Here is a 72,089-nt window from a genome sequence, read left to right as displayed (position 1 = left end):
GGTGGAGACTTTACCACTGAGCCACCTGGGAAGGCCCAAGATGTTCCCAAGTACTATGATAAACAGTATCTCAATTAATGGCAAGAAACTCTCACAGCTGAGGAAACAGAGTCCCTGACCGGCAGTGACCCTCCAGCCTGGGTCCTGTGCTCGGCCTGCCTCTTTTTGCCACACGTTGGCTGAATAAAGACACTCTGATTTTTTTCTAGGGGGTAGCTTCATGAGATGTGCACTGTCTTTCACAACTGTACGGAAATCAAGAAATGCGTGTCCAGTTTACACCAGGATAAACACCACCATGTCTGTCCAGCTGAGAGTGCACACAGAGCTGCAGGCTTTCCATCTGAGTCTGGCCAGAGAGGATGAAAGGTCACAGGCAGGAAACATGCACTCCTGGGCCCTGTGGCAGCAGGTTCAGCATCTGCTAACAAGAGACCCGCATCACACCATCCCCCGCCCACGTCCCAGACCCCTGACTGGAGCCCAGGGTGCAGCTCACGCCTTCTCCCTGAGGCAGCCCAACCAAGGTCTGTTTCTGAGCTGCAGACACAGCCGCTGCACAACCAGAGGGCTTCCCAGCCCGAGGGGAGCCAGGATGGGAACAGGGAGGTGGGCCAGCCCATGCAGCTTCTCTGTAGGACCATCACCAGCAAGCGCCAGGCCAGTGCAGCTCGCTCTGTGCCTGGTCCACTCCCCTCAGAGGTGGGACTTCACTGTCCCTCTTTTTCTTGAAAAGCTTTCTTTCCATTCTTCTCATTGCTAGCATCTGAAGGGCTGGGAGTTCTGGGCAAGTCCTCAGCATCCTCTGACAAAGACATGTCCATCCTACCTGGGAATTCTTCTGTGTTGCTTCCCCATTTAAATGCTACATGCAACTGTCAACTACAAATTGGCACTTACCAAGAGTATTCCCAATGACTGAACAACAAATGTGTTTGCCATATGCCTCTACAGAGACTGAATCCCATGCTGCCGTAGCTGTTAACCTTCAACACCCCCGGAGGGGGTGAAGTGAAACACTCTGTGCTCCAGGGAATCTGGTGGGACAGGTCTTTAGATAGTTGGATGTTTTCAGGAACAGATTTTATGATCTCAATCCTTGCATCTCCTCATATCTAGAGAAGCATTAAATCCCTTCATGGTGGCATCAGATTCTCATGACTAATAAAAAACCTTTTGTAAATTGAGTGCTTCATGGTATTGAACTCCCCCTTCACCAAAACCTTATACACTGACTTTCCCCCACTGCCGCTTTGGAGCAGTCTCTCAGAGCAGTCTCTCTGAGTTGCAGACTCCCGGGCTGCAGTCCTCATTTTGCCCCAAATAAAACTTAATGCACAATTCTCAAGTTGTACATCTTTTTTTTAGTTGACACAACTATGAGTGTGACACAAGATCTGGGCTTCCTGAAAAGTCAATGAAACTTACCAAAACCACAGGGTTAACAAAGCACCAAGAGAAAGAGCTAGCTAACTGCCTGGGAGGACTTTAGAGGAACTTGGAAATGAAAAAGAGTCTAAGCTGGTCACCAGCACAGTGAAGAGATTGAGGGGCAGCAAAAAGCAAGGAAGGGAACCCTTCCCATGCTGAGGACTTTGACCCTATTTTAAGAGAATTGATGCTTTTGAACTGTGGTGTTGGAGAAGACTCTTGAGAGTCCCTTGGACTGCAAGGAGATCCAACCAGTCCATTCTGAAGGAGATCAGTCCTGAGATTTCTTTGGAAGGAATGATGCTAAAGCTGAAGCTCCAGTACTTTGGCCACCTCATGCGAAGCGTTGACTCATTGGAAAAGACTCTGATGCTGGGAGGGATTGGGGGCAGGAGGAGAAGGGGATGACCGAGGATGAGATGGCTGGATGGCATCACGGACTCAATGGACATGAATCTGAGTGAACTCCGGGAGATGGTGATGGACAGGGAGGCCTGGTGTGCTGCGATTCATGGGGTCGCAAAGAGTCGGACACGACTGAGCGACTGAACTGAACTGAACTGAACTGAACTGATATCTCATGACTAGTGGGTTGTAGAGCTGGCATATCAATGGGATTTTCATTTTTACCTTCCAAACACAAGAAAGAAGAGGTAAAAGGCACAGCTTACTGAAGAAACTTGAGTCAGAGAAAGTCAAAAGAGAGGGAGGGAGACAGGAGACTTTCTTTGAAGAAAACAGTAAATCCTGGGTTTGCTGTCCTGGGAAGCAGAAAAGGGAAAGAGACTCTAATAATATCAATTACTCTCATTACTATTAATATAGTGCTTTAAAAGTTTGCAAAGGATTTTAATTTTGCAAAACAGAAAAACCAGTTTTAATTGAATTTAATATAAATTATATATATATATATATAAACATCAATCACACACACACAGGGTCCAGGTAGGTCATAATACAACCTATTGAAAGGTTGTTGTTGAACCATGAAAGACACCAGGATTCTTGGCCTCTGGAGAAGAAGAATTCAATCCGGGGCCAGAGAGGAGGTGTGATTGCTCAGAGCTTTTGTGTAATAAAGTTTTATTACAGTATAAAAGAGATAGAGAAAGCTTCTGACACAGATATCAGAAGTGGGGCACAAAGAGTACCTCTCACTAGTGTTAGCAAGGGAGTTATATACTTTTAAATTAGTTATTACAATGAATCAAAAGAATGTCTGCAGGTTGAAGAGATCTTGATAGACCCACTCCCATAACTTAAATTTTAAGATAACGGGATTAGCCAGAGGTTTTCAGGAAGGAGAAACTGTTCTCAAGCAGGATACATTGTTGTCATATAATCCTTAGTACAGAGTTTAAACTGAGTTTGTTATGTAATCATCAGTTCAAGGCTTAAAGATAAAAACATTTTATGTGACTAAGACTAAGGAATGTAGAGGGGGAAAAAAGTTTGTCCTTTCCTCCTCCTTGAGAATTCCAGACCCCTCTCTCCTTGGGGACCCCCCGGACTTTTTATCAATCTGCCTAGGAATTGACTCTCTCACTATGAAGCACTGACCAGACTTGAAAGTTCTTGCTATATTTTCAGTTCAGTTCAGTTCAGTTCAGTTGCTCAGTCGTGTCTGACTCTTTGCGACCCCATGAATCGCAGCACACTAGGCCTCCCTGTCCATCACCAACTCCTGGAGTTCACTCAGACTCACGTCCATCGAGTCAGTGATGCCATCCAGCCATCTCATCCTCTGTTGTCCCATTCTTCTCTTTCCTCCAATCCCTCCCAGCATCAGAGCCTTTTCCAATGAATCAACTCTTTGCATGAGATGGCCAAAGTATTGGAGTTTCAGCATCAGTCCTTCCAGTGAACACCCAGGACTGATGTCCTTTAAGATGGACTGGTTGGATCTCCTTGCAGTCCAAGGGACTCTCAAGAGTCTTCTCCAACACCACAGTTCAAAAGCATCAATTCTTCGGTGCTCAGCTTTCTTCACAGTCCAACTCTCAAATCCATACATGACCACAGGAAAAACCATAGCCTTGACTAGATGGACCATTGTTGGCAAAGTAATGTCTCTACTTTTCAATATGCTATCTAGGTAGGTCATAACTTTTCTTTCAAGGAGTAAGCGTCTTTTAATTTCATGGCTGCAATCACCATCTGCAGTGATTTTGGAGCCCCCCAAAATAAAGTCTGACACTGTTTTCACTATTTTCCCATCTATTTCCCATGAAGTGATGGGACCAGATGCCATGATCTTAGTTTTCTGATGTTGAGCTTTAAGCCAACTTTTTCACTCTCCTCTTTTACTTTCATCAAGAGGCTTTTTAGTTCCTCTTCACTTTCTGCCATAAGGGTGGTGTCATCTGCATATCTGAGGATATTGATATTTCTCCCGGGAATCTTGATTCCAGCTTGTGCTTCTTCCAGCCCAGCGTTTCTTGTGATGTACTCTGCATATAAGTTAAATAAGCAGGGGGACAATATACAGTCTTGACGTACTCCTTTTCCTATTTGGAACCAGTCTGTTGTTCCATGTCCAGTTCTAACTGTTGCTTCCTGACCTGCATACAGATTTCTCAAGAGGCAGGTCAGGTGGTCTGGTATTCCCATCTCTTTCAGAATTTTCCACAGTTTATTGTGATCCACACAGTCAAAGGCTTTGGCATAGTCAATAAAGCAGAAATAGATGTTTTTCTGGAACTCTCTTGCTTTTTCCATGATCCAGCTGATGTTGGCAATTTGATCTCTGGTTCCTCTGCCTTTTCTAAAACCAGCTTGAATATCAGGAAGTTCACGGTTCACGTATTGCTGAAGCCTGGCTTGGAGAATTTTGAGCATTACTTTACTAGTGTGTGAGATGAGTGCAATTGTGCAGTAGTCTGAGCATTCTGTGGCATTGTCTTTCTTTGGGATTGGAATGAAAACTGACCTTTTCCAGTCCTGCAGCCACTGCTGAGTTTTCCGAATTTGCTGGCATATAGAGTGCAGCACTTTCACCGCATCATCTTTCAGGATTTGAAACAGCGCAACTGGAATTCCATCACCTCCACTAGCTTTGTTCGTAGTGATGCTTTCTAAGGCCCACTTGACTTCACATTCCAAGATGTCTGGCTCTAGGTAAGTGATCACAATATCATGCTTATCTTGGTCTTGAACATCACTTTTGTACAGTTCTTCTGTGTATTCTTGCCACCTCTTCTTAATATCTTCTGCTTCTGTTAGGTCCAGACCATCTCTGTCCTTTATCGAGCCCATCTTTGCATGAAATGTTCCCTTGATGTCTCTAATTTTCTTGAAGAGATCTCTAGCCTTTCCCATTCTGTTGTTTTCCTCTACGTCTTTGCATTGTTCGCTGAGGAAAGCTTTCTTATCTCTTCTTGCTATTCTTTGGAACTCTGCATTCAGATGCTTATATCTTTCCTTTTCTCCTTTGCTTTTCGCTTCTCTTCTTTTCACAGCTATTTGTAAGGCCTCCCCAGACAGCCATTTTGCTTTTTTGCATTTCTTTTCCATGGGGATGGCCTTGATCCCTATCTCCCGTACAATGTCACAAACCTCATTCCATAGTTCATCAGGCACTCTATCTATCAGATCTAGGCCCTTAAATCTATTTCTCACTTCCACTTTATAATCATAAGGGATTTGATTTAGGTCATACCTGAATGGTCTAGTGGTTTTCCCTACTTTCTTCAATTTAAGTCTGAATTTGGCAATAAGGAGTTCATGATCTGAGCCACAGTCAGCTCCTGGTCTTATTTTTGTTGACTGTATAGAGCTTCTCCATCTTTGGCTGCAAAGAATATAATCATCTGATTTTGGTGTTGACCATCTGGTGATGTCCATGTGTAGAATCTTCTCTTGTGTTGTTGGAAGAGGGTGTTTGCTATGACCAGTGCATTTTCTTGGCAAAACTCTATTAGTCTTTGCCCTGCTTCATTCCATATTCCAAGGCCAAATTTGCCTGTTACTCCAGGTGTTTCTTGATTTCCTATTTTTGCATTCCAGTCCCGTATAATGAAAAGGACATCTTTTGGGGGTGTTAGTACTAAAAGGTCTTATAGGTCTTCATAGAACCATTCAACTTCAGCTTCTTCAGTGTTACTGGTTGGGGCATAGACTTGGATTACTGTGAAATTGAATGGTTTGCCTTGGAAACAAACAGAGATCATTCTGTCTTTTTTGAGATCGCATCCAAGTACTGCATTTCAGACTCTTGTTGACCTTGATGGCTACTCCATTTCTTCTAAGGGATTCCTGCCCGCAGTAGTAGATATAATGTAGTAGATATAAACTCTCAGGTTCAATGAGAATAACCACGTAGAAAGGGACCCTGGTTGTGTGGTAGAGAAAGAGATGGGCAGTGGTCAGCACTGAAAAATAAACACGAAATAATAACAAACACTCTTAAGAATGAAACAGGTCTGAATCTGTCTCAGTACCTTTGACACCAACGTAAGACCAAAGGAAGTCTTCCCCAAAGGATTCTTTCTTGCCAAATACTCAGCGGTCCAACCATGATAAAAGAAAGTAAAATTCCAAGAATCTCAGGATTATTCCTCTCTCTAAAAAAGAACCAAATTCCTCCCCTTTAACCTGTCCAGCCAACTTCACCCCAAACCCACCTCTAGCTTCAAACACAAGCAAAAAGATGAATTCTACAAGTCCCACGTGGTCCATTTCTGCCTTCACTTTGCTTTGCAGAAACTGACGCTACAGCACATGAATTTTAAAATAGTGTGAGAATGTAAGTACTCTTGTAATCCAAACTGGGAGAAAAGAAATACTGAATTGGAATGAGTTTCATTTTCCTTTAAACCAAACTGATTCACCAGTTCTCTTTTCTTTCCACAACTACAAGAAAGCCTGGCTTTTAAAGAGAACCCAACCAGGGCTAACATCTGCTCCTTGATAAGACTGTTGCTGTTATTGTTTATCACTGAGATGTGTCTGACTCTTTCATGACCCCGTGGACTGTAGCCTGCCAGGCTCTTCTGTCCATGGAATTCTCCAGACAAGAATACTGGTGTGGGTAGCCATTCCCTTCTCCAAAGAATCTTCCCAACCCAGGGTTTGAACCTACTTCTCCTGCACTGAAGGTGGATTCTTTACCACTGAGCCACCTGGGAAGCCCCTTAACATAACCAAATGTTATTTTCTAAGTGAGTCTAGATATTTCACTACCCATCCAAGGAATAAACTGCGTGGCATTTCTGCATTGATAGTTTTCTGCTTCTGGGTCTACCAAATTAGACAAAGGCCCATCAGTGTACAATGTGCTCCTAACAGAAGGGAATAACAGCCCGGACCACATGGTCCAGGATTTGTGACTATAGAGTGGACAGCCAAGGAGCCATACAATTAAGTTGGCGAGCCTCCAGTGAAAATGGCAGGGCTCCTTTAACTCAATCAAGAATAATGTTGTGACCAATATAATATTATACAGTCTGCTAAGTGCAGGAGTAGAAGCGAGACCGAAGTCAGACAGAGACTACAACCTGAAGGACCCGTGAGGCCAGCATTATACCCACAACAGACCAGACAAACGAGCAGTGGTTTGAGGGGCTGCTTTCCTGTGGTGCAGAACCAAGTTCCTTAGCACACCCAGAACCTCTAGACCACACAAAAGAAGAACTTGTTTCAATCCAATGTAAAACCTGATGACTGTCCAGTGAATAAAATTTCAATGACATGTGTACCAGTGAAAAAATACAAGAACTAATGTTCTAGTAAAGATGCGAAAAAAAGTACTTAATGTATTATCTATTTTTTAATTTTTATCATCTGAGATTAACTAGCTCAAATATACAGAAAATGACAGAAAATCACATAAGAGAGGTTTAAAGCAATACTGACATTTAGCTTTGTTTACCTCATTTTTTAAGATTCTTTTTGTTGTGGACTCTTTTTAAAGTCTTTATTGAACTTACAATACTGCTTTTGTGTTTTTTGCCCGTGAGGCATGTGAGATTTTGGTTCCCCGACCACAGATCGAACCCTCACCTCCAGCATTGCAAGGGGAAAATTCTTAACTATTGGACCACTCTTATTCCAGATTAAAGCTACATATACCCACTATTTTTTTAAGATTATATTTCCATAGAATATATATGTATATGTATAACTGATTCACTTTGCTGTATAGCAGAAACTAACAGAACATTGTACATGAACTATACCCGAATAAAAATTAACTGAATAAAAAGATAAAATAAAAAGCAATGTAACATTAAAAAAAAAAAAGCTACTGCAAAAGTAGTAGGTATTTAATGTGCATCTGCTGGTGAGCAAGTGATATGTACTCATAGACCTGTTGTGTTTCAGAGAACAGAGAATGTGCCCCCAGTTCTTTCTGATGAAAGGGACAGACAGTATTTCAGAAAAGAGCTGGACTTTAATTCCTGAGGCCAAAAGAGAGACATTGGCAATGACACAAGACATTAAGGTTCGTGTCATCAAGTGGGAGTGGACATGTTAGGGGAAACTGACTGAAGCCACCTCCCCTGGCCAGGCACCATAGTAACCATTTGTGTGAGCTATTTTATGGCAGGAGGTCCTGGTAAAGAATTGGAACTAATAAGCCTCCACTGATCAGAAGAGTTCAGGGAAGGTCAAAAGGAGACGCCCCTTCCTAGTATCCTTCTTGCTGGCATCCATCTTGGCTTAGCAATGCCTGCACCACCAGGATGGACCCTGAATCAGAATGGTTGGCCTAAGACAACCCTGAAACTAATCCCATCACCATAAAACTCGAGACTGTCCTGGTTCCCCAGGTGCCCCTTTCCAAGAAAGTCTCCTGCTTTGTCAGCATGTGTGTCTTCATGGACAATTCATTTCTGAATTTTAGGCAAGAGCACACTCCTCAGGCCCTGCAAATAGCCCCCCTTCCTGCAACAGATATGGGGAGACATGTTGTTTTGACCTGCTCTGACCAATGTTGTAATCACTGATGTGATTTCTGAGTACCTTGAATGATGCCAGTCTGAAATGAAATGGGCTGGATTTCAAAGACTTAGTCAAAAAAATATGCAATATCTCAGAATTTCTCTTATTGATTACATAAATAATGAGAATTTGAATACATTGAGTTAGTTAAAATAATTTTTAACATTGATTTCTCCTGTTTCATTTTACTATTTTTATGCAGCTACTAGAAAGTTGTAAATTTATGTGGCTCTCATCATATTCTGTTGGGCAGCCCTCTAGAACACCCTTGTTCTGTCTAATGCTTACTCTTTTTTCGGTCGCATTTGCAGCAGCCATAGTTTGGGGCAATTTCTTTTCTCTTTCCTTAAAAAAATGTACCCTCCCTTATCGAAAGGGGTGATAATTTATAAAGTACTTTGAAAGACAGGAAAGAGCCTCAAGGGCCTTTGTGCTTAACAATACTTCCTTTGCAACAGTTTTGTTATTCAAAATGAACCAATGCATGAATGTTAAAATCTCTGAGTCTCTTTACCTCTGAAATCACCATCAGAACATTTCCTTTCCTGTCTCTGAATTTTCCATAAAGGCTTAGGCTCTATTCAACTCTTCACTGCCTGAGGTAGTGTGAATTTTATTTCTGGGGGTTTGGCAGTGATTTTTTTTATAGCATTGTGGTTTCTCTGGTTTTTCTTTTCCTCCTGTCTGAGAAAAGACACACTGAAGCATTGAAACAGGCCTCTTGGTAAATGGATCTTAATTTTCCTTCATTTACAGGATTTGACTTGCTTCTGCTTTCCCTGAGGAGTCTACAGTCTCTAAAGAACCACAAAGGAGCACTTATTTGCTCATTTTCTTTTTTCATCTCATTTTAAAAATATACTTGTTTGGCTCCATTGGGTCTTAGTCGCAGCACTCAGGATTTTTTGTTGCAGCACATGGATTCTCCAACTGTGGTTCTGTTGAACTCACGCATTGCAGGAAACACGCTCACTCAGAAGGACAATGCAGGTAGTGGAGGGCAGTTTATTACACCGGCAGACTCAAGGCAGAGTCTCCTCTTAGCCAAGGACCCTGACCAGTGTTCTTGAAAACTTTATATCCCTTAAGTGTATGTGCCCAAACCCACCTCCCCAAATTTCCTGAAACTAGTCTGAACAGAGGAAAAGAAAGACACAATCAAAGTTAACCCATGATTTAGTTGTTGCTGCTGCTGCTAAGTCGCATCAGTCATGTCCGACTCTGTGCGTCCCCAGAGATGGCAGCCCACCAGGCTCCCCCATCCCTGGGATTCTCCTGGCAAGAACACTGGGGTGGGTTGCCATTTCCTTCTCCAATGCATGAAAGTGAAAAGTGAAAGTGAAATCGCTCAGTCGTGTCCAGACTCCTCACGAACCCATGGACTGCAGCCTACCAGGCTCCTCTGCCCATGGGATTTTCCAGGCAAGAGTACTGGAGTGGGGTGCCATTGCCTTCTCCAAGCCTAGGTAGTTAACAGTGCACAATTATCAATAGACCTGTGGTCATACCCCAATGAGCATAATAGAATGTATTATTCTATTCAGTTACACAGATAATTAGGGTATTCTTTTAGGCGAAGGAGAGTCTAGATACAAGCCCTGGGGCTCTTCCATCCAGGAGGTCTGGTTATCCAGTTGGTATGTCGTTTCCATAGATATTAGGCACATAGCTCAAAGTCCACAGTCTGGCCCAAGAAGGAGTCCAGCTTTCAAGATGGAGCCTGTTCTGTTTCCTCCTTCAGTACCACAGGCTCCAGAGCCTGTGGGATTAAGTTGCCCTACTCCAACCAGGGATCAAACCTTAGTCCCCTGCATTGCAAAGTGGATTCTTAACCACTGGATCAACAGGGAAGTCCCTCATCTCACTTTCAAGAAGGGAACCAGAACACTGATGTTATTTGAAAGGGAAAGAGGTAAGATTAATTACTGCAACTTGGTTTTATCAGGTGAAACACAAAACTGTTAGCCCAAGTCAGCTGCATCCGGCTTCTTCCCTCATGCCCTGCTCTCACCTGGGGCAGGAACGGTGGTGGTGGTGTAGGGAAGAAGCATAGACTCAGCCTCTTTCCTGGCTGGAACTACTCATAAGTAGAAGGTGTTACAATCTAACAGCGTCTAATAACATTGTTTAAATGATGTAGGTTAGACCCCTATGTATGGTCAGGCCACTCAAGATGGCTCTTCTCTTGCTGTCTGAATATACCCAACTTGACCAGTCCCTACCTCACCCACAGCCTACTTACCTGACTGACCTTTGCTGTTAATCAGAGAGCTTAACCAGTGCTTGTTCTAATCTTCAGAGCAGGATTATCTCTACTATAAATTGATCAAAGGGGCAGTTAGGAGTGTTTCTCAGGTAACCTGACATCAGATCCCTCTGTAACTGGTAACTTCCCTCTTCCTTCAGTAGCAAAGCCTGCTGCCATGTCCTGCTGGTCACCTGGCGCACAAGATTGGGTGTCATTCCAGGGCCCTGCTTCAGACATGTAAGCTCTCCCTGTTGCAGGAAGGTGGCCCCCTTCCAGGGCCCAAGAGTGGGCTCTTGTCCAACACTCAGAAATGAATTGTCTGAGAGACACACACGCTGACACAGTCAAGAGATTTTACTGGGAAGGGACATGGGGGCGGAGGGCAGCAGGGTGAGGGAGCCCAGGAGGACCACTCTGCCACAGGGCTGGCAGTCTCAGGTTTTATGGTAATGAGACTAGTTTCCGGGTTGTTATGGCAGCCTGGAATATTACATATCCAGAAGTAGAACGGCTGGATCATATGGGAATGATATGCTTTATATATATATATATTTTAGACCTGCCATACTGTTTTCCATAGTGGCTGTACCATTCTGCATTCCCACCAACCTGGAGCTGACTTTGAATAAGCATTAAGAGGGAATGGACAGAGGAGCACCTGACAAAGCAGAGAGGCCTTGAAGGAACGATACATGTGGCCACATCAAAAAGAGGAGGGATGGAGGAATGAGCCTGAGGCAGTGGGCAGGAGGTGGCCCCTAAAGTTTGTTCCTTACACTGAAATCCAAGGAGGGACAGAGGGATTTAAAAGTGGTGATGAGGGTGTGTAGGGAGGGTTGGCATAAGAGGTCTACGTTCCAAGAAATCCACTGACAGGAGTGTGGAAGGCGCGATAGATATAGTAAGTCCATGAGAGCACTTCTCAGAAGCAGACAAGAGCCTGAAGAACAGCGCTGGGGCTGGAGGGGCGACTTGGGTGTGGAGGAAGCAACGCCATGGGGTCCGGAGTCAGAGAGGCTGCGATTCAGGATAACTTCCCCTGGAGGAGGCTACACCACAGGGTCAGAGGCAGAGACTATTTAGGATAACTGCCCGTGGGCAGACCCTAAGGCAGCCCCTGGATGTTCATGCCTGTGTAATCTCCCTGAGTGAGGCAGTACTGTGCCTCACTTCTAGACAAAGCGAAAGCAAGGGGATTTTGCAGATAAAAGCAGTTCATTTTGAGTCCATCAGGAGGGAAAATATCCTGAGTGGCCTGATTTCAAAACCCTTAAAAGAGGAACTGAGCCCTTTCCAATTGAGAGTCCTATTGGTGCAGGGAGAAACTGATTCTGACTCCATATTGAAACTGTTTCTTTGACTTGCTTTCCATTGCTTTTATTATTATCAAACATAATGGCCTGCTTCACAGGACCCTGCCCCTCTGCCTGTTAAAGTGCCTTTGTTCAGAACCCTGCCCACCTGCAGATGACAGGAAGGAAGAAACTAACACATTCCCCTGACTGATACTTGCCATTCTAGGAGATGTTTGCAAGATTAATGGCCTTGTTTCCTCACCTCCCCCTCATCTCTGACCCATAAAAGAAACGCATCCAGACCCCGACTAGATGATTATTTTGAGATGCTAGTCTGCCATCTTCTCGGTCAGCTGGTTTTCCAAATAAAGTCATATTCCTTGCCTCAGCCCCTTGTCTCTCAGATTCACTGAACTATCCTGTGGCGAGCAGAGTGAGCATGGGCTGGTAACACTATGGGCTTGACGATGTAAGCAGTCACGCTAGAGAAACCCACACGCCAGGACCTGTGAGCAGCCTCCAGCCAATGTAAAGGCAGTTGTACAATCCCAAGGAAATGAAATTTGTCAACAACTCGGGGCAGGGGGGCTCGGAAACAGTGCCTTCTGCAGTACAGCCTCAGGATTAGAGCCCAGGTGCAATCCATACCTTGATTGCAGCTTTGTCAGACCCTGGGCAGGGGACTCAGCTCAGCCATGTTCAGACCCCTAGCCCAGAAAACTGGGTATAATCATATAATATGTTATTATTATAATAGCCAGATAATAGTATGTGTTGCTTTAAGCTGCAATGGTTGTAGTAAAATGTTATGGAACAACAGACTAACACAACCTCCAAGCTCCCTGGGGTGCCCCCCTAGGGAACAGTGGGGCTGCGGGAGGAGCTGATGACAGTTACAGCTAGCACTTACAGGCCTCACCATGGGGCAGGCACTGTATTAAGATTTCAGGCAGCTGATTTATTACCCACAACAGTCAACGGTGCTAACTGACCATTGTACAAAAGAGTTCCCTTCTTGGGAGACGGAGGCAGGCAGACCCATGTTTAGCAGCACGAAGCCCCCATCCCTCCTTCTCCACGCCCGGGTGGGCACACAGCTCCCAATCAGAGAGCATGTGATCTCTGCTTCAGAAATTCCAGACTCTGTGGGCCCTTAGTCAAGGACTTTTTTCCTTTAGCTACTGCCAGCTAGCTGGATTTTCATGTGTGCCATGAAGCCTACTGAATCTCAGGTATTCAGCAGAGGAACAGGCCTCAAGACATTTTGGGATTCATCTTCTGCCACATCTTCCCTGAAAAGAAGACAAGAAACATTAAGGCACATTTTTCATTAGAAACAAAGTTTTATTTAAGGTAGACACAACAGTGCAGAACAAAAACACCATTTCACTTTTACCTATAGACATAGCAGCCTTGGTGTTCAGCCTTTCAACTCTCCTTAAATATCAGCATGGTCAGAAGGCAGGCCGTGGACAGGTGACTTATGTAGAAATATGAAACAGAATGGTGATAACCACCCAAATACTGAGTTTTCAAGGCTCTTGGTTTTTAACAGTCATTTTCTAAGACTATAATTTGTTCCCATCCTTCAATCTCTGTGGAATAGAAACCAAATCATTCTTACCAAATGACACGGAAAGGAAAAAAAACCCACATATTTTTCTTTAAAAGGTTTGAAGAAATGTAGTCATTAAAAAGAATGTAAATTATGCCTAGAGCACAACTTTATGGAATATCATTGAATTGTCATTACTGTGCTTTTAAAAAAGCCAACTTGTTAAAGAGGAGCTGATGGCTTCAGTTTTTGTAAAAAACCCTTGGGATATTGCAAAATTCTTTTTTCCTCTTCTGATGAAGCACAGAGAAAGTATTCAAGGCATGAGAAACTTACAACTTTCAGGAACACTGACTGATCAAAACACGTGCTTTAAGAGACAAGTATTCTTACAGCAAATAAGAGAATCCCCTAACACAATACATTTCATCTAAAGCAGGCAGGACAAACTAATCACAGATGAGCATGTATTACATTCCATAAACAACACAATGTCATCTTTGCCAAACTTTTTCAAAGGTTTTACTTTACTTGTGAAAAACAGGACAAAAATGCCAATGACTGCCCAGGAGGAGCCATTTCATCCTAATACCCTCAGATGAAATTACTCAGAATTGCACATTTCAGTCAACATCCCTTTTCAAATTATGCTGGGAAATTACAGAGACCTTTATAACTTCAATTGCCCTAATCATTGGGAGGCAACACTGAAAACTTGTATTGAACATGGAAAGGATCACAATTCACTCCAAAACAAAAAGCTAAGAACTGGCACTACTTACATGCAGAAATCTATCCATTTGCAGAACAGGTCCTTTCTCCAGCAAGAGGCTAAATAAGACTCCCCTCCCCTGACCTGCAGAGGACCATTTACCTTTTAAAATCAAATTACAGTTGTCCACAAACTAGGATTTATTATAACACTGTGTTCTTTTGTTCAAGTATTTACAGAACGCCTAGTCCAAGCCAATCACTGTTCTCCTGGAATTTGTGATATAGCAATGAGTTTAAAACGAAATACGCAAAAGAAACCAACATGCATGCATTTTAAAAGCTGTGCAACAATCCAGCTCTAAGAGTTGAACAGTTCTCACAGGGTCAGTGCCTGCAGTGGCCTGCCGCTGTCCCAGCTTAGCTCATCCCTGCAAAGTAGAGTGCTCAGAACAGGAAGCCTCCACAAAAGAAACACGAACAGGACCTGCCATACAACGTGGCACATTTCTCCATTTCTCCCAGGACGCTTACGAAGTAGGACAAAGCATTGTGCAGGTCAGGGGTGTGCCCACCCTCCCCCGGCACAGCAAGGCTGGCTGCAGGGGATGATGCCAGTCTGGAGGCTGAGAGGACTCAGTCTGCGCAGACCCCTGATCAGGCCAGCCTACTGCCCGCCCCCTGCTCCCTTAATGGACTCTTTCAGTCTGACTTGAGGAAACGATGTCAGTTCCTCAAAGGGAAAGCTCATTCAAAGTGTGCAAACACTAAACGTAAACGAGCAGCTGAGACTTACTGTTGGGAGCGGTGACTTTCCACAAGGGCTATGGGACCCTCCCTGGCACGTGGCTTGGTCCCCAGCCATTAAAGCCCAGCTTCTTAACCTGGGGTGTATGGCCCACGAAGACCCCTGAAGGGTATTTAGTGTTGTGTGTGTGTCTGAGAAGAGGGTCCCTAGCTTTAGAAAATATATTTACAACAGGGTTTGTAACTTCCTAAAAGTTTAAGAGCCTCTGTCTTAAGAGTATGTCTGCCTGTTATTTGGTGAAATTAAAGGAGGAGCCGGCCACTGCTGTGAGAACAGTCGGTCAGACCACAGACACAACACTGGTGCTATAAGCCTGGGTTAGAGGACGTGTAGTGGTTTATTAGGAAGACACTGGCTGGAAACAAAGTTAGCTGCTACTGGCAGTAGTCATTTAGGATCTGTGTGCCCCCTTTTGTAAAGCAATGATCGATTCCTCATCCTTGGGAATCTACTCAAAGGTAGTCCTCACCTAAGCCAGCAGTAGATGGAGAAGTTAACTTTCCTAGTAACACTTTTCCTCAAGTCAAAATGTATGGCCAGATGTCCCCATTAGCCTCTTACCGCCGTGATTGTTCACGGACAGTATCATGTACCTCCAGGCTTGTGTTCCTCATGTCCTGCAAGGTAAGGTACAAAGTGCGATTGGAGCTCTTTCTGTTCAAAATCACTGTCTATGTTACTGTTCTGCTCAAGCTTCAGCTTGGGAGATACATGGCTAAAGAACTTCCGGGACAAGCAATAACTATACTCTCAAAACTATCAGCTAGAAATGATGGGAAAGAGAAAAACAGTATTGTGTTCCCCAAGAACACAGCGTTTGCTAGTTCTCTGGAAGGACCTTCATTGTGGTTATTACTCTTCCTCTTGGTACCTGCCTCTGTCTTCACTGCCTTTTACTAGTCTCTGAATTCCTCGAAGGTGGGCACCAGCCTTATTCACATCCACACAGCCAGTCACTAGCTGACCTCTGGGACATCACAGATGCTACTGGAACTCAGAGAGTAGGGATGGGGGGGGGGGTCCACAGATGTTAAGGGCTCTAATTAAAGAAATACATGTGATAGGGCTGAGAGAGTTCCTGATATCCTAAAATAACATATCCACTTCAAACTATAAATTAGGGGCAGTCTATAGAGAATCTGAGGCTTTGGGGGGGAAAATCAAGTCATAGAAAACTATATTTCAGAAAATTTTCAAATTACACAAAGAAACAGGTGGAGGGCACTACAATGAAACATCTGATACAGTGATATAAAAAGTAGCAAAATAGATGAGTTAGATTACTGACATTTCTAAGTCACACATTCAAGGGTAATAAATATTATACAGTAAGAATAATTTAAAACACTGATTGCATCCTGGATATTTATTATTAGCTTTCCATCTCAGAAACCATCGCAGAGGCACAAATAAAATCCACTTCTGCGAATATTCTGAAAGGCAGGGAGCAGCTTATGTAATTAGATCAGGTAAACAACTGTCCCTAAGAGCCACACATAAACCTTGAGGTTCCTGAGGATTATTCAGTAGCAATGTACTAGGTTTAACTTTCCAAGAATAAAAACAGGAAGGTCCACAGATGTCCTTAAGAATTTTGTATAAAATGTAAACATAGTTGGGATCTATTTACATGACTGGAATTGGGGAAAGGTTTTTGATATTCCCAGTCAGCCTTGAATGTTTACGAAATAACGCTTGGTTGATACACAATATACCTATTTGTAACATTTATTCTATAATTCCGCATTAATGCTAGAATGTTCTTCCCAAATGGCCTCAATTCTGATATCATACAATTCTAAAATTAGATGAATTTTTCAAAGATGTTTTTAAATATAAACTGTGAAATTGTTCTGGCTCTGAGCACATGTCAATGTGCACATGGCAAATGTCATTCATACATTCTGACCCTAATAGGCAAAAAATGTCCCTCACTTTAAGCCTTCTGTGTTCTGTGAATTTGCCTCAGTAACATCCTGTCTCAAATGCTTTTGATAACAGAGGAATGCCCTGAAGACAACCTCTTCTAAAGTAGTCACTTTAACTTGTTCTGTATGTTCATTTTCCCCCACTGGGTTCATTTAGAAGCATTCCTTGCTGCATGGAAGTCAACAATTAAACATCCTTTCAACTCTACCTTATTAACAAAGTTCTCAGCCAGAGCAGCACTTGGGTCCACTGCCCTTTGCAGTGCAGGGCATCACATGGTGGTTAGAGGGTCTCAGTCGGCCAAGGGTGACAGGTGGCAGGGCCCAGAGCCTGGTTATGAGAACGGAAGCACCAGCGATTCTCCCAGCGTAGGGCACCTCCAGGAAGAGGCCCCCATGGGTCCAGAGTCAGTCAGTGAATGTTTTCTCCTCCAACAGTCATTGGGACATAGACAAGATTCCTATTAAATTATACCCTGTTATTATCATCCCATAAAACAAAAAGCTCCCCCAGTCCTTGCTCTCTGTAGTTCGGAGGCTCTTTGCACCATGTGCACAGAAAGGCGTTTTGTTTGTGGCACTAAAGCGCTACTCCTCTTCTTGGGATTAACCTTCCATCTGATGAGGATGCTCGCGTTGACATTTGCCAAGGATTACTTGTTTCCGCATTGTCTCGTAGGAAGTTCATGAACCACCCTCCACAATGTTTGTTGACCATTGTTTCCACCAGGGCCTCAGTAAGACATGCTCAGTACCTCTGCTGAGAACCATTTACTGCCAGAGGTGCTGCAGCCAAAACGAATCCCAGGTCAGAGTCACCGATCTGAAGTTCACAGGACAAAAATCATCAGCAAGAAGTGTCCAGAAGTCTCTGGCGGGCATTCTTCTCTCTATTACTTATTTTTGTTTCACTGTGTACATTCAAATCTGTCAGAACAGAAAACAAGCATTTATAACTGAAATCCCACGGCAGGTTCCATTGGCACTAACTAACTTCTCCTCTGCTGTCACTCTAGCTGTTGTTTCTGCCTTATCCACTTAATCTTAGCTTCACTGCAGAACAGCTGAAGGTGGGTCAGGGCGACAGGTAACTCAATAAATTCCCAGTTCCTTTTGTAAGAGACAGAGAACAACCAACAAGACTATCAGAGGAACAGGGAGACAAGCCAGTAAAACAAAACAAAAATGAGCAAGAGTGACATCAGAGAGGAATGCTCGAGCAAGAAGTGGAGTATGAGACAGAAGAGAACGAGAAGGTAGAGCAACAAGTGTTTCCCCTGGAAACCTGAGGCAGCACCAACGGCCACCTCTCTCCCAGCACTGAGGGGTTTCCGCTAATCACACCGAAGAAACGGGCTAACACCAATGGGCAGGGCAGACACTGTCAGTCAGTCATCGGAGGCGCACAGAGGGCTCCGTGGGCTCCCCAGCTCCCCGAGAGCCAGGCCTACCTTGCAGCTCTGTTGTCTGGTCCCCCAGCTCCTCTGCCATCATCTCCACAGGCTCAGGATTTTTGCCATCAACCATGTCCATCTTGATCATGCCGAGGTTGGTCAGGAGCACCATGGGGTCGACATCCTGACAACTGCTTTTAATATTCTCCAGGACCTTAAGACATTTGTACGACTTGAGTTCACTGATATTCTCCTCCAAGAAAAGAACATAGAGGCTCAAGTCATTGTACCCTTTCAACTTCAAATGCAGAACATCGAACGTGGGCAGGATTTCATACACTTTGAGAACATCCATCTTCTGCTGGAAAGGAACAAACAGGGAGTAGACCACGACCGGAACCAGCATAACATATACTACGAGGTTGATGAAACTGAGCAGCCGGAAGATACCAACAGCAATGAGCTTGCACTGGAACTTATCAGGGACGGTGCTGTCATTTTTCAGGATGCCAGATTTGATGCTGCAGACGAACTCATCCGAGAGGGAGGAGAGGCTCAGGTAATAGCCCAGGTAGATGCTGGCTAACAGTATCGTGCTGAGTGACAACACCCGGCAGCTCATGTACTTGACAATTAAATGTCTGGAGGCTTTCTTTGTCCTTAAGTACCGTTCCACAATTGGGTACCTGAAGTGGCTTTCCTGTGAACTAAAAAGAAACAAATAAAAATAATTTAAACCCTCACCAAGACCATCAAATAGAAACACATTCAATGTTACCACATGGAAAATTTCTATCACCTTCCCCTCCATACTTCTCTACCTATAACTTCACTAGAGTACCCAGGGAATAAAATTAGTTTTTTTTTTTAAATAAGAAAAAAGTAAAAGTAATAAAACGCTTCTCCCCTCACTTGATATTTTAAGGAAGGTCTAATTCGTTAAATGTGCTACTTGTAAATTGTTAGAACAACTCCTGGTTGCTGCTAAATTGCTTCAGTCATCCTAGTGAATGGTAAATGTTTGTTACATGAACTTGATTGTTCATATTCTACTGCTGTTTTTTTAAACTATAATTTTCCATTCAAGTGTGTAGAATAAAGACAATTTTTCCAGCCTAACTAGAACACATCTGCCTCCTATAGGCCAGCAGTGGGAGGCAAACAGCTGAGAGGGTGTGGGTTTAGCCTGTGGGCTAAACCTGGTCCTGGTTCCAGGTCTCCCACTTAAAGCTACAGGACAGAGTTTTCAACTGGGGGGTGGAGGGGTGGGGTGGTGGACAACGGCAGTGAGGGGGATAAATAAATGCAGTTATCTGTAATGATGTTTTGAATATTAAATGAGATAACGCACTTTGGAAAACTCAACAGTGTCTGAGTTATATTAAGAACTTTTAAAACTGAGAGCTGTGTGCTCAGTTGTGTCCAACTCTCTGCGGTCCCATGGACCGTGATCTGCCAGACTCCTCTGCCCATGGAATTCTCCAGGCAAGAATACTGGAGTGGGGTGCCACTTCCTACTCCAGGGGGTCTTTCCAACCCAGGGATTGAACCCACGTCTCTTGGATCTCCTGTATTGACAGGCAGATATTTTACCACTAACTGGCCACCTGGGAAGCCCAAAATGAGACCTACTAATGCTATTATTGCTATTGTCAATAACAAAAACCAAAGGAAGGATGTCCAAAAAGCAAGGTGCTGTCTACTTGTTCCTTAGTTCCCTCACGTCCAATCTCAGTGCTCAGGAGCCTCATAATCCTGTGTTTCTCCATGAAGGGGAAGGTCAAAGCAACTCGCCCTGCAATTGAGAACATGAGCGAGTGACGCTTCACTCCACAAGGGAAGGACTTGAGGTGAGGACCGCGGCTGGGGCAGACAGGCAGGGTAAGATCTGGGGAGGGCGGGCCTTCCTGGCTCCCCCGGGGTGTCACGAGGCAGATGGCAGTCCCCCACGTACTGGTAGTGAGAACCCGAAGCCCAGATGGACAGAAGGGCAGCAAACTCGTACTCCCAAATCCCGATGGGCTGGGGGTTGAGTTACCTTTGCCCCATGTTCTCATTAACTTCTGGTGCTGGGCAGGCACCGTCTCTCAAGTCAAGGTCATGCATGCTCTTTGCAGCTTTAATTGCGCGGTTGTAAACTTTGTCGAGTTCTTCCATGATAAACTTCAAATCTGAGCAAACATGAGGAGCAGCTGCGAAACGCCAGAACAAGGAGGGCAGGTACAGCAGGATGGCCACCAGCAGCAGGATGTAGGGGAAAAACTGAAAAACAGGGGAGCAGATCATGCAATCACCAGATCCCCCAGCCCCCACTGAAGTAACCATGCCAAGCACTGTTAGTGGTTTTCTCATTTTCACACTAAAGGCATCTCCACATCGCTTGTGAAAATCAGGCTCCTTACCCAGTAGCTACATCTTATGGCTAAATTCACCTGTCCAGGTAATACTTGACACTCTCCAACTTTGCTAGACTCAATTTGAAATAATTGGCAAGTACATCATGACACATGATGTCTCCACTCTAATCAAAGAAAGAAACAAAATATAAAATTGTTCCCTGGTCCTTTAAAATAATCCCTCAGCAAATCACAATTAAGGAAGATGTTAATATTACAGTGGCCTCCAGGTTCTTTTTTTCTTTTTTTAATAGCTATGGTTTTAGGAGGTCACTAAGGCTTTTGGAACTCTTTTTCTCCCTCTCTGGAATCTGGGAGAATGACACAGAAATGCACAACTTTGCTCAAAACAAATTAGAAAAATGTTGGTTTCAGTGACCCAGTAAACACCCCATCAAACAGCAGAAATAAGCAGGTAAAATCCACAAAGTGCAGAACGTATCTTCTGTAGAGGAACAGACCGTGAGGACCACACAACATTCTCATTTTACAGCCAGGTAATCTCAAGTCGGGAGAAGCCAACCATAATGAACAACAGTCATGGGGGAGCATCCCAATCTGGATGGTACGCAAAACCAACAAGAGAGGATTCAGAAGTCAGAGACAGCGAAGAGCATCCTGTAACCAAGACCCCTGGGGAAGGGAGGAAAGGCTTAGCCTCAAAGACAGAGGAAGCTGCAGCCAGCATAGATGTGAAGTCAAGCTCAGGTAGTGGCCTTAACAGCAAGGTTGCTGAGCCTCTGACCTCCGTTTCCCTATCTATGAAATGGTCATGCAATACATGTGTTATGAAGATTAAATTAGATACCTTATGAAAAATGCTTTGCATGGTGCCTGGCATGTCACAGACACTAAAACACAGCAACCAGAACCAACGGAAGGGCTACTAAGTGGCCACGTTAATGTCAATCCTCACAATGACCTTGGCAAAGCCATTACTGATGGCCTCATTTTTCAAAGAGGAAGAGGATGTCCAGAGCAATTTCTGGCCATGGAGCACAAAGCTGGTGACAGAGACAGAATACAAAGCTGGACCTTTCTGATCCCAGAACAATGCCTCTTTCACCGTAATACACTGCAAATTATTTTACTTCTTGGAAAACTTCTCCCTCCTTTGGACTGGTCTCTCTACATAACTCCTCAGAGCTGTAACAGAAAGAGGCTATGAAGGCCTTGAGTTGACACAAAAGCCCCACCCCAACATCTCTGGAAGGCGGCAGGAGACCAAGTGAGAGTGTGACTCACTACAGAAGTGTGTGTGTGTGCGTGTGTGTGTGTGCGTGTGTGTGTGCCTGTGTGTGTGTGTGCATGTGTGTGTGCTCAGTCGCATCCAGCTCTTTCTGGTCCTGTGGACTGCAGCCTGCTGGGCACCTCTGTCCATGGAATTTTCTAGACAAGAATACTGGAGTGGGTTGGCATGCCCTCCTCCAGGGGATCTTCCCCACCCAGGGATCGAACATGCATCTCTTACATCTCCTACATCAGCAAGTGGGTTCTTTACCACTAGCACCACTGGGGAAGCCTGGGAAGCCACTATAGGTTATTAATAGATGTACAGAAAAGTTGCAAAGATGGTCCAGAGTGTTCTTGAATGACCTTCATTCAGTATGCCCCACTGCTGACACTGGACATCTCCATGGTACCCTTGTTAAGAGGAAGAAACCGTTGTTGCTATATTACCATTAATTACACTTCAGGCTTTGATTTGGATTTCTCCAGTGTTCCCACTATTGCCTTCTTTTTGTTTCAAGATCTAGGGTATCCATTGCATTTTGCTGTCATGTCTCCCTAGAAACCTTGGTTCTGTGACAGTTGCTTAGTTTGCCTTGTTTTTCATGAAGAATAGCATTTTTAAATGCTTAAAATAACACAAATTCACAAAGGAAATGGATGACACTGATATACAGCTATCACAACATTAAAAGACAGATTTGTATATGGTTCTTATTAGCACATTTGATGGGATCTAACAGATGGCCCAACAACACAGTAACTTGGAAGTGATGAAGAGTAAAAAGTATTCAAGGCAGCTGAGACTTCTATGGGGGTCAGTGACAGGTGGTACCGATACCACTATGGATTCTTGACTACTTACTGACATGGTTTATAAAGTTTTAGTTGGAAGCAGACAGAAAATAAAGCTGCCCTATGTTTTCTTATCCCAGTTCATAATCTTCCTGACGCTATCATGGAGCCCACATTAGGAAGCCCTGCCCCAGGGGCAAGACAAATAGCAGAAATGGCTCAGAAACGCCACAAAGTCCCACCAAAGCAGCTGCTTTCCTCGGGGGTTCTGGCATGGGATGGCATCCTCAAAATTACTAACCCAATTTACAAAGAGCTGCTACACAATGATACACACAAGAGGCTGTGAGAAGCTGCATTTTGGCCACATGATTTATTGTTGGCTACAGTGAGATGCAGTGTTCCTTTAATCCTAGTCGCCCTGAAGGGTGCCCATTAGTGTACAAATGAGTTTGTGTTCCTTCCATAACCAGAAGAAACAGGGATTTCCTTTGAGAACCGCAGAGGGAACACTGTTTCTAACTTGGGGCTATGGAATATGCATTTAAGTCACTTTTGTTTCAAAGCTATTTGAATAATAGCATTTTACCTCCAAGCATTCTTTTGAATTGAAAAGTAACTATTTACAGCCTGTGACAATTTTTCTAACATGCCAAAACCGTGCAATAACTAGCACCGATGAATAGTTCAACACCACTCACTGCAATTACAAAAATGAATGTTTAAAGGTATTACATATCAAATGTTTTCTTCTAAATATCCTTGTACTTTGATCACCTGTAGTAGAATGTAGAGGAATGTCCCATTTCTTAGTTTTTCTTCATAGATAAACCTTTCTTTTTCTTTTCCATCAGAAAGAAAAAAGTGATTTTCAATGAAACTGCAGCAAGATGGTTTTAAAATTAATTCCACTGAAATAGGATTTTTTTTTAAAAAGGCCATAAAATTATATTCTTTAAAATCCTTTTGTCCAAATACGGAGAATGGAAAAACTACCAGGCTTTCAAGTGCATCTGCTGGAGAGGAACGGCTTTGTTCCCAAGTTCTATCTACTCCCAGTTAGTTCTGAGGTCTCAGCATTTTTCAAAGTCGTGATTGCATGATTCAGAGTTTTTGCAGATGTAACTAGTGAAGATAAGGTCATACTAACTTAGCACAGCGTTCTCAGTTGTGTCTGACTCTTTGTGACCAAATGGACTGCAGCCCACCAGGCTCCTCTGTCCATGGAATTTACCAGGCAAGAATACTGGAGTGGGTTGCCATTTCCTCCTTCATGAGATCTTTCCATCCCAGGAATCAAACCCACATCCCCTGCATTTCTCCCACTGACAAGTGGATTCTTTACCACTGAGCCACTTGGGAAGCCTGTCATATTAACTTAAGTTGTTATTGCTGTTGTTCTGTTGCTCAGTCATGCCTGACTCTTTGTGACCCCATGGGCTGCATTATGCCAGGCTTTCCTGTCCTTCACCATCTCCCAGAGCTTGCTCAAACTCATGTCCATTGAGTCTGCGATGCCATCCAACCATCTCATTCTCTTGTCCCCTTTTCCTCCTGCCTTCAATCTTTCCCAGCATCAGGGTCTTTTCCAATGAGTTGACTCTTCAGATCAGGTAGCCAGAGTACTGGAGCTTCAGCTTCAGCGTCAGTCCTTCCAATGAATATTCAGGACTGATTTCCTTTAGGATTGACTGGTTTGATTTTACAGTCCAAAGGACTCTCAAGAGTCTTCTCTAATGCCACTGTTCTAAAGTATCAATTTTTTGGCACCCAGCCTTTTTCATGGTCCAACTCTCAAATCCACACACGACTACTGGAAAAACCATGGCTTTAAGTAGACGGACCTTTGTAAGCAAAGTAATGTTTCTGCTTTTTAATATGTTCTCTAGGTTTGTCATAGCTTTTCTTCCAAGGAGCAAGCTAACTAACTTAAGGTGGGCTCTAATCCAGTGACTGGTATTCCTCTAAGCAGGCCATAAGAAGACACAGAGACACACAGAGGAGAAGCTATGTGAGGACGGAGGCAGAAACCAGAGTGATGCACCTACAAGGCAAGGACCAGCAAGACCGCCGGCCGTGACCGGAAACCAGCAGCCAGACACCAACAGACCCTCGCTCTGAGCCCCAGAGTAGGCATCAGCTCTGCAGACACCCCGATTTCCAAATCTAGGAGAGAGGAAATCTCAGTTGTTTCAAATTACTGTGTGTGTGGTCGCTTGTCAGAGCAGTCCCAGGAAATCCACACAAAGGGAAAGCATGGACTGAATTATGAAATTCCTACAGTATGGGGAAGCCACTGGTGGAGGGCATGTTGGAAATTTACTTTAGAAAGATTATTACAGCTGTGAAGAAAAGACGACACTGGAGGCAGGCAGTTACTGCAGCAGGCAGGAGGTTACTGCAGCAGAGAGGGGCAGTGATAAGCACTAACAAGCCAGCAGCAGCAGAGAAGACAGATCTGAGAGCTACTGGGTCGGCCAGAGAGTTAGTTCAGGTTTTTCAGTAACATCTTATGGCAAAATCTGAATGAACTTTTTGGCCAACTCAATACACAGAGGGGAAAACATATCTTCCGGTGCCCAACTGTAAGCGATGGATGGAAAAGGAGAAGAACTAGGGTTAATAATCCCGGGTTTCCAGCTTAGGTGAGGGCATGAGTGGTAGCGCCATTGGTTGAAATAAAGAAACAAGGAGGAACAGACTCAGAGCAGAGAGGAGTGACGTGGGAGACAGAGCTGAGATGAGAAAGTCTGAACACGAGACACCACAGTCAAGAGTAGCCGGGAGGAGACGTGTAGCAGATAACTAAAAATAAAAGAAAATCTGACCATTTCTTTCCAATTTCAGATTCTGCAGCATAGAGATGGTCAAAGAAGGCAACAGCATGGTTAGGATCCAAGCAGAACGTGCAGGAAAGAAAAGCGAAGCATGGAGGATGTGACACCCTAACACTTCAGGATCAGTCAGTAGGGGTCACGTTAATCAAGAACAAATTCCATAGGGGAGGAGACACATAAGATTCACAAATTATGTCTGTTCCTGGATGCCTGATGCTTGGACAGTAATGTACTTAAAGATAACTTCAATTACACGAAGCCCAATGAGTGAAGGGCTCCCCAGAAGACTAATGCATCAGCGGTTTACAGAGGAGAGAGGAGAAAGGTGGTATGTCATTCCAGTCTGCACTCAAAGGAAGACACCCAAGGCAGCAGGCTTTGTGCTGAGTGACATTCTGGGAGGGACCTAACAGGAAGAGAGACTTGGAAAAGAGAAGATGGCAAACAGAGCATTTGTGTGTGAAAGAAGAAAAGACTCCTGTTAATAGAATTAGAACCGAGTCACAAGGAAGCAAGGAAAAACTTTCCCAAAGATCAGCACAAACACAGCACGGAGTGTTCTGTGAGGTGGTGAGTTCTGTTTCACTGGATCATCCAGGAGGGCTTAGGAGCTCTGGATCTAGGGTGGGAAACTTTTTCCTGCAAAGGGCCATACAGGAAATGTTTGTGAGCCATATGGCCTCTGTCACAACTAGGCATAAAAGCAGACACAGGTAAAGTATACAGGAAAGGGGATGGCTGTGTTCCAATGAAACTATCTGCAGAAATGGGTGATGGGCTGGATCTGGCTGGGGCACATATGTCAGTCTGCCAGCCCCTGCCCGGGATCTTTGCTTTGCAACAAGTGATCCACAGACAAGCACGCTCAGAATCACCTGGGAGCTTGTTAGAAATGCAGAATGCAGGCCCCCATCAGGACTACTGAATCTGAGTCTATATTGTAGCAACTCTGGATTACAGATTCTGATCCCTCCCTCATCCAAAATTGCTTTGCTATTTGCCTTTTTGTTTAGTAACCTATCTGGCTGGGCTACAAGATATTCTCAACAATGTCCAGTTTTCAACAAGAAAAACCACCACCACTACAAAATGAGACGTCCAAAGAAATACAAAAGTCTGAATCTAAATTTCAACAAGATCTCCAGGTAATCTGCGTGCACACAGTTTGGGAAACACTGGTTTAGATGACCGGTGTCTACAATGGAACCTAATCTGGCCTAGCAAAAGCAGGCTCTCCTGAAAAGTGGATAAAAATCACATTCTGGGCCTTAATCCTACAGGTTTCAAACCCACAGGTGTCAACTCAATAGTCTGGCTGGGGCCCTGGGTCCTGTATTTTCACATGGAAAATGCTAAGGTTTGAAAACCTCTGGTCTGGTAGCCTCAGAGAATCCCTCCAACTAAGCTTCTTTGAATCCACTTAAAGGAAACATAGCAAGATCTGACAACTCTGTTAACTTTAGGTTTCTTCTGGTTTTTGTCTGTTTGTTTTTCAGTCAAAAACTGGCTTTTCTGTTTCAGAAAGAAATCATGCCTAACAGTTGCCTACTTAATGAACCTGAACAAAGAGAACAGAACACTCAAAAAACGACCAGTTATCAAACAGTCCTGGGATGCCAGCTGCTGGTCCTTTGAGTGCACCCACATTTCCACCAGAGACAACTCAGGTACTAGAGTCACCAGAAGTAAGGGGTGGGAGAGAAAGGGAGGAGGAAAAGGGCTGGAGACATGAAAAAAGCAGGTGCGGAGGAGTGCCAGTATGAATCACAGCCCTGCCAAATCATGCCCACACACACATCAGTGCTCCACTTCTTCAGGGGGTTCTGGGTCCTTTTTTTTTTGGCTGCGGCAGGTCTTAGTTGCATCATGTGGGATCTTTTACGGTGGTGCATGGGCTTAGTTGCCCCATGACATGTGGAATTTTAATTCCCCAGCCAGGGATTAAACCTCTGTCCTCTGCACTGCAAGGCATTCTCAAACACTGGACCACCAGGGAAGTCCCTGGGTCTTCTCGTTTTAGCTCTGACATCACAATTGAGTTGAGAAGTGTTCACATAAACCCTGTCTGTGCTTCTAACCCTCTCATCATGAGCACAAGTCAGAAGGCTCCTGGAGAACCAAGTCTGGCTCTGATCAGGACTTGCAGCCACCTCATTCCTCACCTCCCATCTACATGTGTGTTCCAAGCACCCACTATGAACGGTGCAGAGTCCTCGGGCACAGTGATGAACAAGACATGTCATGCTCTCTGCCTTCATGGAACTTAAGAGTCTTGGAAATAAAGAATTAATTGAGAAGAATTAAGGCAAGCGCCAGGTGGCGCTAGTGGTAAAGAACCCACCTGCCCATGCAGGAGACATTAGGGTTCAATCCCTGGGTGGGTATGACAACTCACTCCAATATTCTTGCCTGGAGAATCCCATGGACAGAGGAGCCTGGTGGGATACAGTCCATGGGGTCACAAAGAGTTGGACATGACTAGGCTTTCCTGGTAGTTCAGACGGTAAAGGGTCTGCCTACAATGCGTGAGACCTAGGTTTGATCCCTGGGTCGGGAAGATCCCCTAGAGAAGGAAATGGCAACCCACTCCAGTATTCATGCCTGGAAAATCCTATGGACCAAGGAGCTTAGTGGGCTACAGTCCATGGGGTTGCAAAGAGTCGGACATGACTAAGCGACTTCACTTCACTTCAAAGCAACTTCGCAAACAAGGCCAAGTAATGACCGTATGCAAAGGGCAGGCTGCTTTGGGAATACACAACCAAGCAATGCAGACCAGGGTCGGGTACAGATAGTCTGCTCGGCTGCTGCCCCATTTCTAGGATCTGAATGTCTGAGGCAGGGCATGTGGTCTACTGTCTACTCAGCCAGCCCACAGTCCTATTCCTGGAAGCTTCACATGCATGTACCTGGCCGTGGAAGCAGTTTGAACTGGCAACAACCCTCAGTCTAGGGTTCAGGGGAAGCTTCTAGGTGGAAATGACATTTAAGCTGAGACTAGAAAACAAAATTAGGAGTTCCCCGGATTCGGGGCTAGGAAGGCTCTTCAAAGTAGAATGTGAGTGAAACAATCAGGAACAGGAGACCTTTAGAAAGTCAGGGCCCTGGGTGCCGGGGGGTGAGGCTGCATGCGGAGGCAAGGTTGGGACGATGGTTCACAGGGCTGGAAAGGAGTGAACTTGGTAGCCAAAATAGTTTTGTGTTGTTTTTTTTTTTTGTTTGTTTTTTTTAAGAAATAGAGACATTTCATAAGGACACTGGAGGTGTTTGTTTAGGGAAATGAGTGGGTAGCCTTTCCCTTCTCCAGGGCATCTTCCCAACCCAGGGATCAAACCCAGGTCTCCCATGTTGCAGGCAGATTCTTCACCAGCTAAGCCACAAGGGAAGCCCAAGAATACTGGAGTGGGTAGCCTATCCCTTCTCCAGCGGATCTTCCCGACCTACAAATTGAACTGGGGTCTCCTGCATCGGATTCTTTACCAACTGAGCTATCAGGGAAGCCAGGAAAATGACAGTCAGGCTGAAAAGAGCCCCTGTGATCGTGTGGAACGCGACCAAGATGACAGGCAGTCCCAGGGGCCAGACGGAGGGGCAAAGGGCTCAGAGCTGCTTAAGGAAACAGACCTGATAGGGCTCAATGACGGACAGGATGCAGGGAGGGAGACAGAGTCGCAGTGGCCCTCAGATCTGTGGCTGATCTAACAGGGTGGCTGGTGTCATGAACCGAGCTAGGTCACAGTGCGGACAGGCAGGGGATGGAAGGTCAGCTCTGAAGATGTGCTGGAGGCGTGAGCCAGACCTCCAAGGGTCCAAGCTTGGGGTTCAGCGGGTCATGCAGATCTGGAGCTCAGGAGAGAAGGCCAGGCTGGGGGTGAAGACATGGGAGTCAACAGCCCAGGGGAAGTAAGAGGAACCAGGGCCTGGGATGGTTCCAGGAGGGGTGCCGAGGAGGTGCCCTGGGAGAGAAACCCAGCTTCCCAAGGACAGGTGAAGGGCAACGCTGCCCCAAGAGACAAGACAGCACCCGCAGGAGGGCGCAGCCCGCAGGGCTGGACACCAGAGAAGCCAAGCAGCACGTGCCCCCGAGAGAAGTAAATCAGCAACAAGGAGGGCGGAGGGGACCTCAACAAGAGCACGCATTGCAGAGGTGGACTTGCAGGAACGTCACTGGGAAGAGAGCCCTTGGGAAGGGAAGGGCTGAGGATGCAGACGAGAAACATGGGGAGAGGTGTCCGTATAACCTGGGAGGGGGATCCAGAACACAGGTGGGGCACAAGGGGGTCTGGCTTCATTCAGGAGAAGGGGCTCCTCCATTCATCAAAAAGAGGGGGTTGGTGCTGCAGGGGGACACTGGGCAGGCACAATGGCAAGGGGCTGAGGGCGCTCTCATGGTCCGAGGGTCTCTCTCCAGTTCTGGGATTTCTCCTGTACTCCAGTTATTTCTGATTGAGTGCTGAACACCACATGCGAAAAACCGGAGCAAGGGTCTGAGGCTCTGGATGAAGTGACTTCCTTCAGTGAGGACTGCCTTAATTTTGCTTCTGGCTGGCAGTAGACTAGAGACACTGACAATCCCAAATTCCTTTCATTTAATTGGTGCTAAAATGCTTTGAACCAAGGTTCTAGACCCTATGAGGGCTAGGTGAACTCTGCATTACCCCTCACTCCTCACCAATGGCCTTTCAAGCCTAGGGCATTGACCAAGGTCCTTCCAACTTGGCCTGTTCAATTTTTTGTCTCCAGTCCTATGAATATGGAAAGACCTCTGCTCAGAGTTTCAGCCAAACTTCTACCAAAACAAGCCAGACTACCATCACCAGAAAAAGAGCTCCATCTTTCACTAACATCAAAAACTTACGGCTTAGCTACCTACACCATTCTACAAGACTTCCCCAACCCTGCAGAGGCAAAAGGAGCCTCAGTTCAGTTCAGTTAAGTCACTCAGTCGTGTCTGACTCTTTGCGACCCCATGAATTGCAGCACGCCAGGCCTACAGACAGGCCTCCCTGTCCATCACAAACTCCCGGAGTTCACTTAGACTCACGTTCATCGAGTCAGTGATGCCATCTAGCCATCTCATCCTCTGTCCTCCCCTTCTCCTCCTGCCCCCAATCCCTCCCAGCTTCATAGTCTTTTCCAATGAGTCAACTCTTCGCATGAGGTGGCCAAAGTACTGGAGTTTCAGCTTCAGCATCATTCCTTCCAAAGAAATACCAGGGCTGATCCCCTTCAGAATGGACTGGTTGGATCTCCTTGCAGTCCAAGGGACTCTCAAGAGTCTTCTCCAACACCACAGTTCAAAAGCATCAATTCTTCAGCGCTCAGCCTTCTTCACAGTCCAACTCTCACATCCATACATGACCACAGGAAAAACCATAGCTTTGACTAGACAGACCTTAGTTGGCAAAGTAATGTCTCTGCTTTTGTTTTTCTTTTTGTTTTTTTTTTTCATTTTAAACAATAAGTTTATTTAAACAACAAGACGCTTGACTTGAAGGGAAAACTATCTAGGATTCATTTCTTTTAGGGTGATTTATCCCTACTTAAAGACAGATTGCCCTACATGTAACAGCTACGTACAAAAAAGTTATAAAATTGTCCTTGGTTTTCCAATGATAAATGAAAAACATTAAAATTCTCCAATCGAACAAGGTACGCAAGAATTTTTATGTTGTTCTTTTTTTGTTAAACAGTGAGAGCAAAATAACTTACTGGAATATAAAGATAAGAGCTGATGAGCATGCCACTAATGGAGAAAAGGGGGTATTTTCACAGAATCAGTATTTTTCCCCATCCCATCTCCATTTGATGTCAATCAAAACATACCATTGGCCATTTAGTTAAAAAAAAACGCAATATGCTTGTGCACATACACCAGTTACTTTATGTACAATAAAGGAATGGGGAAGGGGAAAATGAAAGAGAAACTATACTGTAGTAGTCAGGATGTGGTGGAACCAAATTGCGGTTTTCTAATCGAGAATGTCTTCTTGGTCTGGAGGAACAGAATTCTGGAGTAAAGTAGCAGGTTCCCTTTTTAGTAGACACCTCCTGTCTGCTGCTGGAATACATCAATTGTATCTTCATCTTCCATCTCCAACTGTGCAGGTGTGTCTGTTTCATTGATTGGCTGCCCATCAAATCGGAATCTGATCCGCCTCATTGACAAACCCTGTCGTTCACAATAGGCTTTCATTAGTTTACTAAGTGGTGCATGCCTCTTAATCTTAAACTGCACCACAGAACCATCCTGCCCCGCCACCTTCAAATTAATATGATCGTTGTTCTCAGTCTTGACTCCTTCCTTGGGCTTTTCGTCCGCCATGGCGAGCGCCGGAGTCTCCTCAGCTGCCGCTTCACAAAAGAGGTACCAGGTCCGCACGGAACGAGCACACAAGCAGCACCAGAAGCGGCAGAAGAAGTTCTCTGCTTTTGAATATGCTATCTAGGTTGGTCATAATTTTTCTTCCAAGGGGTAAGCATCTTTTAATTTCATGGCTGCAGTCACCATCTCCAGTGATTTTGGAGCCCCCAAAAATAAAGTCTGACACTGTTTCCACTGTTTCCCCATCTATTTCCCATGAGATGATAGGACTGGATGCCATGATCTTCGTTTTCTGAATGTTGAGCTTTAAGCCAACTTTTTCACTCTCCTCTTTCACTTTCATCAAGAGTCTTGACCTGATTTTCACCTTACAGCCAGCAACTAGTTCTGTCAACTCCTAGGCGTGACCTCCCAAGATGCCCTTATCCTCACATGTAAAATGCATCTGGATCAGAGTCTTTGAATGTCTTCCTGCTCTAGAAGTTTCACAGTCTCTAACATCCCTGCCACCTCCTACACTGGACAATCCCAGAGTATACATTCTTCTTCTGTGGATCCATCAGCGCCCAGCCCAGCCACTAATCACAACTTTCCATTCTCAGAAGACCATTAAAACAAATGGACTTAAACTACCACAAGAAAGCTTCCCTGATGGCTCAGTGGTAAAGAATCTATCTGCCAATGCAGGAGATGTGGGTTCGATCCCTGGGTCAGGAAGATAATCCTGGAGAAAGAAATGGCAACCACTCCAGTATTCTTGCCTGGGAAATCCCATGGACAAAAGAGGCTGGTGGGCTACAGTTCATGGGGTCATGAGAGTCAGACACAACATGACAACTAAACCACCACCAAACTGCAAGAGCATGCATTTAGATGTGCAAACAAAGACATTCAGTTTCTATAACTGTGCCCATCCACACAGAAGATCCTTATTATCTGCTGCTCTGGCTACTAAGGCATGCAAAGTTGATGAGGACCCAATCAACGCCAAGGCAGAAAGTCAGAGAGAAAAGCCCAACCCCAAAGAAGAAGGGAGTCAGTGGAGAGCATCATTGTGCCAAATGGCATGTGATACACAGACATAAGGGGACAAGTCTGAGTCACAGCAAATGATTTACACTGTTCTTTTTTAAAAAAGAAGGATCCTATGTGCTCAAGGCAGGAGAGCCTCAAATATTGGCCTCTGGCTTTTTAGCAGCTAACATACCATGATTTCTTTGGTGGATGAGAAGTCCCAAGATACACATTCTACTTGTTTTCATGATGGACAAAAAGACGAGTGGTTGAAAATAATGACAAGTTGAAACAAAGTCCCACTTTCACAAGCACAGAGAAGACCCAGTGGAGCCGTTTCATTATGCAGAGAACATTCTCCTGTACAAACCTGGGGGCTCTGGCCCAAGCCCCACACTGCGAAGCCTGTGTGCCCTGCCCCTGCGCTCCCCCGGCAGGCTCCTGGCCTGCTCTTCTTCTCCGCAGGCTCCTGGCCTGCTCCTCTTCTCTGCAGGACACTGCGAACTCCTGGGCAGCAATCTCCCTTTCCTGCAGCATATGGACCCATCGGAAAGCAAAGGCGTGTATGCCCAAAGCTGTGCTGCAACCAACAGCCCCAAATGAATTCATTCCTGGTCTTCTTGATGGTGGAGTAACACACAGGCTGGAGGCTACTGACCTCTAGGTTGGTCCTTACTTTTTCCAAGAGGTCCTGCGTGTGGTGGGATAGGAGCTGGTGGAAGCTCTGAGTCCCAGGTCTGCTGTTCTCTAACAAAGCTCCTTGAGGCATTAAAAAATGGCCTGAGAGCCTCCTATGGTTCAGACATCCCTGGGCATCAAGGGTAGAAAGGTGACTGAGACACATGAGGTGCCAATCACTACAGAGCTAAAATCAGAGGGCCTCAGTTTCCCATCTGCTAAAGGAAGGCGTTGGATCTAGTCATCTTAGAGGTTCCTTCCGATTTTAACATGCTATGGCTTTATGATCTGAGTTACAGCCCTGGTTGGCCACAGGCGGCTGTGGACTGGTGCAGCTGCTCTGGACCTCAGTTCCTATGCAAGCAAAGAAAAGAGGTGAGATCTGAAATATCCCCCGTTACCTTATGCAGACACAATGGAAGATTTCCGGAATCTCCCTGCAAGGAGTCCTTCTGCTGGACAGCTGCCCAGCAATAAGAGTCCACAAAGGAAGCTTGACGCCATGAGAAAGAACTGGGGGAGAAGCAGCTTATCTGGGTACCTAAGAAGCAAGAACAGAGTGTTTCAAGTCAGTGTGAGTGCAAGCGTGTGGACCCTTGCCACCGCACCACCCCCTCCCCGCCGGCCTCAGGCTTGCAAGTGTTTGCTAAGTCATCAAGCACCATGACAGGAGCGAGGCCAGCACCAAAACCAAACATCTGAGTCTGCGGTAAAGCTGACTATTGTGAGCTTTCTGGCCAGCACTGGACACGACAGCAGCTTGGGCTCAGTTGGGGAAGAACTCTTGAAAGAAGAGATACCATCATAAAAAGGAAAAGTGAAGACTTCCCCGGTGGTCCAGTGGATGAGAACCCTCCTGCCAAGGAAGGAGACACAGGTTCGATCCCTGCTCCACGAGCCGTGGAGCAGCTAAGCCCAGGCGCTGCCACGACTGAAGCGCACGGAGCCTAGAGCCTGTGCTCTGCAGAAGAGGAGCCACTGCAGCGCGAGGCCCACACAATGCGACTAGAGAGAGCGCACCCGGCCACCATGAGAAAATTTTTTAAGAAGGAAAAGTGAGCAGGAGAGGAACCAGAGCCAAACATGCATTAAGGAAACAGGCAGAGCTGGTTTAGTTTAGGGTAAGGTTTGGGGGGTGGGGGGCGGGGACGGTCCCAGGTGGTATTAGTGGTGAAGAACCCGCCTGCCAAATGCAGGAGATGTAAGAGATGTGGGTTCAATCCCTGGGGTGGAAAGATCCCCTAGAGAAGGGCACGAAACCCACTCCAGTATTCCTGCCTGGAGCATCCCATGGACAGAGGAGCCTGGCGGGCTACAGTCCATGGGGCTGCACAGAGTCGGACACAACTGAAGCAACTTAGTCCGTGGAGGGTGTGGAGTGGGGAAGGAGGACTCAGTACAGAAAATTGAACAGGAAAAGGAGTCCTTTTTACAACAAAGAAACAGTGAATGTTCAGCCTTAGGAAGAGAAAGTTGCTGCAACATTTGGTAATACATCCCTGGACGGAAAATCGAGTTTTTCATCTCCTCCAAGCAAAAAGAAGGCTGAGTCCAGAACTACAGTCCAAGTGGTGTATGGTCAGAAGGCAGATGCTCCCAAGTGCCAACCTGCAGGCAGGGAGTGGGGCACAGGGTGCGGACCCTCATAACTTGCTGTTCTTCTGTGAAGGGCTCCAGACCTCATTCTCTCTTCCATAAGCAGAGGCCCGCGTCTCCCCACAAATGCTGCCGTCACTTACTGCCTGGTAGACTCCTCCTCGGAGAAGGCAATGGCACCCCACTCCAGTACTCTTGCCTGGAAAATCCCTTGGATGGAGGAGCCTGGTGGGCTGTAGTTCATGGGGTCCCTAAGAGTCAACACCACTGGGCAACTTCACTTTCACTTTTATGCATTGGAGAAGGAAATGGCAACCCACTCCAGTGTTCTTGCCTGGAGAATCCCAGAGACAGGGGAGCCTAGTGGGCTGCCGTCTATGGGGTCGCACAGAGTTGAACATGACTGAAGCAACTTAGCAGCAGCAGCAGACTCCTCCTGACTCACAGGGGCCACCGTGGAAAACAGGCCAATGAAACTTTGGGTGCAGGGCTGACGCCGCATCTCCCCTCCTCGCCAGCAGGCAGAGGGCTGGTGCTGAGGCTCCGCAGGCCCAGCAGCACCATGGGCACCAGCTCTGGGGGCAGAGGCTCCCCCTCCCCGCCACACGGCTCTGACGACGCTGCACCTAAACTTGCTGCCACCCACAGTCGGGGACCTCGCCACTGATTACAACTCCTGGGATGTCCGAATGGGACCGACATTAAAGTCTGCGTTCTGAGAAGAGGACCTGGTCCCCGATAGTTGCGCACTGAGCACTACCTCTTCCCGTACCAAGTGGCCAGCAGGTTGCGTTACAGCTTTAAAGACGGGAAAGGGGTGCCCACCTTCTCCCTCCCCACCGTGCAGAGAGCATAGGACCGCAGGAAGACACTGGCTGGACATCCCTGGTCCCTTTATGATGGACACAAACACCCGCAAATGGTCGCCATCCTCTGGGGAGTGAAGAGTTACTTGCTGTCGTGTCTGACTCTGTGACCCCACGGACTGCAGCCCGCAAGGCTCCTCTGTCCAGGGGATGTCCCAGGATACTGGGAGTGGGCTGCATGCCCGACCCATGGGGAGGCCCTCATCCAGGGGATCTTGCCGACGCAGGGACTGAACTTGGGTCTCTTGCATTGCAGGAGCCAGCAGGGAAGCCTTTGAGGGGCTGGCCTTCACACTTGTGGCAGGAGAAGGCAGTGAGGGTGGCCATGCTGGCTGCAGAGCAGAGTCCTGGGGCAAAGGGGCTGCAACCCCCTTCTTCATTTGCTCAAAGACGTCAAAGAAGGACTTCTCAGCAAGAGCCCTTGGAGATCACTGTGAAAAGTCACATACCATCTGAAAATGTCCTCTAATAAGATAAGTTCTTGCCAACCAGGAATGGCTTACGCATAAACTGGGGGTGGGAAAGACATGCCAACGTCCCTTCCAACTGTGACCCTGTTAAACCTGAGTTCTTACATTCTATCAACAAGAGAGTAGTCAAAAGAGCAGAGGCCCCCAGGCTAACCTCGCTTTGCTCCAGCATCAGTATTCCTTTGTCAAATGCTTCCAATGAGGTCCCAGACACCAAGGCTTACAGAAATCTGCAGATACAATGAGACAGACACGCCCTGGGTTATAAATGGTTTCGGGCACTTTGCTTGCTAGGCAGCATCTGTTCAAACACATTCTTGTGAAAATGGACCATGCTGCTAGGATTTCATGGAAATCTGTCTGGCCCAGAAGTTCCTGTAGGTACAGTTCTCATGGTGCGTGAAGCCAACATGTAGTAATCTTCTTTCCAAAGGAAAATGCTGCGGGTTGTCCTGGGACCTCAGGGGCCTCCCCCAGGGCAGTGGTGGAAAGCGCTGGAGCATAAATAACAAAACTTTTCACATCAAACCTTTTGCAAGCTTTGGCAGAAAAGAGGAAGAAAGGAAACCGAGTCTACAGATGGAGCTGGGGACGTGCTGAGCTCACAGCTATGTTCTTTCAGTCGTAGGCATGTTGCTGCTGCTATTTAGTTGCTTAGTCCCGTCTGCCTCTTCTGCAACCCCAAGGACTGTAGCCCACCGGGCTCCCCCCTCCACGGTGGGAAATGGAGTGCCTCCAACCAAACAAGGATGTGACAGCCATCTGTGATTTCAAGCCTCCAAACGTGAACCAGGGCTCCCGAAAGGGAACACAACGCCTGCGCTCCAGCAGACGCCGCTACCCACTAGTGCTGGGGTGGAGGAGCGCAAGGGGAGAGGGATGAGAAATTAAAAAAAGAGAATAGGATTGGTCCCAGACAGCTAAGGGACATATGAAAGGAATGAATTCAGTGAGCCCAGAAGCTTGCGTCTTCTCAGACATAGAAGAACGCTAAATCCTTAATATCTGGTTTTCCTCTCTACTTGACAATAATCTCTGATGTACAGATTGCCTGCTCCCCTAGTTGCAAACCTGTATATAGCCTGACCTCCTCTCCTGCCTCCTCAGAGCAATTTTCTCAGAGCTACTGGGATGCTGCCTTCTGGAATAAAATAACTATTTACAGACTATGACTAATATTTTTCAGTCGACAATGGTATTTACAAGGCAAGAATACTAGAGTGGGTTGCCATTTCCTTCTCTAGCAGATCTTCCCAACCCAAGGATTAAACCCGTGTCTCCTGCATTGACAGGTGGATTCTTTACCACTGAGCCACCAGGGAAGCCTCGTAAGTATTGTTGTTCAGTCTCTAACTCCTGTCCAGCTCTTTGTGGCCCCATGGACTATAGCACGCCAGGATCCTCCATCCTCCACTATCTCCCAGAGTTTGCTCAAATTCATGTCCATTGAGTCAGTGATGCCATCTAACCATCTCATCCTCTGCTGCCCCTTTCTCTTTTTGCCTTCAATCCTTCCTGCTCCTAAGTACAAGTATGTTCAAATGTTCTTCCCCTGGAATGGAAGATCAGAAGAAAAAGACTACTGATACTCACAGGACACCATGCCATCCTTAAATCCTCACCTCATTTAAACCTCACAACCAAATGGGGAAAGGGGATAGAGAGATCTTATCTTCATTTTATCCTGGAGGAAACTGAAGCTCAAAGTAGTTCAGCAATCCCCCATCCAATGAAATCTGTGAAGTCAATGGGGGTGCCAGAACTTGAATCTGTACTCAACTCTCAGGCTCTTAAAATGCTCCTATCTAGACCATTCTCGGGACTTCCCTGGTAGCTCAGCTGGTAAAGAATCCACCCGCAATGCAGGAGACCCTGGTTCAATCCCTGGGTTGGGAAGATTCCCTGGAAGAGGGCATAGCAACCCACTCCAGTATTCTTGTCTGGAGACTCCCCATGGACAGAGGAGCCTGGCGGGCTACGGTCCATGGAGTCACAAAGAGTCAGACATGACTGAGTGATGGGGCAGGGCGGAGACCAGCTCCTCCAAGGAGGCCAAGCTAGAGGCAGTCCTGGGACCCAGGCCCCCGGCAGAGTGGGGGAGACGGTGCGGGGGCAGGTTTGAACATGTGGACACTCCAACTGACCAGAGAGGGCAGAGCTTCTTCCTAGGAACGGTCAGGGTCAAATCCAGGGAAAGGAGCAAATCCAAACCCAGGTACTGGATATTCCCAGGTCAGAAACAGGAAACAAAGGAAATCAAGAGCCAGACAAGGAAAAGAGACAAACTGGGGATGAAAGCCAGGAGAAAGAGAGGGGCAAAGCCAGAGGGCGTGGGAACCTGTCTGAACAGAGATGTGCAGCCCTGCTCCTTCACCCAGGGCCGTCCGCCTGGCCTAAAGTCACCGTGTCGGGGTGCTCAACTGTTGCCATGGGGCTAGGATGCTCGGACCTGGCCCATCCTGATTCATCTTCAAATGGAACTCCATGTCTTCTGTCTTATTTACTCTTCAAACTAACATTGGGAGATGATCATTTTGTAAGGGAAGAAATATCAAATCACTAGGTTGTGCACCAGGAACTAACAGTGTTGCAGATCAATCACACTTCAAAAACAAACACACAAAGAAACAAACTCATAGAAAAAGGGGTCAGATCTGCAGTTCCAGGAGTCAGGTTTTGGGGACAGGGAACTGGATGGAGGCAGTCAAATGTACAAACTTCGAAATATGAGGGTCGGGGCCATAACCAGCAACCCACACACACACTTAACACTGCTGCATGTCATACACGAAAGCGGTGGAGAGAGCAAATCCCGAGAGTTCTTATCACTAGCAAAAATTTATTTTATTTTGCATCTTTATGAGACCATAGATGTTCATTAAACTTACTGTGATCATCATTTCATGATGTATGTAAGTCAAATCACTACACCGGACACCTTTAACTTATACAGTACTATCCATCAATTATAACTCAAAAAAACTGGAAAAGATAATACTCTTGGGAGGTGAACAAGTCTTTTATGTACTTTCCTAGCACTATTCCAGTTAAGACAGCTTCTGGTCTCGCTCTACTCCACCTTTTCAAACTGCTGCCAGATCATTTGCCCTCAAGCTCAGTTGTCATCCTGACACTCCTTCAGCTCAGTGTTTTTCACTGGTTCCCAACCACTCAGAGGACAAATCCAAACTGATGCTTCAACCCAACCCATTAATGCCATGGCATGTACAGGCCCCATTTGCTCCTAAATCTTTGCCTTTCATCAGACCATTCCCTCCGCCCAGGGGCCCTCTCTCTAGTTCTTGTTAAAGTCAGTGCCCCTCCACGTCCATCTTTTAAAGACCAGCTCACCCTCTCCAAAAGCTTTGTCCCCACTGAGCTCCTGGAGCTCTTTAAAGCCATCAGAAATACGCAGATAATCACCTTCAACCAGGCTGTATAAACACTCATGCATTATCCCCTCTAGTAATATCTCAGCTCTTGGCTGGCAGGGTGAACACAGTCACACACACAGAACACCCACACAGACACACGCTCTCTCTTTCCTCTCTCCCTCTCTCTCAGCTTCATACAGCTCCTCATATGAATAAACACCACCTATTTGGGTGCTTCTGTCGTTGTTGTTTAGTTGCTAAATCATGTCTGACTCTTTTGCTACCCCATGAACTTGCAGCATGCCAGGCTCCTCTGTCCATGGATTTCCCAGGCAAGAATACTGGAGTGGGTTGCCGTTTCCCTATCCAGGGGATCTCCCTGGCCTAGGGATTGAACCCACATCTCCTGCACTGGCAGGTGGAGACTTTACCACTGAGCCACCTGGGAAGGCCCAAGATGTTCCCAAGTACTATGATAAATAGTATCTCAATTAATGGCAAGAAACTCTCACAGCTGAGGAAACAGAGTCCCTGACCGGCAGTGACCCTCCAGCCTGGGTCCTGTGCTCGGCCTGCCTCTCTGCCACACATTGGCTGAATAAAGACACTCTGATTTCTAGGGGGTAGCTTCGTGAGATGTGCACTGTCTTTCACAACTGTACACAAATCAAGAAATGCGTGTCCAGTTTACACCAGGCAACACCACCATGTCTGTCCGGTTGAGAGTGCACAGAGCTGTGGGCTTTCCATCTGAGTCTGGCCAGAGAGGATGAAAGGCCACAGGCAGGAAACATGCACTCCTGGGCCCTGTGGCAGCAGGTTTAGCATCTATCCCACGCCATCCCCCGCCAATGTCCCAGACCCGACTGGAGCCCAGGGTGCAGCTCACGCCTTCTCCCTGAGGCAGCCCAGCCAAGGTCTGTTTCTGAGCTGCAGACACAGCCGCTGCACAACCAGAGGGCTTCCCAGCCCAAGGGGAGCCAGCATGGGAGCAAGGAGGTGGGCCAGCCCACACAGCCTCTCTGTAGGACCATCACCGGCAAGCGCCAGGCCAGTGCAGCTCGCTCTGTGCCTGGTCCACCCCCCTCAGAGGTGGGACTTCACTGTCCCTCTTTCTCTTGAGCTTTCTTTCCATTCTTCTCATTGCTAGCATCTGAAGGGCTGAAGTCCTGGGAAAGCCTACAGCATCTTCTGACAAAGACACGTCCACCCTCCCTCCCCAGGTGCTGTGTGGGAATTCTTCTGCGCTGCTTCCCCATTTAAAGGCTACATGCAACTGAGGGTGACACAAGAACTGGGCTTCCTGAAAAGTCGATGAAACTTACCAAAACCACAGGGCTAACAAAGCACCAAGGGAAAGAGCCAGCTAACTGCCTGGGAGGACTTTAGAGGAACTTGCCAACAGAAGAGACTCTAAGAGGGAGCACAGTGAGGAGACTGAGGGGCAGCAAAAAGCAAGGAAGGGAATGCTTCCCGTGCCGAGGACTGTGACCCTATTTTAAGGATCAGGAAAGTTGAGCCCTGAGGTCTCACAACTAGTGGGCTGTAGAGCTGGCATATCAACGGGGTTTCCATCTTTATCTTCCAAACATGAGAAAGAAAAGGCAAAAAGCATGGGTTATTGAAGAAACTTGAGTTAGAGAAGGTCAAAACAGAGGCAGGGAGACAGGAGACTTTCTTTGAAGAAAACAGTAAGTCCTGGGTTTGCTGTCCTAGGAAGCAGAAAAGGAAAACAGATTTTAATGATATCAACTACACTCATTACTATTGATAAAGTGCTTTAAAAGTTTGCAAAGTGTTTTTATTTTGCAAAACAAAAAAAACGGTTCTAACTGACTTTAACGTAAATTATATACATACCTACATCAATCTCTCTCTCTCACACATACACACACACACGGACACGGAGTCCAGGTACATCATAATACAACCTGTGAGGCACTGACTGGACTTGAAAGTTCTTGCTATATTTTAAGGTTGCCCAAAAAAGGAAACAATTCTATTATAAACTCTCAGGTTCAAGGAGAATAACCATGTAGAAACCGACCCTGGTTGTGTGGTAGAGAAAGAGATGGGCAGTGGTCAGCACTGAAAAATAAACACGAAATAGTAACAAGCACTCTTAAGAATGAAACAGGTCTCAATTGGTTTCAGTACCCTTGACACCAACATAAGACCAAAGGAAGTCTGCCCCAAAGGATTCTTTCTTGCCAAATACTCAGCGGTCCAACCATGATAAAAGAAAGTAAAATTCCAAGAATCTCAGGATTATTCCTCTCTCTAAAAAAAGAACCAAATTTCTCCCCTTTAACCTCTCCACCCAACTTCACCCCAAACCCACCTCTAGCTTCAAACACAAGCAAATAAATGAATTCTTCAAGTCCCACATGGTCCATTTCTGCCTTTTGCTTTCCAGGAACTGACGCTACAGCACATGAATTTTAAAATAGTGTGAAAATGTAAGTACTCTTGTAATCCAAACTGGGAGAAAAGAAATACTGAATTGGAATGAGTTTCATTTTCCTTTAAACCAAACTGATTCACCAGTTCTCTTTTCTTTCCACAACTACAAGAAAGCCTGGCTTTTAAAGAGAACCCAACCAGGGCTAACATCTGCTCCTTGATAAGACTGTTGCTGTTATTGTCTATCACTGAGATGTGTCTGACTCTTTCATGACCCCGTGGACTGTAGCCTGCCAGGCTCTTCTGTCCATGGAATTCTCCAGATAAGAATACTGGTGTGGGTAGCCATTCCCTTCTCCAAAGAATCTTCTCAACCCAGGGTTTGAACCTACTTCTCCTGCACTGAAGGTGGATTCTTTACCACTGAGCCACCTGGGAAGCCCCTTAACATAACCAAATGTTATTTTCTAAGTGAGTCTAGATATTTCACTACCCATCCAAGGAATAAACTGCATGGCATTTCTGCATTGATAGTTTTCTGCTTCTGGGTCTACCAAATTAGACAAAGGCCCATCAGGGTACAATGCACTCCTAACAGAAGGGAATAACAGCCCGGACCACATGGTCCAGGATTTGTGACTATAGAGTGGACAGCCAAGGAGCCATACAATTAAGTTGGCGAGCCTCCAGTGAAAATGGCAGGGCTCCTTTAACTCAATCAAGAATAATGTTGTGACCAATATAATATTATACAGTCTGCTAAGTGCAGGAGTAGAAGCAAGACCGAAGTCAGACAGAGACTACAACCTGAAGGACCCGTGAGGCCAGCATTATACCCACAACAGACCAGACAAACGAGCAGTGGTTTGAGGGGCTGCTTTCCTGTGGTGCAGAACCAAGTTCCTTAGCACACCCAGAACCTCTAGACCACACAAAAGAAGAACTTGTTTCAATCCAATGTAAAACCTGACGACTGTCCAGTGAATAAAATTTCAATGACATGTGTACCAGTGAAAAAATACAAGAACTAATGTTCTCGTTCAGTTCAGTCACTCAGTCATGTCCGACTCTTTGCGACCCCTTGAACGGCAGCACGCCAGGCCCCCGTGTCCATCACCAACCCTCAGAGTTTACCCAAACCCATGTCCATTGAGTCGGTGATGCCATCCAACCATCTCATCCTCTGTCATCCCCTTCTCCTCCTGCCCTCAGTCTTTCCCAACATCAGGGTCTTTTCTGTTGAGTCAGCTCTTCACATCAGGTGGCCAAAGTATTGGAGTTTCAGCTTCAACATCAGTCCTTCCAATGAACACCCAAGATTGATCTTCTTTAGGATGGACTGGTTGGATCTCCTTGCAGTCCAAGGGACTCTCAAGAGTCTTCTCAACACCACAGTTCAAAAGCATCAATACTCTGGCACTCAGCTTTTTTTTATAGCCCAACTCTAACATCCATCCATGACTACTGGAAAAACCATAGCCTGAGTAGACGAGTAAAATATTCTAGTAAAGATGCAAAAAAAAGTACTTAATGTATTTAAATATTATTTTTTAATTTTTACCATCTGAGATTAACTAGCTCAAATATACAGAAAATAATATAAGAGATACCTAGAGGTTTAAAGCAATACTAATATTTTGCTTTGTTTACTTCATTTCTTTTTTTTTTTTTTTTTAAAGCTTCTTTGTGTTGTGGACCATTTTTAAAGTCTATATTGAACTCACGATGCTGCTTTTTGTTTTTTGCCTGTGAGGCATGTGGGATTTTGGTTCCCCGACCAGAAATCAAACCCTCCCCTCCTGCACTGTAAGGGGGAAAGTCTTAACTAGTAGACCACCAGGGAAGTACCTACTTCATATCTTTTTTAGAAATTAAACATTTTATTTTGAATTATTTCAGATATACAGAAGTAACACAAATATTACAATGACATTCAGCTATAAAAAAAACAAGGAGATCCTGCTTTTCGGTTCATCACGGAGGAGCCCTGAGGGTATTATGTTAAGTGAAATAAATTAGAGAAAGACAAACATGTCTGATCTAATAAAACAAAACTCACCTGAGACAGAAAACAGATTAGCAGTTGACGGAGGCCAGGCAAGGGGAATGAGGAAAATGGGCCAAGATGGTCAAAAGGCAAAAACATCCAGATATACGTTCTGGGAAGTAATGTACAATACAGTGACTATAGGTAACCACACCATATTGTATATCTGAAAACTAAGTAAGTCGATGTTTAAAATTCTTATCATGAGAAATAAATAACTATGTAAGATGATATTAACAAAATTTACTGTCGTGATCATTTTGCAAAACATACATATATCAATTCATTATGCTGCATACCTAAAACCTATACGATGTTATATGTCAAATACAGCTCAATAAAACTGGGGGAAAAAAAGTAAAATCTGCACATATATACAACCTAGGGATCGAACCCAGGTCTCTCACATTGTAGACAGACGCTCTACCATCTGAACCACCAGGGAAGTCTTATAAAATACAGCATCACCATAAAAAATATTACTGAAATATCACATTGTCAAGATTCTGCTACACACCCTCCCTTTATATATATGTATAATACGTACACTTTTTCCCTGAACCTCTTGAGAGTAAGTTGCTGAGATTAGGACCCTTTCCTCTGAAGAGTACATATCTTCAAAGACAAGGTATTCTCTTACATTGTGTGCATCTGTGTGTGCTCAGGTGCTTCAGTCAGGTTGGACTCTTTACATCCCTATTGCCCGCCAGGCTCCTCTGTCCATGAGCTTCTCTAGGAAAAGAATACTGGAGTGGGTTGCCATGCCCTTTTCCACGGGATCTTCCCCACCCAGGGATGGAACCAGCATCTCTTACATCTCCTGCACTCGCAAGCAGGTTCTTTACCACTAGTGCCACCTGGAACATTACCCAGTGCAATTACCAAATGGAAACACAACAGCAGAAAAGCTGAATACAACTCTCCTTTATGGCAATTTTCCCTCCACCCAGGATCCAACCCTGCACTATACACTGTGCATTTAGATGTCACATCTCCCTGGTCACTTTATCCTGGTTCCATAGCCCTCCTCTGTTGATGAAGACCATAACATGTGTGAAGAGCTCAGGCCCCTGGTTCTGTGCGACACACCTTCATCTGTTTGTTGGCAGGGATCCCATGAAAGGGTTGTGGGCCCTCCACAGGACACTCCTGGAGATACCTGTGAAAGCTTCCCCATGACAGGTGATATCACCTATGACAGTCACTTGGTCAAGGTGCCATCCCCCAGGGCTCTGCTGTAAAAGTGCCTTTTTCCCTGAGAAATAAGTGATCTATGGGGGACGCTCCTAGACTGTGTAAGTATTCTGTTCCCCAACTAACTTCTATTCAGTGGTTAATCAAATACTTCCACTGTGGCTGCAACATGAAGGTTTTCCAACTTGATCCTTCCCTCTAATTTATTAGTGGCATTTTACTATAAAAAGGAGCTTCCCCTTTCCCCCTCCCTCATTTTTTAAGCACCAACATAATCAACATAGACTCATATAGCCTTTTCAATATTTTATAATCCATTACTTTTATTTCTTTTTTTAAATATAAATTTATTTATTTTAATTGAAGGCTAATTATTTTACAATATTTTATTGGTTTTGCCATACATCAACATGAATCCACCTTGGGTGTACACGTGTTCCCCATCCTGAACCCCCCTTCCACCTCCCTCCCCATACCATCCCTCTGGGTCATTCCAGTGCACCAGCCCCGAGCATCCTGTATCATGCATCGAACCTGGACTGGCGATTCATTTCACATATGATATTATACATGTTTCAGTGCCATTCTCCCAAATCATCCCACCCTCGCCTTCTCCCACAGAGTCCAAAAGACCCTTTAATTTCTTTTGAGGCTTAAACTGTTCCAAACTAGATCCTGTACCTAACATGCTCCCTGGGGTTTTGAGCACTTCTGTACTCCATGGCACAAGCCGTTCTGGGCTTACCTTGTGCTTTGCCTGCCCTAGCCCTGCAATTGGCCATTTCTCCAAGGAGCCCTCCATTCCTTTCAGTAGATTTTAAAATTTTAAACCAAGATTTGGATGCTTGGTGTGCTCATTGCTTCTGGGATATCATAGCCCCAAGCCCTTACAACAGATCTAGCTAAGAATCTGACTTGTGAGTATATGTGTAAGAGAAAGAAAGAGTTTATGCTGAGATTTTTAATTCTGATCCAACATCACTAGGCCCTTCCTTGCTTTCCTCTATTCCATGTTTGTATCTGCTTTCTTTCATTTAGACCCTTAGCCCCCAATACATCAACATAGTTACTCATTTGCTCAGTCCTGATAATTCACAGAAAATAACTTAAGAATTTTTAAAGCAACAACATCTGATTTTCACTTTGGATTATATGTCAAAATTGGCCGTTCAGGGTCAAGAACTTAAGTAGAAACCAGACAGGGATCTAATGCAATAGTTCAGGTGAGAGAGTGTGAACAGACATCTGCCTCAAGTCCCTCCCATCACCTCTAGGTCCTAGCTTGGTCCAGGCCAAAGGTTTTGCTTCCATGAAATGATCAATACAAAATGTAGATGAAGGTAAAAAGGGAAATCAATGCAAACATCTCTGCTATAAAACAACTTGTATATAAAAAAAAAAATGTGTTCTGCAAAATCACTGAAATAACAGAGCTTATAAAACATACAGGATTGAGGCACGTCACTCAAATTCTTTGCAGATTTTGTACCTAGAACAGTAACCAAACAGCAACAATCCTGATAAAAACACATTTACTAGTGTGATAAAGGGGTGTGTAAGGAAGGCTGCTGAGTTATGCACCCAAGTACAAAATCAAAAGACCAGAGAGTACCACCAGAGAACAATTCTAAAACAGGACACGTGACCAAATGGAGCCAAGGGGAGCTAGGGGTGAACAGGCATCGTGTGTGCCACACTCCTCTGAAGCTTCCTGCATCCTCGTCTTCTTCCTTGGTGGCACAAATCATTCACGTGCTGAAGAAATGGCATATGAACCAATGCGACTCACATACTTTGATGGTATTCCCTATGTCTGATCCCATATAAGCTACTTCCCATCACAAAATCACTGAGAGGAACAAATGTCATTTACTACATAGGATGATTAGATAGGAATTAGATACTCTCACTCAATTGAAAAAAAGAATCTGGTTATCATTTAGTTTCATTTGTCAGATGAGGAAAAAGTTCAGAGAGGTAAGACAACTTCCAGAGGTAGAGAGCGAACACTTGTGTCAGTTCCAGGGAACGGCCCTCCTCTTTCCCCAAAGAGATGACACCTGAGAAGCAGGGATCACGGAAGAGACGGCAGACGCGGGTGGAGTGAAGAAGGAGCAGAGCTGCGGGACGCAAGGCCAGCCAGTAACACAGGAAGAGCAGGAAAAGCGCCCACCTCAGTCTCCCCAGCAGCCTGGTCCTGAGCTCTAGGCCCACGTTCACAAGGGAAGTGTCACTAAAAAGCTCAGCACCGGACTTCCTGGTGGCACAGTAGACAGGAATCTGCCTGCAATGCAGGGGACACGGGTTTGATCCAAGGTCTGGGAAGACTCCACAAGCTGCGGAGCAACTAAGGCTGTGTGCCACAACTACTGAGCCCATGTTTTGCAACAAGAGGAGACACCACAACGAGAAGCCCACACTGCAGCGAAGAGTGGCCCCCGCTTGCTGCACCTAGAAAGCCCACAGGCAGCAACAAAGACCCAGTCAGTGCCACCGAAAATAAGTATCTTTTTAAAAAGCCACAGGGCCAAGAAGAGCAATGGCTGGTGTGTGAAAACCTAACACAAAGTACCTGATGCTGCTTCATGCGGAGTCCAATTTGTGGCAGAAAGATTGTTGGCAGGGTGAAGGGGGCCAACCGAGAGGGATGTTCCCTACTAGTGATGGAGGCTGGGTCCAGGGAGGGAGGAAAGGGCCGGATCAGAGAAACTGCATCACCAGGTACATCACAGCAGGAAGGACGTGTGAGAGCCAGGCATGGATCCCTGCATCAGCCCCAGCTGGGTCCCACCTCCTCCACAGGAAACATGGGCTCGGTTTTTGCCTTGTAAGAGGGCAGTGGGGATACCAGACATCGTGCCAAAATGAACCAGATAAATGGATACTGCCCCCAAAGCAAGGGAAGGGGCCTTAAGAAAACACATTTAAGGAACAGCTCATTTAAGGCCAAGGGGCAAGTTAATAGATCCTTTTAAGTATAAAAAGGGTTAGAAGAAAATTACTGTACAACTGGTCCTCACTGACACAGATGCCAAAACTGTGTGAACACGGAAGTCCACTTAGGTGTGGAGAAGGGATTTTAGTCTAAAGGGAAAAACTTAGGTTCTAAAGTATTTCCTGAATATGGCTTTAAGGTCCCATTATAGCCAACAGTCATTAGGTTTTCTCCTTTACTTGCTAGCAAATTACTTAACCTCTCTGAACCTAATTTTTCTCATCTGCAAAACCTCATAGAATTCCTATAAGGATTAAATGAAAGGTATGCCACAGTGCAAGCAGACAGTAAGAACTCAATAAATGGTAGCTGTTTTTATTTCTATGTACTAGGCACCAAGGTAAGCACTGGAAATACAAAGATGTATGAGTCATCGATATGTCATATCCTTTATTCTTTTCTTCAGCACCTTTATAATTATTTGAATTTCACGGCCCTTACTGGTATACTTGGTTGTCTTATCTTCTATAAATCTTAGGGCACATGTATTGCGAAAGCATGCCTTGGACAGCTGGGATCTGAGATTTAATGGGGTCATGGCTTGAAACTAGACTCAACTTTGTTAAGTCCTTTTGTATCACCCCTCCCTCAAAGACACCTTTTAAAAGCGAGATTTTATAGTTTCTGCAACAAAGCAAGCCTACTGTGTCAAAGAAGGCCTTGAGTGTCTAAATTTGGTACAAATCAACAATTAGCGACTCCAGGAAAATGAGAAGAACAGAGACTGCTACCATTATTTAGACAATGGGTCAAGCGGTGGCCAATTCTTTGCAGACACAACGATGTTCTGAACAGACCACGGAGGATTTCATGGACAGATGCAGATGCTGAAGCAGCAAATGTTCTTCTCAAGGAACCTCAGAAAAGACAGGGGCTTCCCTGGCAGTCCCATAGTTAAGAAACCATGCTGCCAATCAGGGGCACAGACTCCGTCCCTAGTCGGGGAACTGAGATCCCACATGCCGCACGGTGCAGCCAAAAAATGAAAAGAAGAGAGACATCTTAGTTTCTCTGAGCTGGGTATTTAATGCCAGAGTCTTCGTGCCAGCAGCCTTGTGCCAAGGACCTTGTTCTCCCCAAGGGCAGTTCTTTCTGTTTCTCTCTGGCACAACAGAGCACAGCTGCGCTCCGTAAGGTACTCAGACCTCGATGGTATTGAGCTCAACCCCAAAAGCATTTATCAGACATGGGACCACAGAGGGGTCAGAGACAAAGAAAGCATGGACCCTGTCCTTGAACAGACTACAGTCCAGCGGAGGAGGCCAAGAATATGAACCACTAATGATTAACAACAGACAAAAAGACTGCATGAAGGCTGAGCCATGGCAGATAATCATACTCGAAGGGAGGAAAGGAGAAAACCCAGACTGAGAAAAAGCATAAGAAAGGCTCAGAGTCTTTGATTATTTATTTTAAAGTATCTATTTATCTATCTACTTGGCAGCACGGGGTCTTAGCTGCGTCACACGGGATCTTTAGTTGTGGCATGCAAACTCAGGCGAAACATGTGGGATCTAGCTCCCCGACCAGGGATCAAACCCGGGCTGCCCACGCTGGGAGCAAAGTCTTAGCTACCAGACCACCAGGGAAGTCCCAGGCTTGGTCTCTGAAGTTCACCACATGTTACAAAGGGGAGCAGTCCACTGTGCCTGGAACAGAGTTCAGCTGGGGGTCAGATAAAGGACACCATGGGGTGACATGCTGGGAAGTCTAGACTTGATGCTATGATAATAACCAAGAGGTCTGGGAGGATGGGTGGTGGGAGGTGTGCTGTGTTTTATTAATAAGATCCTTGGGGCTGTAATTCACACACCCATGGTCTTGATGCCCTGCTGAAGCTGCAGAGCTAAATTGAGGATGGAGCTGGCTGTGACTCAACAGAACAGGCACCCTCCCCAGCAAGAGGTGAGGAACATGGTCTCAGGAGTGGGAAGATGGTCCCAAGAGTGGGGAACAGGGTCGAGATCCAGAACAAACTAGCAGCTTCTATGCTGGGTACAAGCTCGCTCTGCTTTCAGTGTGCTGCTCCAGCAGAGTACACAGCAATGTCCGAAAACTCAGGCTGCAGAATCAAAGCTGTGCTACAGCCCTGCCCCGTGCGCCCCTGAGCGTGTTAATCTGGCCCCGACTGATGGTAGGCCCTCATCTGTCAGAGTCATACAGTGCTGGAGGGCGCTGGGCAGCTCACCGCGACTGAATGGTTACTATGTCCCAGACATGGTTCTAGGGCCCATGGTGTGAATGCATTTAATTCTCACCACCCTGTGATACAGGTTCACTAGTATTACCCCATTTATTGAGGAGGAAACCAGGACACAGAGAAATCACATAACTTGCCCAACATCTCACAGTGTCTCTGTGATGTTCCAGGACTGGAACCCACAAAGTCTGTCTTCAAACTCATATCTTAACCAATATTCCAAAGTCTCCCCAAAGTGAAAATACAGAACTTTTTTGAAGAATTTCTGCTGAGAAAAACATCACGCTTTAAGGACCTAGCACACAGGTGGTGTCAATACACAGTGGCTTTATGTAATAAAGGACTGTTATTAAAAATATGTAAAGAATTCCTTAGATATAAAAGATGTGGTATATATATACATGCAGTGAACTATTGCTCAGCCATGTAAAAAGAATGAAACAGTGTCATTTGCAGCAACATGGATGGACCTAGAGATTATCATACAAAATGAAGTAAGTCAGACAAAGACAAATACCATATGATAACACTTACATGTGAAATATAAAAAGGTGACACAAGTGACTTAATTACAAAACAGAAACAGACTCACAGACATAGAAAACAAATTAATGGTTACCAAAGAAAAAGTCAAGATGGGGTGAGGAGGATAAATTTAGGAGTTTGGGATGAGCAGATTAGGATTGGGAAGATCCCCTGGAGAGAGAGTGAAAGTGAAAGTCGCTCAGTCACGTCTGACTCTTTGCAATCCTATGCTCTATACAGTCCATGGAATTCTCCAGGCCAGAATACTGTAATGGGTAGCCATTCCCTTCTCCAGGGCATCTTCCCAACCCAGGGATCGAACCCAGGTCTCCTACACTGCAGGCGGATTCTTTACCAGCTGAGCCACAAGGGAAGCCCAAGAATACTGGAGTGGGTAGCCTATCCCTTCTCCAGCGGATCTTCCCAACCCAGAATCAAACCGGGGTCTCCTCCATTGCAGGTGGAGTCTTTACCAACTGAGCTATGAGAGAAGAAGGGAATGGCTACCCACTCCAGTATTCTGGCCTGGAGAATTCCAGGGACTATATAGCCCATGGGGTTACAAAGAGTCAGACATGACTGAGCAACTTTCACTTTTACATATAAACTACTATAGATAAAATAGGTAAACAACAAGGTCCTCCTGTATATTCAATATCTTATAATAACCTATAATGGAAAAGAATTTGAAAAATGTATATACATATGGCTGAATCACTTTATTGTACCCCAGAAACACCACACTGCAAATCAAATAGTACTTCAGTTAAAATATTTATATATACACAAAGAATTCTTAAAACTCAACAATAAGAAACAACTCAAAAAATAGGCTAAAGACCTTAACAGACACCTCCCCCAAGAAGATATGCAGATAGAAAATAAGCATATGATACAATGTTCCATATCATATGTCATCAGAGAAATAAACACTAAAACAACAAGATGCCAGTGCACACCATTAGAATGGCCACAGTCTGGAGTACAGACAACACCGAACGCTGGTGAGGGTTGGCACCACAGGGACTCTCGTTAGGTGCTGGTGAGAACGCAGAAGAGTACAATCACTTTGAAAACCAGTTTGGCCACTTTGCACAAAGCTGAACATACTGTATAGCAATCATGCTCCTTGGTATTTACCCAAAAGACCTGAAAACTCATGTCCACGCAAAAACTCACATGTGGATGTTCATTATAGCTTTGTTCGTAACTGCCAAGACTCAGAATCAACTAAGATGTCCTTCAGCAGGTGACGGCATAAATAAACAGTGCTATGTCCAAACGATGGAATATTATTCAGTGTTAAAAAGAAATGGTTATCAAGCCATGAGAAGACATGGAGAAACCCTGGCTGCGTTTTACTGAGTGAGAGAAGCCAGTCTGAACATGCTACATAGACTGTGTGATTCCAAGTCTATGACACTGAGGAAAAGACCAGACTATGGACTGTAAAAAAAAAAAAAGTCCATAGTTGCCAAGGGTTATACAGTAGAGGCTGAATAGGCAGAGTACAGAGGAATGTGAGGGCGGTGAAAATACTTCATGTAATACCATAATGATGGATATACAATATTATACATTTTTCCAAACCCACAGAATGTGTTATGAGGGAAATGTTGGTAGCAGAGAAGGTTGTGCAGGGGCAGGGAGTATATGGCAAATCTTTGTACATTCCCCTCAGTTTCGCTGCAAAACTAACACTGTTCTGAAAAAGTAAAAGTCTTAAGGCTTCCCTGGTGGTTCAGATGGTGGTACGGAATCTGCCAGCAATACAGGAAACCAGGGTTCAATCCCTGGGTTGGAAAGATCCCCTGGAGAAGGAAATGGCAACCCACTCCAGCACTCTTGCCTGGAAAATTTCCCAGAGGAGCCTGGTGGGCTACAGTCCAAGGGGTTACAAAGAGTCGGAGACGACTGAGCGACTTCACTTTCACTTAAGACTTCCCCGTGGTCCAGCAAAGACTCCACGCTTTCAATGCAGGAGCCACAAGTTCAATCCTGGGTTGGGGAAGTAAGAGCTCACATGCCGGGTGGCGCAGCCAAATTTAAAAACTAAATTAAACATAAAAATACTAATACGTGTGCATGAGTGTATAGGCACAGCAGCTATTAATACCAGTCCTCAGGACAGCAGGGGAGGGAAGAGATTGGGAGCAGCTGCCTTGGTGCAGAGGCGAGAAGCAGCATTTCCCTCCGGACACCAGCCCTGCTGGCTGTTAACCTGCAGGGCCTAGGCCAGAGCCTCCCGGAGCTTCAGCGTCTCCCAGGCCCCGGCAGACAGAGCGTTCTGTCTGAGAGGCTCCTGGGGCCCACTCGGGGCCAGGCTTCAAAGACACCACGGAGTCCAGAGCACAGCCTCTGAACGTGGCCAACTCGGGGCCCTCCCCAACTAGCTCCAGCATCCCAGCACAACCAGAGGCATCCGGCGTGCCCGCAGAGTTCCCAGTGACAGCTCCTGAGAAACGTTGGTGACCCATGTGCTCCTACATGAACCCCACATTGAGTCCAAGACACATGCGACAATCCCCATCCTCCAAGGGCACAGTCGGTGATCCTGAACTTAACCGTGACAGCCCCTGATTAGTCTCTCCACATCTCCATTCCAGTCTCCGCAAAGTATCTGAGGTGAGATTTTCAAACGCATATCTGACTATGTCACTCATAACAAAAAGCCCTCCAATCACTCTGGATAAACTCCAAAATCCAAATCCCAAGAGGCCCTCCTCGAGAGGAGCCCTGCTCACCTCTCTAACCTACCACTCGCCCTTTCCTCCCGCTCAGCAGGCCCCAGGAACACTGGGCCTCTCCATTCTCCAAGAATCCATGTCCTTTCCCCCCTCAAAGCTTCACACGCGCTCACCAACAACTTGGCCACATGTCTCTTCCTTAGAAGGCACTCTCCAATGTCCCTGGCTGGGCAACGCTTCTCCAACAGCACTTGTTCCAAAGCACATATCACAGCCAGAAGCCTGCAATTATTAGGAAAGCATCTTTTCTGCCAGGCTGCAAGCGCTAGGACACATCTGCCTCCTTCACTGACAGGTCCTGAATGCAAAGCAGCGCTCAGCGAGTAAGTGAGGCATGTGAAGGAGGATGTGAGTGAACGGACACCAAGATGAGAAAGTGAGAAAGAGTAAGATGGTAAGACAAGGCGTGAACTCTAGTGCCGGAACCAGAAGGAAACCGGAGGGCGTGTAACAGCTAATTTTAGTCCAGCGTCTTCACATCATAAGGGCTGAAACTGAGTCAGAGCGGCAGGCCTTCTGGTCACTTATGCACTCACAGCTGCTCCTTTCTGGTAAGCAAGAAGGGCTGGAAAGGGGTTCCATCAGTTCTTCTGTGCTCAGTCGTGCTCGACTCTTTGCAGCCCCCTGGACTGTAGCCCATGCTCCTCTGTCCATGGAATTTTCCGGGCAAGAATCCTGGAGTGAGATGCCACTTCCTACTCCAGGAGATCTTCCCAACCTAGGATCGAACCCATGTCTCTTGTGTCTCCTGCACCAGCAGAATTCTTTACCACTAGTGCCAACTGGGAAGCCCCTCAACTGTTCAAAATGTATCATTTTTCTATTCTGGAATTCACTTCAGTTCAGTTGAGTTGGTCAGTCGTGTCTGACTCTTCGTGACCCCATGAACTGCAGCACGCCAGGCCTCCTTGTCCATCACCAACTCCTGGAGTTTACCCAAACCCATGTCCACTGAGACGGTGATGCCATCCAACCATCTCATCCTGTCATCCCCTTCTCCTCCTGCCCTCAATCTTTCCCAGCATCAGGGTCTTTTCAAATGAGTCAGCTCTTTGCATCAGGTGACCAAAGTATTGGAGTTTCAGCTTCAGCATCAGTCCTTCCAATGAACACCTAGGATTGATCTCCTTTAGGATGGACTGGTTGGATCTCCTTGCAGTCCAAGGGACTCTCAAGAGTCTTCTCCAACACCACAGTTCAAAAGCATCAATTCTTCGGCACTCAGCTTTCTTTATAGTCCAACTCTCACATCCATACATGACTACAGGAAAAACCATAGCCTTGACTAGATGGACCTTGGTTGACAAAGTAATGTCTCTGCTATTGAATATGTTATCTAGGTTGGTCATAACTTTCCTTCCAAGGAGTAAGTGTCTTTTAACTTCATGGCTGCAGTCACCATCTGCAGCGAATTCACTTCAATATGTGCAAAAAAAGAAAAAAGGAGAACATAAAGGCTTAGAGTGTTTACAGACACTCAAAAGAACAAAGCCTTATTAAGAAGAATATCAAGACCATCAGCTCCTGGATTCTCTTCTCACCAAGGAACTTGGGAATGGAAGGCAGGAAAGTCACAGGTACCATCACCCAGACTCATGTAAGCTGAGCCTCCAGCACCTGTCTGAATAGCACCCAAATCTGTGTGATTGCTGGAGAGAAGCGTGAGGCCTGTCTCTGCTTTGCTGGCTGTTCACAGCACTAGAAAGTACCTTCAGATTGTAGAAGCTTATGTCACTGGTTTTAGAGTCAACCAACATGTACTGAATACAAACCAATACAGGTATATGTGCCAGGCTCTTTCCATAAATTACCTCATTTGATAGCCTGGCTATCTGTTTTGCAAAATAAACCTGGTCAGAGAGGAGAGGTGAAACCTGCCAAGAAAGGGTACAGCAAATAAGCATAACTCCCTCTGAAAAGTTACCCTTCCATACTGCAGTTATAAAAACTTTGAGAATCCATATTTGATCATCAATGATAGAGTAGATGTTAAAAATAGAAAAAGATTTTTGTATGTAGACAAAAAAAAGACCCTGAATAGCCAAAGCAGTCTTGAGAAAGAAGAATGGAGCTGGAGGAAGCAACCTTCCTAACTTCAGACTATACTACAAAGCTACAGTCATCAGAACAGTATGGTACTAGTGTGAAAACAGAAATACAGACCAATGGAGGAAGACAGAAAGCCTAGAGATAAATCCATGCACCTATGGGCACTTTATTTTTGACAAAGGAGGCAAAAATATACAATAGAGAAAAGACAGTCTCTTCAGTAAGTAATGCTAGGAAAACTGGTCAGCGACACGTAAAAGAATGAAATTAGGACACTTCCTAATACCATACACAAAAAATAAACTCAAAATGTATTACAGACCTAAATGTAAGACCAGAAACTGTAAAACTCTTAGAGGAGAATATAGGCAGAACACTCTTTGACATAAATCACAGCAAGATCCTCTATGACCCACCTCCCAGAGTAACGGAAATAAAAACAAAAATAAACAAATGGGACCTAATTAAACTTAAAAATCTTTACACAATGAAGGAAACTATGTTGTTGTTCAGCTGCTAAGTCGTGTCCAACTCTTTGTGACTTAGTGGACTGCAGCATGCCAGGCTTCCCTGTCCTTCACTATCACCCTGAGTTTGCTCAAGTTCATGTCCACTGAGTCAGTGATGCTATCTCACCATCTCATCCTCTGCCACCCTCTTCTCCTTTTGCCTTCAGTCTTTTCCAGCACCAGGATCTTTTCCAATGAGTCAGCTCTTCACATCAGGTGGCCAAAGTACTGGAATTTCAGCTTTAGCATCAGTCCTTTCAATGAATATTCAGGGTTGATTTCCTTTAGAATTGACTGGTTTGATCTCCTTGCAGTCAAAGGGACTCTCAAGAATGTTCTAAAGCACCACAATTCAAAAGCATCAATTCTTAGGTGCTCAGCCTTTTTTTATGGTCCAACCCTCACATGTGTATATGACAACAAGAAAAACCATAGCTTTGACTATATGGACCTTTGTTGACAAAGTGATGTCTTTGCTTTTTAATACACTGTTTAGGTTTGTCATAGCTTTCCTTCCAAGAAGCAAGTATCTTCTAATTTCACAGCTGCAGTCACCATCTACTTACAGGGAACTGTAAGCAAGGTGCAAAGACAACCCTCAGAATGGGATAAAACAGCAAATGAAACAACTGACAAAGGATTAATTTTCAAAATATACGAGCAGCTCATGCAACTCAATACCAAAAAACAAACATCCCAATCAAAAAGTGGGCAGAAGACCTAATCAGACATTTCTCCAAAGAAGACATACAGATAGTTAATAAACACATGAGAAGATTCTCAACTCTGCTCATTAATAGAGAAATGAAAATCAAAACTACGATGAGGTAACATCTCACACCCGTCAGAATGGCCATCATCAAAAAGTCTACAAACAATAAATGCTGGAGCGGATGTGAAGAAAAGGAAACACTCTTACATTGCTAGTGGGAATCCAAACTGAAACAGCCACTATGGAGAACAGTGTGGAGATTCTTTTAAATAAACTAGGAATAAAACTACCATGCTGCTGCTGCTGCTGCCACTCAGTTGCTTGAGTCGTGTCTGACTCTTTGAGACCCTATGGACTCCAGCCCATCAGGCTCTTCTGTCCATGGAATTCTGCAGGCAAGAATACTGGAGTGGGTTGCCATGACCTCCTCCAGGGGATCTTCCCAGCCTAGGGATCAAATCTAGGTCTCCTGTATTGCAGACTGATTTACAATGAGCCACCTGGGAAGCCCATTAAAACTACCATATAACCCAGCAATCCCACTACTGGGTAACAGCCTGGGGAAACCATATACATGTACCCCAATGTTCATTGCAGCACTATGTACAATAGCTAGGAAATGGAAGCAACCTAGATGCCCACTGATAGATGAAAGGACAAAGAAGTTATGGAATGTATGCATAATGGAATATTACTCAGCTATAAAAAGGAACGCATTTGAGTCAGTTCTAACGGACAGGGAGGGCCGGTGTGCTACAGTCCATGGGGTCACAAAGAGTCAAACATGACTGAGCGACTGAATTGAACTGAACTGATTGGGGGTGGATGAACCTAGAGCCTATTATACACAGTGAAGTAAGTCAGAAAGAGAAAGACAAATATCATGTATTAACGTATATGTAAGTACTGATGATCCCACTTGCAGGGCAGTAGGCATAACAGACTTTTGGACACAAAGGAGGGGGTGGGATGATTTGAGAGAGCAGCACTGAAACAAATAATTACCATACATAAAAGAGATAGCCAGTGGGAATTTGCTGTATGATGCAGGGAACCCAAAGCTCCTACTTTGTGACAACCAAGAGAGGTGGGATGGGGAGGGAAGAGGAGAGAGGGCATCTATATATGCCTATGGCTGATTCATGCTGATGTACGGCAGAAACCACCAGAATATTGTAAAGTAATTATCCCCTAATTCAAAATTAAAAGAAGATTTCTTAAAGACATCTTTATATTTCCTAAAAAATTATACTTGCTCATTTTGCTACTTAGTTAAGCAGGAAACAGTGGAAACAGTGTCAGACTTTATTTTTGGGGGGCTCCAGAAATCACCGGAGATGGTGACTGCAGTCATGAAATTAAAAGACGCTTACTCCTTGGAAGAAAAGTTATGACCAACCTAGATAGCATATTCAAAAGCAGAGACATTACTTTGCCAACAAAGGTCCGTCTAGTCAAGGCTATGGTTTTTCCAGTGGTCATGTATGGATGTGAGAGTTGGACTGTGAAGAAGGCTGAGCGCCAAAGAACTGATGCTTTTGAACTGTGGTGTTGGAGAAGACTCTTGAGAGTCCCTTGGACAGCAAGGAGATCCAACCAGTCCATTCTGCCCTGGGATTTCTTTGGAGGGAATGATGCTGAAGCTGAAACTCCAGTACTTTGGACATCTCCTGTGAAGAGTTGACTCACTGGAAAAGACTCTGATGCTGGGAGGGATTGGGGGCAGGAGGAGAAGGGGAGGACACAGGATGAGATGGCTGGATGGCATCACTGACTCGATGGACGTGAGTCTGAGTGAACTCTGGGAGTTGGTGATGGACAAGGAGGCCTGGCATGCTGCGATTCATGGGGTCGCAAAGAGTCAGACACGACTGAGTGACTGAACTGAGCTGAACTAAGTGGGGAACAGGGCTCAGAAGGGAAACAGCTTATTTTTAACTTTTTAGCTTTGAAAAAAAAAAAGATAAAGCGAGACTGTGGAAGGAAATATTTCATAAGCTAATAATAACAAACTGAGACCTGATACTCTCTAGGACCAAGCACTCCAGACCAGAAGGCAATGGAGAATCGCCTGGAGACAGAGCAGCCTCTGGACACTGCTAATAGAGGACAGACCCGAGCTGCGAGTTATGAAATCCCAGGACACGCTGGGAACCAGAGACTGGAACAGTGAGGTGCCGTTTTGTCTGTTTTTGTTTGTTTTTATTTTTAACTCTAACAAAGCAGACTTTGTGTGTACTTTTTTAAGATTTTTTTTTTTTTAAATTTTAAAAAACGTATTTATTCTTGGCTGTGCTGGGTCTTGCTTTGCACGGGCTTTCTCTACATCAGCAGCTAGGCTTCTTCTTCCACGGTCGTGGTGGCCCCTCCTGCTGCAGCACCCAGGCTCTCAGTGCTCTCAGCCCCAGACCCTCAGTACCCAGACCCTCAGCACCCGGACCCTCTGCACCCAGACTCTCAGCTGAAATGCTTGGGCTGCCCCGCAGGGTGTGAGCTCTGACCGAACCAGGAATTGAGCTAGCATCCCCCTGCACTGGCAGGAGGATTCCCAACCACTGGATCACCAGGAAAATCCCCAGTGTTTTTTTTTTTTAATTGAAGTACAGTTGATGTGTCAGAGAAGGCAATGGCATCCCACTCCGGTACTCTTGCCTGGAAAATCCCTTGGACGGAGGAGCCTGGTGGGCTGCAGTCCATGGGGTTGCTAAGAGTCGGACACGACTGAGCAACTTCACTTTCACTTTTCACTTTCATGCATTGGAGAAGGAAATGGCAAGCCACTCCAGTGTTTTTGCATGGAGAATCCCAGGGATGGCGGAGCCTGGTGGGCTGCCATCTATGGGGTTGCACAGAGTCGGACAAAACTGAAGCGACTTAGCAGCAGAGTTGATGTGTGAGATGCGATTTCCATCAACAGAATGAGAAACTGAAAGCTTACTCGGTAGCAGGAAGGAAGTGGGGAAGGGACTGTTCCCTACATCCTGACGGGTGTAGACAGAGCTCTGAAGGGCAACTGGAAGGGTCTTGTGAACATGTAACGTGCACATCTCATGTGGTGCTAGCCGCAAACACAACTCTTTGTCCCCAGAGAATGTTTCTCAAAGTGGGGTCCAGAACCTCAGACTCTTGAAGCAAGTTCGTGATGTGAACCTGCTTCTCATAATATTACTAAATTGTTACCTACCTTCTTAATCTCATTCTCTCATATGTTCGATAGCACTTCCAGAAGCTACTGACTTGGCATATCACTGTGCAATGAATGAGGTGCAGGCAGTGGTCTGTGGTCTTCAAATGAGCCAGACATTAAGGAGACTTGCAAAACTGGGAACCAATGCCACTCTTCTTGCTAAGCTTTTGTTTTTAAACTTATTTTTTTCATAAAATATATGTTAACATGTAATGGGCTTGTATTTTAAATTAATAAATATTTTAAAAATCTCTCAGTTTTAATTGCTAATGTGATACTGATGGATATAACCTACAAAGAAAAGGTCTTTGGAAATCCTCAATAAAATTTAGTAAGAGTATAAAATATAAAAGTGTCCTGAGACCAAAAAGTTTGAGAACCACTGCCCTAGAGAAACACGTTTTGCATGAGGAAGCACATCCAAGGATGCTCACTGAACCACTATTTGCAGTAGAAAAAAGTGGAATGAACCTACATGTCCCTTAACAGAAAGGTTAAGTGAACTAAGGTATAGTCATACAATGGAAAATTACAGGCAACTAAAAAGAATGAGGCAGACCTACACATAGACACCAAAATATCTCTGGGACACATAATAGACAAACGAGCAAATGACATAATATTTTGTTACAAATTTAACTCTGATAAAATGCTAAATAATATCAGATTTTTCCATAGGAACATTGAGCAGTGTAAAAGGATACACAGTAAACAGTAATAGTAGTTACCTCTAGGAAAGAGACCAAGATTGGGGTATGCTTTTTTTTTAAAAAAAAAGGGCAGAGTATTAATTTCCTCTTGCTCTGAACTTTAACACAAACATACAGACACATGGCAAATTAAAACTATCTGGATAGTCCCCTCCACTGGCACAGCAGCAGAATGGTGGGTTATCTACTTGAGAGCATTTCAGGGCAGACGCACTGCTCCCAGTCTATCTCATCAGCTTGAATCCATGGAGAACCTCTTCATCCTTTATACTGACTATTCACCACGTTCTGAGCCTATTTGGAAGCTGTAATTTTCTCAAAGCATTTCCACTTTGTTTATCCCAACCTTAACCACCCCCAGCTTCTCTCAATCACAAAGACAGTAGTAATAGCAATAATCAAAATATGAAATGAGGGACTTCCCTGGTGGTCCAGAGGTTAAGAATCTGCCTTGCAATGCAAGGGACCCAGGTTCAATCCCTCGTTGGGAAACTAAGATCCCGCATGCCGCGGGGCAACTAAGTCCCCCACTGCAAGATATGCCGCAACTAAGATTTGATGCAGCCAAATAAATAATTAATCAAAAGGCAAAAACAAAGAAGTGAAAGTAAATTTAATGAGCCCCCAAATGTAGAAGTTTGTCAGGTAACTTAACAAATTCCCAGTAATGATCTCCTTCCTATAATTCTGTAGCAGTATATTTTGAGGAATTTATCTACTAAAGATGTAACAAGCTGTACAGGCAAGTCAGTCACTTTGTCTGTTGCTTGTCAATTTCCCGGTTTATTTCTAGATGTAAGGAGATACCTGGGTAAATGAGATACATAAAATCATACACTCTGGAAACCAGGAGCAAGGGGACCCTCCTAACTGCTGGAAGATTCAACAACAAATGATCTTTACAGAGAGCAACCAGCCATTTAAGTCTAGAATCCTGAAAATGTTCCCGTACTTTGCAATTAGATTTATACACAATTTGTTGAAATACTGAGACCTTTAGTTTAGAGGTTTATGTTCAGGAGTGTTCCTCACATTGCTATTTGTATTAGCAAAAAATTGCAAGAGGGTTCAATTTCCATACACCTTTTCAATGTTTACTTTGGTAGCCAACAGAAGGCAAGTTTGTCAGATTTAAGAATGAGGTAAAATCACCAGAAATGAAGTTTGGTTTTTCAAAAGCAGAATACAAGTTGTCAGCTATGTATATACAATAAAGAGTTCGGGGAAACACACAAAGATTTGACAGGGGTTACCTCAGTGTTGTAACAGTGCTGGAATTACTGCTCTGTTCTACATTGCCCATGTTTTCTACAGGAAGTCATATCTTTATAATCAGATAAATATACACATATGTAAATGGCCTTTGAGAAAAAGGAGTGCAAGCTGTAGAGAGGATGAATAAGTGGGAAGAATCCCCCCTGTGCTAACACATACCCTGTGCCCCACACTTTCTCTCCCGGAAACCAACGTCCCAGCTGTCCCCAGGCAGCCCCAAGGGACATAGCTGAGCCCAGCTCACTCAGCTGGGGCACGGTGCTCCCAAACTGCACCCCTGCCCTGGACCAAACTCACTGCCCCAGGTAGGGGTTTGAGAAGAAAGCACTCCAAGGAAGCAACATGCAGAGGAAGGGTGGGTGTTCGAATGGTTTCTAAAAGGATGTTGCCAATCTAAATCTAGACTCTGCAAAGATTTCAAGACATATGCTCAGCTTTTGCTAAGGACAGGAGTTTCATCTGTTTCAAAATAATAGAGTTTCCCCCCCCCACAACTTCATCTTCTTTTCGCATTTTCATTTCTCTTTGGAAAAGAGAAAGGGATTTGAAAATAATTAAATATAGATCTAAGTCACTGAGTTCTTTAAAGTCAGGGAACAATGGGCATTGAAACAGAACAAATGCTACTGGGGTAAATTCTGTTAATTTTTAAAATCGATCCCATCATGACTAAATGTTTGCTTATAATCCATCAGTTCACATCCTTTGGTCTACTACTGTTACTCCAGTTCTCTCCAATGACATTATACAGAGTTTTCAAATATTTTTGATGGTGATTTTTTTTTTTAAGACAAACTCTCTCAAGATACATAAAATCCTGTCTTACAGACAACAGAATAACACTCAGGATCCCAAAATGCTAGAATCCTACTGGCATTCTTAATGATTCCATTCCTTTACAAACTCCACTGAATGCCTACTATGTATCAAGTTTTGTGCTGGACACTAGGGATAGTGCAGTCAACCCCACAGAGGATAAATGGTCCTGGACCCCAGTGAACTTACAGTCTGGTAGGGAGACAGCATTAAACAAACAATTATGAAAATAATTAACAAACTGGAACTTGGGGTAAGTGCTTAGACAGAAACACTGTGCTTTGAGAACACATCAGAAAAGTCCATGGAAACTTGCAACCTTACTCCGGAAAGAGGTGATTTCTTTCTTAAAACGGGGAACACATCAAAATTCCTCTTCCCCTCTTCTGAGTCGTATTTAGAGGGAGCTGGAGCTGGAGGGTACACAGGCGCATTGACTTTTACTTGAAATAGTAACTCAGGAATGCAGAACTATCCTGGAGAATGGCTCCATCTTTCTGGGAACTTTTCTTTTTTCCTTTCAATGATGGGCGGGGGGCAGCTGTTACAGAGATTTATGTACCAACAAGCCTGATGTGTAATCATGGAAAATTAGGAAGAACCTACACACACATCCCTAGGAAAATGAGTGGGTGAACTATGGCAAGAACATTTCACCCTATGGGGTATCTCTGCTAAGTCGCTTCAGTCATGTCCGACTCTGTGCAACCCCATAGACAGCAGCCTGCCAGGCTCCGCCATCCCTGGGATTCTCCAGGCAAGAACACTGGAGTGGGTTGCCATTTCCTTCTCCAATGCATGAAAGTGAAAAGTGAAAGTGAAGTCGTTCAGTCGTGTCTGACTCTTCAAGACCCCATGGACTGCAGCCCACCAGGCTCCCCTGTCCATGGGATTTTCCAGGCAAGAGTACTGGAATGGGGTGCCATTGCCTTCTCTGATCTCTGTCTGCCTGTCTATTAAAAAACAGTGAGATGACATTTCAGTACTGACACAGAAGGCTTTCCATATCATACTGAGTTGGAAAGTGCAAACCACCATGACGTGACTCAGTCTGGTTTAAAAAATGTCTAAACTTTGTATTAATGCAAAGAAAGGGGACTTTTCAGCTGTACACAGTGTCCATGGTGGTCACCTGTAACACACGAGGAAGGCTTATAAATCCTTTAGCCTGAGAAGGTATGTAGGTACTATCTGAACAATAAAAATACCAAAAAGAAAAAAATAATTAACACAGAAAAACATGTATGTATCAGTAGCCTCTCTGGACAGCAGGCATCCTCCTCGAAGGGGACCAGGATGCACCCTTGGTGTTTTGGCTTAAACTGTGAGTTGAGGATGTGCTGTTTTGGGACCTTTGCCCTGAGACCCTATATTAGCCCATTCTTAGAGACACACCGGAAAAGAATAATCAGCTGTGCCACCCGCTGCACGCTGAAGGCAGCCTGAACACATTCCCAAAGGTGTGCCTACACACGGCCACAGAAGAGCGGACGACAGAGCTGCCGACTCAGCTGGAGGAAACACGAGGGGAGCTGGGCACTAACAGCTCTGCAAGAGGCTGCAGCTCCCTGTCCCCTGGCCACCCTGGGGCTGGCCCAGCAGCAGAGAAGGCTAACCCCGAGAGACCGCGTCCCTACATCCAGAACCACAGCAGCCCACCAGGAGGGCAGCGGGGGAGCAGGCTCCCTGGGCAGACCAGACGCCTTCCCCAGGGTCTAGCAGTTGCCCCTGCTGCTCATCTGGTCCGGCCAGACCGGAACCAGGCAGCCAGCATCCTGGAAGGACACAGGGACTCCACCCTCCCAGCGTCTCCCAAGGCACCAGGCTGGGGCTCCAGAGTCAAAGCAGACCCCAAGGGAGGACACCTCGGCCTCAGGTCACGTACAGCCCTAGGCCAAGGGCACTGCAGACCCAGCAAAAGACCCCAAGAGCACAAATCCCATTTAGGGTCCGGTCTGTTGAAAAGTAGCATGCTTAGGGAATCAGTTTCTTCAATGCTTGAGATAAATACTCCTAGAATTCACGCTTCACTTCAGAGCGTGAAGGCCATGTAGCCCAATTATGCTTGTATTCTACACAGAGCTGTCACTCTGCTATTTCCTAAACTCTTTCTAGATACAGAAATATATAGAGATAGGGAGATAGTCAGGGTGACAGATGCTGTATCTCTAGAGGCATCTGCAAAGATGTGTTAGAAATGAGGGTCCTTTCGTGGCACAGAACTCTGACCCCCTGCACCTGCCATATGGCGATAGTCGTGTGTTCTCCAAGCCACACAGAATGATACTCAACTGCCTGAGCCATACAGATCAACACTCAACTGCCTTCCACAGAGTCTTCGACATTTCAAACAGATTCTCCCTTCCCCCAAAAGTGCTATAAAAGGGAATTTGAGGTATTTGCAGTACATCCTATGCTTGTAAGTCAGGTGAGGCAACCGGTGCCTCCACTCTGACCGGATCCTGCAGTACTGTTATCAGAGAGGGACCTCAGGGAGGGAACCAGAACTGACCTCACCAAGGCAGCCCTTGTATTATTAAATGACACGGGGACCCAGCAACAAGGAAGTCTCCCTGTACCAGGGACCCTTCACCTCGAGCTCGTGAATTCCAGGTTGGGACCTGGCCGCTACAACCTTGATCCTGACTTGGGCTTCTGACCTAGACACAGAGGCCTGGCCTCCCTCCCTGGATTCCCCTCCCCGCCTCAGCCCAGCCATTCTCCAAGGGTGGACCCAGGAGAGCTCTCTCACATGCTCCTGCATTTCTTTCACCACATCTTAATTGAGCACTTGTTTTATACAAGACATGATGCAAGGCAAGGGGAGAGAAAAACTGAGAGCTGAAAAAAACGCGGTCAGTGCCGAAAATGCAGTCAGTGCCGACAGCCTCTTCTCTGGCTCCCATCACACAGTCTTACCAGCCCAGAGTCATAGCCAAATTTAAACTGTCTTCTGCTGTGCATCAGTTAGTGTGGAATCGGGGGTTTTTTGTCCCCCTACCCAGCTTACCCTCTCAGGGAGCCAGGCATGCAATGCTTTAGAAGAGCTGAGCAAAGTATCAGGCTTAACCAGACCAGGGGCCTATTTTAATTCTTACATCAATCCAACATCAGCAGCTCACTTTGCAAAAGTCTTTAAGACTCTCCAGCCACAACTCAGAAATTAAATGATTCTCCTAGCAACTCCCTGCGGAATGGCTCTGCTTGTAATTCCGGCCGTCGCAAGGCAGGCAAGACCAATGAGCAATGACAGCTCCAGGTTGCTGCAAAGGCTGCCAGTGTGCCCTCTACCATGCCTGTGGGCACAGCCCTGCTCTGCCTTTCCACACCACATCACCTCTGTGATGACCCACAAACGCTGGACAAATGGCTAGGCAGAGCCCCTTCTGCTCCCACCTCCCAGAGCGTGCAGGACCCCACCAGACCAGTTCCACACACTCTTTCCTGTACCTCTTCTCTCCTCTCCGAAGTCTGTCTTCTGGCTTTGTCTAATGTCATCCCTGGTCCTGCCTTCCTCCTCTCAAATGTCCTGAAGCTCTCAGTATACAGGAGTCTTCTGACAGCTTCACCCAAGCTCCTGCCACCTGGTGCTCAGAGCTTAACACTGCCCTGTCATTGAATCACACACTGCTGAACCACCTTACCTCCAGCAAGTCTGTTCCTGTGCCCAGCTGGATGGTAAACTCCTACAGGGCGGGGAGAGGACCACACCTCAAACTCCTTCAACCCCACCCCACCCCACCCCCCGCCAGTAAAAAAATAACAGCAAAAGCTCAGCCTCCCACTGGGTAAACCTATCCAAAGTAAACACCTTTCAGACAGCCCATCAGTTAGAAAGGGCAGACAGCACTCTTAAGAGTCTCTGGAATACGTGGGCTAGAGGTAAGGTTTGATCACAGATGGTACCCAGTTCCTGGCATCAGATGGCTGCTCCCCCATGGCAGAGCCCACATCTCCCCAACTCCTGGGTCCTCAGCACCCAGCACTGGATCCTCAGGAAACATTCACTGAAGGGACAGATCATCTCCAGAATCCACGCTACATTGTGGTTTTCCTTTCTCCCGGAAGCCTCAACTCACAGGAAGGCAGAGGGAAGGCTTCGACTCTCAATGCCTGCCCAATGACAAGGAAAACTGAAGACTACTTTTCAAAATGAATTTGGTGACTTCCTACCAAGTTGAACAATTCTGTGGTGCAGATCACAAAATCAAGCTCACTGTAACCTTTTTCTAACCAACTCTTCCCTCAACTTCACTACTTCTGTCAATATGACTCTCCAATCACTAGGCCTGCAGCCTTTCCATTATCTCTGATCAGTTCGGCCCTTTAGGGCCTCTGGAAAGCTATATGCCCAACAGCGTGGCTCCTTGCTCCTGGAAACCTCCCATCCTTTCCCTTCTAGTTGTGGGGCCCACACTCACAGGAGACCTCAACTGATTTCAAATCTTTATGGCATCGTTCCTAGCTCTAACCTCCTCCCCTTCACAGACCTTACACACTGCTGCTGCTCCTGCTGCTAAGTTGCTTCAGTCGTGTCCGACTCTGTGCAACCCCGTAGACGGCAGCCCACCAGGCTCCACCATCCCTGAGATTCTCCAGGCAAGAACACTGGAGTGGGTCGCCATTTCCTTCTCCAATGCATGAAAGTGAAAAGTGAGAGTGAAGTCGCTCAGTCGTGTCCCACTCTTAGCGACCCCCTGGACAGCAGCCCACCAGGCGCCTCCGTCCTTGGGATTTTCCAGGCAAGAGTACTGGAGTGGGGTGCCATTGCCTTCTCCAGACCTTACACACTGCCCTCAGCCTATTACTTATTAAGTGCTGTTTTCAGCTAGTCCAGCCTCTACTCAAATCATAACTTTTCACTTTTTAAACCAAGTCTTCTGTTCTGACTGACTCAGGCCCATATTCACTCTCACATGTCAGAAACCCTGACACCAATCCTTCCGCCTCAGCGAGGATACTCTCTCTCTGAGTCTGTCCTTCCAGGAACTGGGCCTTCTCGGCCATCTCAAAATCTTGGCAGAAGTGTCAATTCTGCTTATCCACATCCTACCCACTGGCAGGGGCTCAGGGCCAGCTCAGCTTCTCACACAAGCTTTCCCCATCCTTCAGCCCACTGGCCACCTCCGCTCCACAGAGCTCTGTATAGCCTCACAGGCTGCCTTCCTGTTGACTCAAACACTCTCCCCCCAACCCCACCCCCACCCCGCCCCCGCCAAAGTCAGAACAGCTGGTAAGGAAGACCAGCTGCTTCGTAGCCACGTGATCCTGCCCAGAGCACCAGACTTTCAGAATCTCACAGAACTGTTGCTATAACATATAAGAATTTACATGAAGGCGATTCATTCATCTCACATTCCGAAAAGACCATCCAGGTAGAGGATCTGGTTATCCTTCTAATACTGGGCAAGAGCAGTTATTTCCCATCATTCACAACCCTGAAGCTGCTAAGTCTCAGTACACATTAATTTAATGTAAGACAAGGGAGAAAGCACTTTGATTGGGGTACTTTTCCTCGTATCCTCCATTTAGACACTAAGGAGCTTCTCTGATACAAATTTTGGGTGACTGCAGAAATGTGGGCGTGGAGGGGAGAGGAGACAGTTGTTCCAGGCAAATCTAGTGACAACGGCGCCGGTCTTAGGAGTGAGGCTTGAACACTAAGCCACAGCCAGCAGTAGGCACTGACTGGGCACATTGCCAGTAAGCCATCAGTGGGCAGCAGGGAACAGGCGAACTGGGGAGTGGGACACGAGCAAGGTCCACGGTTCGGGGAGGCGGGGAGCACGTGGACAAAGGATGCTTCAGACCATCAAATCTGGCTACCTTCCTTCCCAACGTGCATATACCCTTGACAACGGCGAGCACCGCCAGGGGCGCGCGGTAAAATCACTTCCAGCCAGAGACCAGGGCACCTCTGATAACGCCGGCCCAGCCCGCCCCGATCCCGCCGGCCCCGGACCTCACCAATGGAGATTTCTTGCGCGAAAGCCAGCGAGATGAGCAGGAGAGGCAGCCCCACAGCGATGCACGTGACCATCTTGTCCACGGCTAGCTCCAGCCGCAGCCCCTTAAACTTGGGTTCCGAGGGCTCCTTCAGCAGGAAGTCCGAGAAGACATACTCGGTGGCAAGGTGCGCAATGGCCATGGCTGCGGCGCGCGGGGCTGGGCCGGGCAGGTTCGCGAGACAGGCCTGCGGACTGCCGGCGTGGGGAGGGCGGTGCGGCGCCTTCGCCCGTCACCAGCCTAGCCCGCGGGTTTCGCTTTCCCTTTGCCGGCTCCCCGGTGGCTCCCACATTCCGCAGGTCTTTGTACCGTGATGCGCCACAGCCATTTTCTCCCGGCGCCTGGCCTGGAGTGTCCCGGGGCTGCTCCACGGACACGGGAGCCCGGGTCGCGCCCGCTCCTCCACCGCACGCCGGGGCGCAGCCACCCCGGCAGATCCCCGGGCTCCGCGCCGCCGCCGCGCGCCCGAGGGCGAGAGTCCGCGGCCAAACAAAGCACGAGCCGCGCCGCGAGGCCCCGGCTGCGGCTGCCGCCGCCCCGCGCGCTCTCGGCCCGCCCCGCGCGCTCTCGGCCCGCCCCGCGCGCTCTCGGCCCGCCCCGCGCGCTCTCGGCCCGCCCCGCGCGCTCTCGGCCCGCCCCGCGCGCTCTCGGCCCGCCCCGCGCGCTCTCGGCCCGCCCCGCGCGCTCTCGGCCCGCCCCGCGCGCTCTCGGCCCGCCCCGCCCCGCGCGCTCTCGGCCCGCCCCGCCCCGCGCGCTCTCGGCCCGCCCCGCCCCGCGCGCTCTCGGCCCGCCCCGCCCCGCCCCGCGCGCTCTCGGCTCGGCCCGCCCCGCCCCGCGCGCTCTCGGCCCGCCCCGCCCCGCCCCGCGCGCTCTCGGCCCGCCCCGCCCCGCCCCGCGCGCTCTCGGCCCGCCCCGCCCCGCCCCGCGCGCTCTCGGCCCGCCCCGCCCCGCCCCGCGCGCTCTCGGCCCGCCCCGCCCCGCCCCGCGCGCTCTCGGCCCGCCCCGCCCCGCCCCGCGCGCTCTCGGCCCGCCCCGCCCCGCCCCGCGCGCTCTCGGCCCGCCCCGCCCCGCCCCGCGCGCTCTCGGCCCGCCCCGCCCCGCCCCGCGCGCTCTCGGCCCGCCCCGCCCCGCGCGCTCTCGGCCCGCCCCGCCCCGCGCGCTCTCCCGGAACCTCGGAGGAGAGCGAGCGCCGAGGGAGCGCGGTGTTTCCGGGAGCCGGGGGGCGCGGTGAGCGCGGCCGCGCCCGCAACCCTGGGATCCACCCCCGAAAGGGGCGTCCGGGCTAGCGGCACTTCGGCTAGTCCTCGCCCCCCTCCCACCCTCATCCCCTCCTCTTCCGGGCGCCGGGAAATTTGAAGTCCCTTCCGGAAGTGGCCTGTCGCCCTGCAGACCGGACGGCCCCCTTACGCCTCACCCCCAGCATTTCTACATGGCGGGATAGGGTCAGAAGGTGGTGCAAAGGCCTCAGAGAGCAACGGGCGCCATAAAAGGCGAGCGAACGGGTTAGACCGAGCAAACGTGGAAGACGGGGCGCTTAACTCTTTCAGGAACACTGGGGGCCAGGGAGGTGCAGGCTCAGAGTGGTGAGCCTGCGCCTGACTCTGTCTCAGGGGTCTGTGCTTCGCCTCTCGCTTTGCCCGCGGGAGCCTTGGTCTGGGATGCTGAGAGGCAGTCAAGAGACGCTGTGATCAGCAACACTTGGAGCTGGCAGGACCTTTGAACAGGAGGGCTCCTTGGGCCGGGGCTGCCGTCTCTGCTCTTTGTACACAGGCAGGTCCGTGCAGGCAAGCCTCTTCTGTGTGCGCTCACCTGCCCTGTGTACATCTCCACCCCGCCCTGCCCTCGGAGTCCTCGTCCCATGGCCTGCACGACCCTCCGCTTAGGGGACTCATGGGACCAGGACCGCACAATGGCCAGGAACACAACCCGCATCTCCTCTTGGCCTGAACTCCAGTCTTCCCCGTCTTGCTCAAAGCAGTGCCATCCGACCATGCGCCCAAACCAGACACCTGGACTGCCTTGTGTAACAGCGCCGTCTCTCCCAGCTCCCTTAACCAATTTCCAAATTCGCTGGCTTCTCGCTCCTAAATATTGAACATCTAGTCATTTTCCTCCACCTGTGCTGCCATCCTCTCTCCTAACCACGTACAGGTAGGCCCTGCAGGCTGGGAAGCCCTTCTCCCCAGCAGCTGCCAAAGAAAGCTTGTAAAATCTCCAGTATTATCCTATCACTCCCCTTCTTAAAGTGTACCTTGTTTTTAGGATAAAATTCAAATTATTTTGCATGGCCACTGCCTGCCTTACCAGTTTCACTACTTTCCCTTCAGTTCTTCAACTTAGCCAGCTCTTGCCTCCTCCAGACCTTCACCTGCCCCAAAACACATCCACAGTAGCCTCTTTGCCTGGACTGTTCTGCTGGATGTCACTTCCCCTGGAGAGTCTTCCTTGCAAACACTAAACAGGATTAATTTTTGTTAATCCTTTGTTAAATATTCTTGTGATACCAGCTGCGGGCCTTGGGAAAGTTGCATGCCCCCTCTGTACCTCGTACTGCTTAGGATTGAGGTAAAGATCAAAAGAGTTAATATACATAAGGTGCCTAGGACATTGCCTGGCGACTGATGAATGCTGTGTACATGTTATCCATTCCTGTTCCCCTCTATTTTTCTTCTTAATGAAAATGACAATTCACTTCAGTTCACTTCAGTTCAGTCGCTCAGTTGTGCCCGACTCTGCGACACCATGAATCGCAGCACACCAGGCCTCCCTGTCTATCACCAACTCCCGGATTTCACCCAAACTCATGTCCATCAAGTCGGTG

At 46.5% G+C, this 72,089-nt stretch overlaps 2 protein-coding genes across 2 annotated transcripts; both read right to left on the bottom strand.

Moving 5' to 3' along the window:
- Positions 1-17,765: 17,765 nt before the first annotated feature.
- PANX1 (pannexin 1) lies at positions 17,766-69,410 on the bottom strand. Its single transcript, XM_068975851.1, is given in 5 exon segments — positions 17,766-17,845; positions 18,370-19,019; positions 20,318-20,574; positions 33,989-34,128; positions 69,230-69,410. Coding segments are annotated over 5 exon segments (1,308 nt in total).
- Positions 31,525-31,966, bottom strand: LOC138084542 (small ubiquitin-related modifier 2-like). Its single transcript, XM_068978866.1, has 2 exons — positions 31,742-31,966; positions 31,525-31,684 (listed from the first exon to the last, which is right to left on the bottom strand). The coding sequence occupies exons 1-2, from the start codon at positions 31,893-31,895 to the stop codon at positions 31,608-31,610; spliced, it is 231 nt and encodes a 76-aa protein (XP_068834967.1). The 5' UTR covers positions 31,896-31,966; the 3' UTR covers positions 31,525-31,607.
- Positions 69,411-72,089: the final 2,679 nt, after the last annotated feature.

The sequence above is a fragment of the Capricornis sumatraensis genome, chromosome 8 (genome assembly GCF_032405125.1).
Source record: "Capricornis sumatraensis isolate serow.1 chromosome 8, serow.2, whole genome shotgun sequence".
Taxonomy (NCBI): domain Eukaryota; kingdom Metazoa; phylum Chordata; class Mammalia; order Artiodactyla; family Bovidae; genus Capricornis; species Capricornis sumatraensis.
The sequence above is the reverse complement of the archived record's forward strand: the minus strand, read 5'-3'. Positions and strand labels throughout refer to the sequence as shown.

Coding starts and splice junctions, on each gene's coding strand:
- LOC138084542 (XM_068978866.1), bottom strand. CDS start 31,895: ATGGCGGACGAAAAGCCCAAGGAAGGAGTCAAGACTGAGAACAACGAT. Junction 31,685..31,741: donor AGCCTATTGTGAACGACAGG/GTTTGTCAATGA, acceptor TCAATGAAACAG/ACACACCTGCACAGTTGGAG.